At 46.4% G+C, this 71,081-nt stretch overlaps 4 protein-coding genes and 1 pseudogene across 4 annotated transcripts in view; 4 read left to right on the top strand and 1 right to left on the bottom strand.

Moving 5' to 3' along the window:
• Window positions 1-6,400, top strand: part of LOC136467435 (zinc finger CCCH domain-containing protein 17-like) — a 6,477-nt gene extending 77 nt beyond the window's left edge. The window contains exons 1-9 of the mRNA XM_066466142.1: window positions 1-628; window positions 709-804; window positions 898-987; window positions 1,206-1,307; window positions 1,400-1,546; window positions 2,424-2,543; window positions 2,666-2,725; window positions 5,372-5,469; window positions 5,549-6,400. The exon at window positions 1-628 is cut by the window's left edge and continues 77 nt beyond it. Of these exons, the coding sequence (XP_066322239.1) occupies window positions 194-628; window positions 709-804; window positions 898-987; window positions 1,206-1,307; window positions 1,400-1,546; window positions 2,424-2,543; window positions 2,666-2,725; window positions 5,372-5,469; window positions 5,549-5,684 (1,284 nt within the window). The 5' untranslated portion in view covers window positions 1-193 and the 3' untranslated portion in view covers window positions 5,685-6,400. The remainder of the gene's footprint in view (window positions 629-708; window positions 805-897; window positions 988-1,205; window positions 1,308-1,399; window positions 1,547-2,423; window positions 2,544-2,665; window positions 2,726-5,371; window positions 5,470-5,548) is intronic.
• Window positions 6,401-35,868: 29,468 nt separating this feature from the next.
• Window positions 35,869-38,362, top strand: LOC136463975 (protein HOTHEAD-like). Its single transcript, XM_066462937.1, has 4 exons — window positions 35,869-35,998; window positions 36,103-36,744; window positions 36,984-37,956; window positions 38,099-38,362. The coding sequence occupies exons 1-4, from the start codon at window positions 35,869-35,871 to the stop codon at window positions 38,145-38,147; spliced, it is 1,794 nt and encodes a 597-aa protein (XP_066319034.1). The 3' UTR covers window positions 38,148-38,362.
• Window positions 38,363-40,554: 2,192 nt separating this feature from the next.
• On the top strand, window positions 40,555-43,740 carry LOC136463974 (bifunctional dTDP-4-dehydrorhamnose 3,5-epimerase/dTDP-4-dehydrorhamnose reductase-like). Its single transcript, XM_066462936.1, has 2 exons — window positions 40,555-41,132; window positions 42,920-43,740. Exons 1-2 carry the CDS (start codon window positions 40,662-40,664, stop codon window positions 43,370-43,372), a joined length of 924 nt encoding a protein of 307 aa, XP_066319033.1. The 5' UTR covers window positions 40,555-40,661; the 3' UTR covers window positions 43,373-43,740.
• A 3,447-nt stretch (window positions 43,741-47,187) lies between these two features.
• On the top strand, window positions 47,188-48,363 carry LOC136463973 (growth-regulating factor 10-like; annotated as a pseudogene).
• Window positions 48,364-52,075: 3,712 nt separating this feature from the next.
• LOC136463972 (pentatricopeptide repeat-containing protein At1g74900, mitochondrial-like) lies at window positions 52,076-54,308 on the bottom strand. The gene is given in 3 exon segments (XM_066462935.1): window positions 52,076-53,507; window positions 53,509-53,693; window positions 53,696-54,308. Coding segments are annotated over 3 exon segments (1,506 nt in total). The 5' UTR covers window positions 54,270-54,308; the 3' UTR covers window positions 52,076-52,760.
• Window positions 54,309-71,081: the final 16,773 nt, after the last annotated feature.

The following is a 71,081-nucleotide window of genomic DNA, read 5'->3' as shown; positions in this document are numbered from 1 at the left end:
ACCGCCCCTTTCCTCTCCGATCCGGATCTCCCCACCCGCTCCGGCGAGCCATCGCCTCCACGCGACCGACTACTTCCCATATCTATCTATCTATATCCGGCTTCCCCGCCTCCGCGCGCACCAAGGTTGCGTTCACCATATTACCTGTTTGCTTATCTGCTCCCGAACCCGCAAACCCTAGTCGCCGCCGCCCATGGACATAGAGACCGACGGGCGATTCGGCAACAAGCGAGTGCACCATCGCCTCGGCCCGGGCTCTGGCGGCGCTCCGTCATCTACCAACGGGAAGGTCTGCAACTACTGGCGCGCCGGGCGGTGCAACCGCTTCCCGTGCCCCTTCCTCCACAGCGAACTCCCCGAGGCTGCGCCGCCCAAGCGCCCCACTGGACCCGGGGGGAACGTGTGGCGCAACCCCCACACCGGAGGAAGAGGCGGCGGCGGTCACAGTAGATGGGGGAAGGGCCCCGGAGGCGGCAGCGGGATTGCGAGCCACAAGCCGCCTGACAGGCCCTGCAAGTACTTTCTCGCCGGTACCGAATGCAGCTATGGCGAGAGGTGCCGCTATCCGCACAGCTTCTGCATAAGCGATAGTATCACGATGCTTACCCCGCTTAAGGGCCACGAGAAGGTAAAGTTTAATCTCCTGCCAATTTGCCCTCTGGTAAAAACAAGGAAGTTTTCTAACTGAGATGCATTGGATGCCTTCAGGGTGTTACAGGCATTGCACTCCCCGCCGGGTCAGACAAGCTGTATTCCGGAAGTAAGGATGGAACTGTTCGCATGTGGGATTGCCAAACTGGCCAGGTAGCTGAGATGCCATTAGATTGAAACTTCGAGAGTTTTGTATGTTCCTTGTGACAAAATTTCAGTACTTCTTTGCTGTTGGTGGTCTGTTAGTGTGCCGGTGTCATCCCTGTGGGTCGTGAGGTTGGGTGTATGATCATTGAAGGTCCGTGGTTATTTGTTGGAATGCCTGATGCAGTGAAGGTACGTAATACTTCAAATTTGTGCATTGCTCACTGTTTCTGAAGTTGAGGCAACTTAGCACTAGCTCATCAATGTGATAGGCTCAAGGCACGACTCTCCCGCCTATCATCTAATTGGACACTAGGCACCGCTGCTGCTCCCTTAGCTCTTTTTAAATTCTGATGAAGTTTATCACCATTGGTGTTCTGCATGCATGAATACGTAGTCTTTTCCTTCAGGTTTGGAATATGCAAACAGCAGCGGAAATGAGCCTTACCGGACCAACTGGGCAAGTCTATGCACTCGCCGTTGCCAGTGAGTTACTCTTTGCTGCAACACAAGTAAGCTTCCCGTATTTTGGGTTTACCTTTGTTTTGTCTTGAAACTTCAAATTCTTCATTTATTCAATTCTCTTTTCTTGTGCTTGGTGCAGGACGGGAGGATTTTAGCATGGAGATTTAGTGCCGCAACTAACTGTTTTGAACCAGCTGCTTCTCTTGATGGCCATAAGCTTGCTGTTGTTTCATTGATAGTAGGAGGCATGAGGCTTTATTCTGCTTCAATGGATAAAACTATCAGAGTATGCAAAGCTTGTTCACTCGCACTCTTGCTCAGTCCTAAGATAGATTCCATTTACGAAGAAGTATATGTTGCGTCATGAGATTTTAAGTTCTTGTTGATGTTTGACTCCCTTGCTTTATGCCAACCTTCACTTAAAACCATATTGCTTTTTTATTATTAAAGTTCCCTGTGGTTGAAGTTTACAGTGCACTGCATGCTCAGTTAATCCCTCGTGCTCAACATAGTTTTATTTTTCTTGCTATTTAACAGTCATGTAGGATCATCTCTTGAATGTATGATTAGTATTTCAATCAACATAAATTCAGAAAAATATTGAAACTTAATGCAGGTCTAAATCTGGTCCTGATTAGGCACCCTTGTAGTCTCGTTATGTAGGTGGTACAGGCATGCATCATATAGTATCTGCTCTGCGGTTGACAATCCCTTGATTCCCATATAATAGCCAGTTTGCATGGACGTTTTGTGTTGATATTTCCAATTGGCTGCAGAACATTTGGAGCTAGTGTTTGAAAAGAAAAGAAAAGAAATGCACTATAGTACTGGATTATTTGATTACCAAAGGACACCTCTCAGTGCTGGGTCTGTGTGCTAGTGGATAGAAGATATGTACATGGTGGTGCATCTGAAAGTTAAATTTATTCCCAGTGCAATGAATGCTTGTTACTCCAGCGTTTTGGTGTCTTTGCTCTTTTGGAGAAAATGGGATGTCACTTGTTGTAATGTGCCTGAATTCTCAATTGAATTCCTTGTTCGTGATAGCTCTCAGATGTTATTTTATTACATTTTACATTTTTCCATTAAGGCAACAGAAACATCCTTGTCTATCTTGTTAAGTCTCATTCTCGAAATATAACTGACGAAGGTGTGAATTTCAGGTATGGAATTTGGCAACATTGCAGTGCATACAGACTCTTTCTGATCATACCGATGTTGTTATGTCTGTGCTGTGCTGGGATCAATTTCTATTATCTTGCTCTTTGGATCAAACAATAAAAGTTAGTCCCCACCTTCGCCATCATTTTGTTGAGTAATTTCATAAATTTATCTATCTATCTATCCATATTAGGCAATTCCCTTGTCAAAGCTGTTCATGGCTCTAATATTTATTTTGGCGCAGGTTTGGGCAGCTACAGAGAGTGGAAATTTAGAAGTAACATATACGCACAAAGAAGATCAGGTACAATGACCGTACACTAGTACAGTCTTAATTGTCGCATGTCTATTGTGCTATTATAGTCTGTATTGTGACCCACTTTTCCAGTTAAAACTTGGGGCTAATTTGTCTACCTCCGTTCCCCAGGGGATATTTTTTTAGGGGAAGGGGGGGGGGGGGGGGGGGGCATGTTCCAGATTGTTTTTGGAAACATGTAAACCATCATAAAAGATCGAAATTTCTTTCATGTCACAAAAAATTCTTCTGCACAGAACAAGCAAGCGAGAAAGCTACTCTTCCTCCCTTGATTTCTCTCCTCTGAAGAACATTAGGCACTAGCTCTATCCGATTAAGTCCCAAGATCTCCCACATCTCGGACGCAGCCGTGGGCCAGCTCTTGTGCACAGAGCACTGTGCGGCTGTGCAGGGGAAGGAGGTGCCAGCGGGATGCTGTGGGGGGCGGGGTGCCACTTGCTTCGTGCACAAGAAGCACACTCGCAGGATCAGTGATGTGGAGATTATGGAGGCGCATTGTGTGCTGCTGTTTGTGCCGCAGCCGTTGGTATCCGCAGGAGGACGTGCAGGGCAGCAGGGTACTCTACTCTGGCGCCGCAGTCGCCCGACAGCCGGCACCACGCCGGTGTCACAAAACGGCATCCTGGCACATCGAAGTGCTCATTGGTACTGAGGTGCGCTATGGTGGAGGCAGGCTAGGGGAAGGGAAAGGGGTGCGTCCTCAGCGGCAAGCGTCGACGCCGGTGGGGATGCTGTGTTCGGGGCTTGCAGCGACAACGTGGCAGCAAAGGATGACAGCAGCAAGACCTGCCTCTCAACCGCCATGGCAGAGGCGAGTCTAATTGCGGCCTGGCGCTCAGCATATGCGAGGCCGTCCTCGTCGTGGCCCATGTTGATTTGGTAGTCAAGAGGCGAAAGGGAAGGAGAGCACACATTAGGTGTCGGACTGCGGACCTACGGCTGCACAACCCGAGCATGAGGCGGAGCACAGGACCGGTGTTGGATGGGAGGCCTGCGGCTGCACGCACGGCAGAATGCAAGACAGGCAACACTGCATCAAGGAACGCCAGCCTCCGACGCACAGTGGCCTATGTGCGTGGTGACGAACACACGAGTTGCAGAGGTGAAGGGCGTGAGACATGGCATACGGCAAGGTGCGTGCGATGCAAGCCCGAGGCAGAGCACGGGGCTGGCGGCACCATAGCAGGCTGCACTGACCGCTAGCGCTCAGCGCCTCAGCGGGCCTGCATCAAGCGTTCATTCCCTTTGCTCGGATTCTTTTACAGCTGTGTTCCAGTGACCTTGAGGCCTGTGTGGTGAATGAGAAAGAAGAGCTGGGTAGAGAAGGCAAAATAGACATTGTGGACTCCTGTTAGCCACTGTTTCTGCAAAATTAGATGGCAGTGATATACAGGGAATAAAAAATCGAAATGATGGCAGAATAGGCATGGCAACAAACTTTTTTCGTGGCAGATATAGGATTTCAATCTTTTTTTAATGGCACATAAGGAATTGTATTGTTTTTTTTAGTGTTAACCATCCAGGTGTAGTTATTGCCTTATGTAAGTTATGTTGAAACTTAAGCAATCCAAGAACTAGACTAGCAGTTCGATTGTGTCAATATATAATGATTTAGTTTTTTTATCAGTAATGTATGTGCACTATTATTAGCTAACATCTATGCTAGTACTTGTCGCTGAGTAACTGGAGACTTGAACAGAAAAGCCTAGCCTAGCTGATTTCCATCTCTTGATGGTAGGCAGCCCTGTGCAAGGAGCTTGGGCCTTTCGTACCCAGACATGCATGGAAAGACCTCTGGAATAAAATAATACGGCCTGCAAGAAGCAGATCCCCAGGGTCAGCGAGGCATGTTGGTCGGCTGGCTCTGGATCACACCTATTTCCTTGTGTCAGTTGTTTTTTCCTCAGCTCGTGCTGACCTTGCCCAAGTGGGAGAGCCAAATCGGCTCAACTGGCTCAACGAGGATTTTCTTGGTAGCACCAGCGAGCTTGCCTAGCAAAGCAAGCTCTTAGTACTCCTACCAAATATGTATCCTTCCCAGCAAGTTCAAGTAAGGCTAGGCAAGAGATTCAAAACGTGCCCAAGAGGACAACAACAGGCCTTTATTTCAGTCATATTTGTAGTCACCCGAAAAAGTACACCCTAACTGGTAGAGAAGTACACAAGGTTAGAATTTGAGAGAAGAAACGTCAGCCTACCTGGAAGCCTACAAACAGAAGGTTCTTGAGGTTACATTTCCCTTGCCCACCAGGCACTAAGCCCTTAAAATGCCTTAATCTTCCTAAGGGATAATTGAGAATGGTATTTCAAATTCTTAATGACCAACAGCCTCTAACTCCTTTAAGAATTCCCGGCTAACCACTTAGCTACTGCACTGCACTTTAGAACCAAGAACAGTTGCTATATCTGTACTGTTCTTTTTTCTTTCTGAACTTTTGAATTTAGAACTATTACTTCTGCCTGTACTCATTAGTCATTACTGTCCATGAGAATCTTTCATTTTGTCAGCAGTTTAGCATTTCTTTTCATTAAACATGGTTCATGATTGTTGCCAATTTATTCTGTAGCATGCAATTTTTTATTACCCTTTCTTATGTTTTGACGGTTATGCTAATGGTTATCTTCTGCCTTTAGGGTGCGCTTGCCCTCAGTGGTATGCCTGATGCACAGTCAAAACCTGTGCTATTGTGTTCATTAAATGACAACACTGTCCGCCTATATGATTTGCCATTGTAAGCAAGCTGCAATATTTTGATATTTTTCATGTATTTTATTTATAATGTCCAGGAGTGACTCTTGCTTGTTGTATAGGTTCAATGATAGAGGCAGACTATTCTCCAAACAAGAAATTAGGGCAATACAAATGGGTCCTGGTGGTTTATTTTTTACCGGGGATGGAAGTGGTGAGCTGAAGGTTTGGCAGTGGGTAGATGGAGCCCAAACCTAATGAACATAGTGTGCTAGATTAGTTTCTCTCATGTATTTTATGAGGGAGTTCTTACAAATACGCATAATGAGTTGAGGTTGTGGTTGGTGGCCCGTTCTTTTTGTAATATGCCCCACATTTGTTGCAAAGGATATGAGATTCAGTCGATCTGTGTGGCGATGAAGCGAGAAGCAGAGTCTGTGTTATGGACTGTAGTTTTGTCCTGGAATGAATTTCAAGACAGGAGAATAATTGGTTGTAATATGTAAGGCATTGGAACCAGCAAGTCTGACGACTGCTTGGAGGTGCTGACAGTTTCAAAAGGATATGGCCTAATATAAAGGGTTTGTCGAGCTGCATTTGCAAATGAGTGGATCTTTTCAAAGCAGTACCATTTTTCATTGTTTGAGGACTATGGGTATCTTTCTTTTTGGAACTGTTGAACGATCATGTTTTTTCAAGCAGATCAGCCTCAGTTCATGTAATCCCATTGTCATTTGGCTCGGTGTGTGCCAGCAAGAGCAGCACAGTATTTGGAAGCTCCACACGAAACTTGTGCCGGTATATATTTATCTATTTTTGTGCTCGGATAGCTTCCAGGCTCTGCTATACTTTCTACTTCACGGTGAATCACGAGAAAATAATGTAGTCAATTGGAACTGTGAAGTACGTGGGGCTGTACTGACTTGTTTCCATGCGTCGTTGGATCAGAAACAGGTGCAACGGTTAAATCTGTATCTGTATCTGTATGCTATTCTTTCCCCAGTTCATTTTTATTCTCAACACCAGGCATGTTGCTATATATACTTGTTTTGATGATGTCATTATTTGCGACACTGGAATATTCCATTCCATGATCCGTTGCGGCGCAAAAAGTTGGGTTTGAGGCTTGGAGACATGCTGGTCGTGTGACTCGTGTTACCTTTTTATCGCCGTTGCTGGTACCATTGTTGTTTGTGATATGATACATTGATCTTGTCAGCCGATGAACAAGAACTCCTTCCGATCGAAAGTACACGATGATCGGAAGAAGTTATTGTGACCACAGAACATGTGATCGAAAGCAGCACTGCACATCCTAGGGCCACTGCAGGAGACCATGAGTCATGACAGATTCATTCTACAGTGGCCCCGCGATATGCAGTGCTTCGAAAGGTTGGAAAAGGAGCATCACAGGATCGATGATACGCGACCCCGACGGTAACGACTGATAGGAAGCGTCGTCGTCATCGAAGAGCCCTCTGGCGCGGCCTTGGACGAGATGCACTGATGCAGATTGATGTGTAGTAGAGTGGATGGGATACTGAATAGCAACAGACACAAGAGACCTTGTCAACCTTTTCATGTTGAAGCCAGTGTTTTTCTCAACGCTAGCCTGTATAGACAGTTGGCCACCTATTATTTTAGCTAAACGACAATTCAAATGAGCTAAATAGCTAATTAAATACTAAGATATACGGATAATTAAACGAAAATAGCGTAGCGTTTACCGTTTACCTGGTATTTAGATGGGCTGAGCGTGACCGACCATTTAGGTGAACAGGAACACATGAACGGTGAGACGATCGATGCTGCCATTAGCATAAGCACACTAGAGGGATTCTGAGCTGATGTGTGGTTGGAACGATCGAGCTGACGAGTGTGTTTATTCTTCCGGCAGTTTCATCATCCACGATGACGACCTTCTCAAAGAAGAGTCGTCTTGTTCGTTTGGCTTATAAGTCATACTTTTTCAGCCAACAAACAGTATTTTTCTCTCGCAACAAATCAGCCATTGTTTATCAGCCAAACGAATATGACAAATATATTTCTTTTTGAAAAGCTAGCAGTGAGGTTCGCCAAAAAAAAAAACGGGAAGAGCTAGCAGTGAGCGGGGAATATCCTTGGTACATCCCTTGCAGTCCTGTAGTACGCTCGCACTTGTACTGTGGTAATATCCGTTTAGCGGTTTAGGCTTTGGCCAGTATTTGCCCCATGTGCACCGATATGACGAGAATACGTCTACGTGGCAACTCCCAAATATATTCCAACAGTAGCCAACATGACGGAGGAATTTGGTTTATCTTTCATCGGCAGCTGCTTGTATTCTTTCGCGAGTTCTATGGCAAAGAACTACAGTAGATTTTTCTAACGGCATCTACCAAATTTGGTCGTTTGTAGTGTGAAATAGATAGTCAATTCTATGTAAGTTGGATATCTCAAAGCAAAATTTACAATTCATCATCGGTAAGATGGAGAATTCACGAAATCAGAAGGAAGCCTATGTGTACCATATTAGACTTCGAAAAGAAAATGTAAACGGATAGGCTGAAATGAATTAATTGACGGAAATGGGGGATTATATAGAATCCGTTTTGATATAAATGTAGATGCCCACATGCACACACATATCTGTTGATATTCCTTCCTCCCAAAAAGAGTGTCATTGTCGTTTTCTGAGAAGTCAAGTAATTTCAACTTTAAAATATATATAAGAAAATGTTAATATTTATGATGCATAATAGTATCATTAAATGAATCACGGAATGTACTTTCATAAAAAAACTTAACAAATGTTGCTAATATTTTTTATAAAATCAAGTCAAATTTAAGAAAATTTATGGACCCAAAGCACCGAGGAAGTATCTACAAATGTTGCGCTTTTTTTTTTAGTGTGCTAGACGAGTAGACCCTCTACCTAACCAACATCGTGTCCTGCTAGTCTGCTACTGTATTAGTTTATCTCCTCAAGCATGACCTTGATCTTCACGTGGAAATTTGGAGATATCACCGGAATTCATGTCATAGTATTAAAGCAACACTACATGGTACCGAGCGATTTCAAGCAACATGTGCACGAAAGAATGTTTGTTGTTCTGAAACTTTACATTAATACTAAGTGGGTACCGCGAAGCATATGATTGTATTAAAAGGTAAATGAAGTTTACACTTTACACTTCATTTGGCCGATCGAGATCATACACAGGCATTACGCGAGGCGCTTGCGATCCCTTAGCAAATGCAGTGTACTGTAGCATGCTCGCCGCATCTTTGGATATTCTCTCTCTCAAAAATCGTCCCCAGCTTTTTGCTGCTAGGAGCGCTGCTCCTGCTGATCGGGACTGAGAAAAAAAAACATGAGGCGGTTGGCCTCTGGCCTTCCGGGGAAAGACGACGAGGTTTTCAGTCGGTTCGCACGATCCAGTTTCCGCTTTCAGTCGGTTCGCACGATCCAGTTTCCGCTTATCCAATAATATTTCTCTTTCACAATAAACCAGTACCAGTTAGATTTATCAATTCAGAAATCAAACACATTCTTTGGCCTTTTGGGTAGGTATGTTGAATACTCTCGGGTCTATTCCCTGAGTGACTGACAGAGTGACAGCCTGCATCCAAACTTTACATCGGTGTTCCATCACAAAGGACAGTACATTGCACAGAATTTTTGCGGGTAACTGGATATTGGATTCTGGATGTCAGCGACGAAAGCGATGGGAAACAAGCGTTGTCACGCGATTGGTGGAGCAGTACGTCCTCGTCCGATCACAAAAGATGCAATTTTCATTTTTTTAAGTCAGATAATTTAAAAATGTAACTGTAATTATATAAAAATACTAATATTTATGATATAAAATAATTATCAAATTAGTTATAAAATATGTTTTTATGGTAAACCTAGTTGGGAATCATAAATATTAGTACCATTTCTATAAACTTGATCACAGTTAAATTAGTTTGACTCATATAAATTTCATAATTCTAATATTTGGATGGATGGATACAAAACAAAATCTCAATACTCCATGTTTGTTAAGAAAAATAGTGCCAGTTCGCAATTTGTTATAGTCTAAAAGCAAATAGAGATTTTGCTGTTTAATCAAAGAAATAAAAAGTCCCGACCCTCAAACTTAAATCTAGCACGCAAGAAGATTTCAAGCTAGGCCTCTCTTCCTTTGGGCCTTTAGGAGAATTTTGCAAAACATATATGAGGACATTAGTTTTGAACTTTTCTCATTAGCCGGATCGAAATGCTACCTATTAAGGAAGATTTGCTTTGTTGAATAAACCTACTACGTGTGCACCAACTATAGTGGTTTTGTTGTTGGTAGCGGGGGTATTTTTTTTGGTCTTTTCAGTAGACATTGCCTTATTTTTGGTTGTTGGTGTTCTTGTGGTTGTGTTGTGACTGGTTGGTTGTTGATAGAGTTGTCCTAACTATTGTAATAGTTGTTTTCTTCTGTAACAGTCTTTGAGGGCCATTGTTTGCCTAGTCCAGGTCTTCTTTTTCTTTATTAAATAATCGGCAACTTTCTTACCTGATTCATTTAATAAAGAACTAGTGATTTAGATTGAGAGGGTCATCGCAATTTGCAAGCGGTCTCATTCTCGTCTCTCAGATTGTACCACATTGCCATTAAGTCTTGAACGAAGCAAACCACATCATTAGTATTATTTGCATCACGTGTCCTGCTCAACAGCTCAAGGCATATGATATGGTGACCAACGATGAACCATCTCCGATGCTACTTTGCTATTTCATTTAGTTTATCATTAGTATAGTGGGTTTAACGTCTTATGGATTACTACAACGAACCTATTGCAATTGCAAGTTGTTTGCCGGAGCTTCCAAAATAGTTTACAATCCGAATACATGAGGCTCTAAAGTAATACTATACTGATTTTATTCTAGAAAATCATAGAGAATCGCTTCTCACTGGAATAAACTAGATGCTAGGAGCTAAAAATCATAGAGAATCGCTTCTCCTGATTCATTTCTCGCACAAAATCACTTCTTATATCAAGTTTATTTATTCTAGAAAATTATAGAGAATCGCTTCTCACTAGATTATGAGCAAGACGATATCTACGAAATAGGCTTAGAGCTCGATCATGTGATACGTGGGTATCATAAAACATTTTGATTAAAAACACTTTTTGAAAAAGAATCATTTCTACATTACTCAATAAATAATTTTTTCTAGAACGGTCATGGCATTATGAGAAATAGTGATTTACTTTTTATGGACTACTCAATAAAGCACAAAAGATTTATTCTTCCACTCCGATTCTCTGAATCACCAAGAAACTAATATGCTTATTAAGATCTTGGCAATGACTATCTTTGTATGAATGTTGAAGAATTGTATCTGTCGGGTACCATAAAACGGGGTACCCCGAGCGTACACCAAAAGGGTCACTTAAATCCCATCAACAACAAAGCTGGAGGGTAAGCCATGGGCTCATCACCAGCCCCGTCCGAGCCCACCAGGCTCTCCGCCTCGCCTCAGGCCTCGCACGGGAGGTCTCGGCGTCCTGACGCAATCTCCGCCTCGCGCGAGGCCTCTCATGGGAGGCCTCGGCAAGGAGCTCAATCTCCGTCTCGCCCAAGGCCCCATGCGCACAACCTCGAATGAGACAGCCATTCTCCGTATCGCTCGAGGCCGGCTTGTCAATAGCCCGTCACCCCCGCCTCGACCGGTCTTCCCGACAACATGTCACGTCCCATTAATGCGTTAACCACTCCCACGGTCTTAGCCGGACGACGGCTCGACACCACAGAGTAGCCGACGGGACAAGGAGTCGCATCAACACCATACCGGCTGAGACAGGGCACGGCGAGGATTACCGGCCACTGTATTCTGGCGCTGTGCCCACGATCAGCGCCCGCACTATGCCCCGCAATCCCCGCCCCGGAGACAATGTGGCATGGGAAGTCTGGCCCGGGTCGTCATCGCCTCTGAACCAGTGTACCAGATCGACCGCTCCCTCCAGGCCTCGGCACTCTATGCTAGGGCCTCGGCTATCTCGGGATTCACGTCTGTCGAGACCCCCCACCGCGGTTCAGCCTCGGTACCAACCGAGCCTCGGCCTCGCGCACAGTCGATCCACAGCGACCCACACACTGACCACCGCACCCGCTCTGAGGTAGCCCTGGAGCTCTCATGACGCGCAGGATCTGATGTGACCAGCACGTCGCCCCAGCGCTCCAAGGACGGACCACGCCGCCACAGGAACAGGCTACAGGGCTCAAACACGCCGCCTCTATTTGCACGACGTCGTATAGTTAGCACATGTACTGTCCTTATCCTCCCTTCAACTATAAAAGGAAAGGACTTAGGCCATTTAGGGAGGAGACGGGTTCTCACGAAGAACAACACCCTGTAACACGCACACTTCCCTGCCATTTGAGAGCAACGTCTCAAGCAGCCCACATCACTCCTCGCCGAGACCTGGGGCTAGCTCCCTCTCTTGCCTAGCTTGTAACCCCCTACCTAGCGCGCTAACTATCGGTGTTTTGGACCGGGGGATCCTCAACCAACTAGTGAATTTGTTCTGCGTGTTCCCGATTCCGGATGGGCAAACGCGTCGTCAGCCCGGTGGGCTCGGTGGCGGTGGTGGAGCAAGTGGCGGCCTCGGGTCTGCTTCTCCTCCTCCTCCTAGGAGAGCCGAGCTGCTGGCCGATGCCCTGAGCACCGTCTCCCCTACGTCAGGGAGATGGTCCAGGGGACCCCGCCCCATCTCGCCCTCGTCATCCCCGTCCGAGGCCTCCGTCGACAGCGACGGCGACGGGGATTCCTCCAACGGGAGGCCGTCCTTCCTTTGCTATCGGCGGTGCTTATCCAGTTCCTCGCGCGCGAGGATCTTCTTCATGCGCTTTGCCGCCTTAGCGTCCTTCCTCTTTTTCTACGCCTCGGCGTGCGCCCGGTTGATCGCCCGCTGCCTCGTGTCCTCGGGAATGGGTGGCGAAGAGGCGCGCACGTCCCTCATCCCCTGTAGGAACGACGAACGCGCATAAGGGAATGAGAAGTAAGGAGAAACGAAGGAGGCTCGGAGGCTACAGCGGCGCATGACTTACCAGCGAGAGGAACCCCTACGACAGGCGCATCGCAATGGGGGTCAGGTTGCCGCCCCTCAGCTTTGCCTCCACCGTCTCCCCCACCCGACGAAGAATTTCCTCGTCGGAAAGGGCGGAGGAGGACATTCGGATGCCCTCATTGGGCTCACCCAGCCTCATCTCGAACAGACGCCGCCGCTGAGCCATCAGCGGCAGCACCCTCCGGCGGTGGAAGGCAGCCACGACCACAGCCGCGGTAAGGCCATAGCCCCGTAGCCTCTCCAGCCCCTCTAGAAGCGGCTGCAGCTTGGGCTGATCCTCCCTCGGGACGCCGTACTTCCACCTCTCCAGGCAGCTCCCCACAATCCGCCCAGTATAGGGGGGAAGTCCTCCGTCGTCGTTGCGAAGGTAGAACCAGCTCGTGTACCATCGGCGATTGGATGACACGAGCTGGGCCGGGATATAGAGGTGCTGGCGGTCCTAGCACACTTGGAGAGTGCAGCCGCCAGCCCTCGTCGCTTTTCTCATGCCTGACATGCCTGTCGGCTTAGTGGTGTGCCCTGCCCGAAAGAGATTGTAACACCCCAGGTGTTTGCCACCAGTTAAGCAATGGGTTTGAGCTAAAACATGGTATATTAAGTGATGATGAAGATGTCAAGGTCGAACCTATAGAAACGAGCCCCAACCTAAACTTGGAGATTGCACCTTTGCTCGCCTATAGACCCCTTTTCAAGACATATGCTTGGGTGGTGTTATTGGAATATCTTCATATGTCTCACATCAATAACCACCTATATTGATCCATGGAAAAGTTTCGTGAAGTTTGGAATCAAGAAGTCACATGAAATGACGAGTTATGTCGTTGCTTGAATTATTTTATAAAGTGAAGGGAATTCTCGATCATCAACCAAATTTCGCAAACATGCCCAAATGACTCTAGATGAACTCTACAACAAAAGTCATGAAAGGTTCATGTTGGGCAAATGCCAAGAAAACGCTCCAATAGAGCAAAAAGGATAATTTAAGCTTCATAGTGATCCTACTTTGGTCAAACTAGAACAGTAGGTTCTATACCAGTTTTGAGGTTGGACCTTAAATGAAAGTTGTAGTCCATATCATGTAGAACAAACTTTGTCTTTGGACTAAGAGCTAGATCAGCTTGGAAGTAAGTCAAATCGAGGCTCGAACTTTGAATTGACAGCTATTTTCAGTACTTAGAAAAATTTCTAAGTCTGGAATCCATTGTCATCACTGTTGGCATTCCGCGTTCTCCGAAATTCGTTAAGCAACTTGAGTTGGTCCAAAAATAAAAGTTGAAGGTTATATTATGGAGAAGAGCATGCAAAAAGTTGCACTGAGTTTGACCGAGTTTCGACCTCCGAAAGTGAATTTCCGTGACCGTTAGCAAGGCGCTGACACTGTCATTTTATGGCTTAATTATCTGCTGATGAAGAGCTCTAACGACCATACCGCCTTAATCAAGTTTGTAGAGCATCCAGAGTAGAACAACTTTGCTACTGGCGCCAAGGTCCGAATATGCACGGAATATGCCGAAAAACGAACTCCAAGTCGGGCACAGCGACGCACGCCACGTATTCGAGTTTATGTCTGCGTGGCCACCATGCACCGAGAGCGCCCCCACCATTGCTGAGCTTCCTTGCCGCGTGCCCTGCCTCCTCTGCCACGCGCCCTGCCTCCCCTGCGCGGTATAGAGCTGGACGCCGAGCTCCCCACTCCCCAGCGCTCTCCCTCACTTGCTCTTCCTCGCTCTGCTCCGCGCCGGGACGCGCGTCCGCCATGGCCGGCTGGCCGAGCTCGCCGCCGCCGCGTCCTCGCCGCTCCAAGCCCCCACGGCCGCAGCCACGTGCACCACCGCATTTGCCTCGTCGTGCTGCACCTCGCGTGCACGCTCGCCCAAGCCATCGGTCGCCGTATCGCCGTCGCCACCGGAGGACAGCAGCCGCCGCCGTTGTAGGCCACCGGCGTGCGTGGCCAGGCCGCGTCGGGCCTCCTCGGAGCGAGCTGCGGCCACCTACGGGTGCGCGTGGACCCACCGGTGCTCCCCCGCCCCTCAGCCGCCGACGCCATGGCCTCCTCCGGCCGGAGCAGCGATCCCCGGCGATCCTCTGCTCCAAAATCCTGTCAGGGACCTCCTACTAGAATTCGACGAAGTTCAGGGTCCTAACTGCGAAGTCAGTGACTCATGTGAATAGTACCATAAGGACTGGTTTGTAATTATTTTGCAGGAACTTTGGAAATTCATAGTAAATCATAGAAAATTCGTAAAATAGTAAATGAGGACTTTTTGGAATCCTTGTGAAATTGTCTATGCAGTGGATCTATAATATGGCATGTTTTAGTTTAAATATTTTATGGTAAAAATAGATTTGTGCAGTAAGGTTGTAATGCTAGTTGAATTTGTTATTTTTCATAACTGTAGATCTAGGGCTCCAAATGAAGTGAAATTTTTGTGGCATGCTACTCATGTGATAGTTGATGTGTGGTAAAAATTTCATGAGTATTGGATGAAGTATGAGTGAGTTATTGGTTTATCTTGCTCTCACATGAATTCTTGCTTTAGCAACTTGTCTTTTTCATAGAGGTTGCTATACATATTCCAAATGGAGTGAAATTTGTACAGTAGACTATTGAGAGGATATGTGAGCCACTGTAATTTTTGTAGAAGTTATTGTATACTTTTGGTATATGTTCATTAAGTCACCTTATTATCTAAAATAAATTAAGAAATGCATTAAAAGAATTTATTTGGTCATGGACACTAGGTTTTCTGGTGTTCTTTAGTCATGTGTGAAATGTTGGTAAAGTTGGTTTTACCCAATTATGTATTTGCAACATAAGTTAATAATTATTTTCTTACCGATGTGGTTTATGGACAGATCTGGGAACTTAGCAAAGTTCTTCATGATAATGTGCTTTGTTGTGAAACTTGTTTATATAAAAGTTGTAGATAATTCATGTATCTAGCTTCTATTAAAATTTGGTGTCATTTGGCCAAGTAGTTTAAGAGTTATAGCTGTTTAAAGTTGGGTTTCAGAAATGGCTGCTTTCTATCAATTGTAGACCAGTTTCTGTAAATGGATATATTTGACTTAGTTAACTTGAGAATCATGCTAAGATGATTAAAGATGAATTGTAGAAAATTTCATAAGCTTTCCATAATGTCTTCTTGCAAGTCATTTGGATTTGTGTAACTCCAGTTATAGCTAAATCTTGTAGCTGCTGTTTGCATGTCTAGAAAGTGGCAGATTCCAAATTATAGTGTTTGCTTGTATATTGTTAATTGTGACTTATGCCTTGAATGATGACTGAGTTAGAGCACCTGAGATCTTGGGAAACTTGTGTCATGCTTGGTGTTGTTGTCTCCGTTTGCCATCTTAGCATGATTGATTGTGTGATGTTTAAGTTAAGCATCGCAAAGTACTTAAGTGTGTTAATGTAAACTATGCTTGTCTTGCTTGCTATTTTGTGATGTGTCTCATGGTACTATTCTTCATAATTATGCACTTGCATATTGCATCTCATCTAGGTACGCTAGATGAACCACGTGAAGGACGTGATGTTGGAGCCAAACCCAAAGATGGTGTTTGATGAATCTATCCCGAAGATGGAAGGACTAAGCGAGTGCTAGGATCTGAGATGTCACCAGGATGGTGCAAGCTAACTGAACTGACTTGTGTCGGATCCCAGGCAAGCCCCGGAGCATTATAAGTCTCCTAATTTATAAAAGCAATTCTTTCTATATATGAGTTATATATTGTTGCATTAAGTTGTAGGAGTTGATTGAAACCGTTGATGCATTTATTACTATCCTTGCCTACCTTACTACCTTGTTACCCTGTTAGGTCAGGATCGAATAACTGCTTAGCCTTGCTTAGACCGGTAGCGATTGGTGATATCCGGTCACCTACATTATAGGTGGTTACTGGAAGAATTTAGCTATGGAAAGAATGATATCCTGGAATTAACCATATGTGATGGATAATTGGAGACCGGACGGAAAAAGTTGGAGGCAACCAGACAGGGTTCTGGGGTGCTGTTAGTTTCCGTCTGTGTCGATTAAGGACCGATCGTTGTTGGCCCTCGAGTCATGTTGAACGCATGCCTTACATTTAGCTGGCCGGATAAAGTACCTTCCGACCGCGAAGCTGGGAGATTTTTCGGGCCGAGTAGATTGCCCGCAGCGCACTGTGCCGGAGCAGGTGTGGTAGGACACGGGGGCGAGATGATAAGACCAAAGTGCAGTCGGTCGGCCTCCGGGTACATGTGGTTCCTGGCAAACTCGAGATTCCTGGAAAGTTGACTCGGTGATCAATATCTCACTTTAGCGGGTGAGTGAGGTTTGTGTAAGGAATAAATCACCAGCTGGTTAGGAATCGATTCGAATCGCCATCGCTCCTGGATAGTGAGCACTTGACTCGAGTTACTTCATCGTAGTAATTATTATGGAACAATGATGGTTATCTGGATGGTATGAGATATGCTAAATCTAAATTGGTAACTGGATGTTATTGGTTAATCAAGTGATTGCTATAGTACAGGTGCTTACCTAGATGGATAGGTCATAATAAAGATGATGCAAAGTACTTAAAATGGTTTCTTCATGATAGCTTATGCTTTTCGCAAATAAGTCAGCTAGCCCACTAAAGAAAGCCTTGCATGAATCCTTGGTGTCACTTTATTTTGGTTTACGACGGGTAAGTCTGGCTGAGTACATTCGAGTACTCAGGGTTTATCCCACCTTGTTGCAGGTGATGTTCTCGACCTGTTGATGATGGTGGCTAACCACCGGTGGGCTCGGTGATTCTATACTTACTTCTCATCTATATGCTTTTGTCGGATGATGTCACTATGCTAGCAATATATTTGGAACTTATATTAATGTAATCATTTGAAAGCTATGTTGTTTTCACTAAGCGGTTTTGAAACCCCAAACTTGTACTATTATTTGTTAACCCCTTTGTAATATTATTTCCGCTGCAACCTGATGTATGTGATGTGTATTTGCTTAATCACGCGATCTTGGTTGTGATGTTGATTTACCGAGGTCTTTCGGGACACTCGGCGGACTACCGGGTTTATATGAGTGAAAGTATGGGTGTGTCAACGTGTTAGCGGGGACAACCAGTACTTGATCTTGTATAAATTGGGCGGTTCTGTCACAGCTGGTATCAGAGCGAGATTAAGCATAATACTGTCAGGTACATAGTTTTAAAAGCTAAGTTTTGGTTTTAAAAGGTCTATTTTAACTAAAACTTCAGCTACAAGCAAATTTGTCAAAACTTATTCGCAAAACTATGCTAGCGACATCTTCCTTTATGCCCAGTTAAGGACTATTAGGTGGCTATCTAAGTACTAACTTTAAGGGATGTACTTTATTGCAATTTTTCTTTCGTCGTCCATACGGCGTGCTATTGTATGGATGCTATTCGCTTGAATGGTACTGTATGGATCAATTGCCTCTACGCCCAGGTAAGTGTGAGTTGTGAGAGTATGACCGTCCAACTGTCGGTCTAGGGGAGAGTTAGCTGTGGTTACTGGAATATTTACATGTTACACACATGTATATATGAAGGTACTTAATTGCGGGTATATTTATCGGGTAGCTATGGATATCGAAGTATATACATCTGGGGATGTATATATGGAGAGTATCTTAGTTTACTGTTTTATTATGCGCTTATTTATCTCTTGTGGGGATGGGCTGCAATGAATTTGCCTGCAGGTACGCTAACCACGAATGCGTAGATTGAATGTAGCTGACGACTAGCTATATATCGAGAGAGTACGTGTTATGCCACCGACATAGAACGTGATTGCCACCTTAGGCTGGCAATTTCGTGAGGACGAATAGGACGAGCATGCATCATGATTGTGCTTGTGCATAAATATGCTTCCCTTCCTTTGTTCTAAGTACTAAGTAACTTGTGGTCGATGTATTGCACTATCTTCCTTGTGTGAAGTTAAACAAGAATGCCTTGTTCCATGTTGCTTGAATAGGAAGTGCTTGAGAAAAGTGTGTGCTTAGCCTTGCTAGAAATAATTGTGGTTACATGCTTAACCTATAATGTCCTCTAGTTTAGCCAAGTGGTGGGTATGTATGCTTGTTATCTAATTAGTGCCATAGTTATCACCCCTTTTGTCCTCGGTAAGCATATGAGTGTTGAAGAGCGCTATCCTAGAACCACGTCCAAGTTTTGGTAATCACTTGGTGGACACAAGACGTATATGGAAATTTGGCAAGAAGTCCCCTGCTCAGTTGTCTTTGGCAATTAAGCTATGCTCTCTTGCATTGTGTTTTGATTTTCGGATCCCCTGCTTGTTGACTCCTAACCTTGTGACTACCTTTGTTTGCTATCCCTCCTTCGCATAGTGCTTGCTCCTATGCAACCCAATTTGTGCCATGTGAGATTTCTTGTAGGTTATATGTTCAGTAATGGTGCCACGATTAGCGATCTATGGTGCCGCGACGAAACCGAGAGCCTCCTGTGGGTGCACACACAAGGCTGTGCTGCTCGGCACGCGCTGGTATCGAGGTTTCTAGTCATGATCCATTGCAGAACTGCACCGATATGTTATTCTCACTTGAGCTCTTCCTTGGTTATCTCTCCTTATCATGTCAAGAGATATATATGTCGAACTAGATGCATAGGACTCCCTTGTGAAGTCATCCAATGGTTAACCTTTGAAGAGCAGGTCACTAACAGGAACATAAACAGACTGCAAGAGGTGGCAGACAAGTGACTCTACTTGACGATCCCTATAATGACGTCGGTCATCTAGTGAGCAACTTATGTCATTTTCATTGGATCAGAAAGGTGCACCACACTTAAGGTTGAACAAGTTATCAGTCGAAGGATAAATGGACCTAGGATATTATGTGCTGTAATAGGTCACCTGGTATATATGAGTTCCTGTCCAAGTTCTCAATCTTTAGGTGCATAAGGATCACGTAGACGAAACCGACCTTCCTTTGGTGTGACCCCTTGCTGCTGACTTCAATGGCGACCATCTGTAGGCTTTCGACCTACAATTTTTATTATCAAGAGTGAAGATTTGGAACCTTTTTAGTGTTGAGGGGACAACTGATTTGTTACCAGTAGGAAAGTTAGTCTTCAGTTAGGTAACGACTATTTGGTCACTATGAAGGCCAGATCTCACTAGAACAAATGTTGATCAAGGAAACAACAAACCTAGCCCCTACAATGCAAGTGCTACTTCTTCTCCAAATGTGCTATCCAGTCAATTCTATCTTTGACAATCACGTATATAGTACAAGATGTGGTATTGGCTAGGTAGGAGCTAGTGAAAGCACGTCCCTGCTTTTAGTTAGCATCTTTATGCCCTAAGGTGCCAATTACACATGTGTCCGGACTCTATTGGATGAAGTGCCGAAGGATATATAGGAATGGTTCCTTGTCAATGTAGAAATGCCCGACATGTGGAATAATGTTTTGTGCCCTGCGAAAACAGCCCACAAGTCCAATGCTTGTGCATAGTCAAGTTGGTGTCTAGAACGATGGTTGAAGTGTTACTAGAGAAGCATGTAAGGAAAACTCTAGCCTCCATCCTCAGCTAGAGAAAGGCTATTGCTGCTATGAGAAAGATTATAGAGTGCAAAACACACATCTCAATGTGCGAAGCGAAGAAAAGAGAGGACACAAAATCTGTCCAGATTTTGTGGCACTAAACCGGTTATCTTCAAGCCGGCGATTAGTGACTCAAACGAAGTTGGATTGACCCCAAACTTGGTGATCTCATTCCTTGCTTAAGGCCCTACAATGTCTTAAGTTGGTTTGAGTATTGGCTGAGTAAAACATCGGATTTGAGAGATACCTTGTTGGCTCGGTTGCTGCCATTTCAGAACACAATAGTTTTGGTAGAGGAATTATTTGGATGGTCAAATGGTGTCCGTTTGAGTTGATTTTTGGTGAGTAGTTAGAAGACCCATGGATCTACAAGCCCACCAAATTTTGTGTATATTGGAGCAGTAGTTTGTGAGATATGAATGGAAAACAAAAGGGTATAGAATCTGCAATTTCGCTATGACTGCGATCATCATTTGCATTAGACGGTTGTGTTTGTAATTCATGCCAAGGAATTACAACTTGTAGGTGTATTACTGATTAGACAACCCTCCATACCCTTTAGAAGACTAATTGCACCCCTATGTGCCTTGCTTTTGCCCTCTTAGATCAGCAATGCGTAAGCAGTCAAAGTGTTCTAGAAGTCAAATTGTGCCCTTGCAATTCGAAGTAATTGGAAAGGTGTCAAACCGTGGATTTTTAGATTATGGTTTTTGAGATATTGATAGGCCTTAGAATGGAAGCTTCGACGACAAATGTAGTAAGAAAGCTGGTTTTGCTACGATGCAAGTCAACCTAACTTGCTGTGCAACTGCACCACGAAGGCAAATTGTGCTCAACCTGCTTGGTAGCGAACTAGTCCCTAGTTTTGTGATTACTTGCAACTTGTGTTGTCCTCCAAGCCTCGCTAACATCCTTCTACGTCAATGGTTCTCCAATGCTGACATACCTTTGGTACCTTATATGTGTTTTTACCCAAGAGGTTGCATCAGATTCAACCCAGATCACTGTTGCAACCTGGATCCAAGGCTCCCTAAGGAATGATCATCGAGAATGACAGAGTCAGCTATTACGTTTACCACTCACTCGGCAGACTCAGACCATACAATATTGTTATCAGAGAAAGAGAACTGCACACATGGAACCATTGCAACAAGTATCCTTCAGAAGATTATCATCTAGTGCAAAGTCCATATGGTCTGTGCTATATCCACTCGGGAAGTAGATGCTGCAAGTATTTAGTCTATGTTTGTATCGCTCTTCGTACATGGAGGACGAAGTACGTAGGACATTGCTATCTTGGATTCCTCCCAAAGTAACAATACTTTATGAAGGCCAACGAAGGAAATTCTTCAGACAAAACTTACTACAAAGGACAAGTATCAGAAAGTGTCTTGACCAAATTAGCCTCTCTGATGCTCCGAAGTTAAGTAGCCTAATGCTATCACTGATGTTGGAAACTGGATGACATGTTTCTCTTCCCTTAAAAGTCTTTCGCATCGAATCTCGGGACGCGATTCCTTTAAGGGGGGAGGGCTGTAACACCCCAGGTGTTTGCCACCAGTTAAGCAATGGGTTTGAGCTAAAACATGGTATATTAAGTGATGATGAAGATGTCAAGGTCAAACCTATAGAAACGAGCCCCAACCTAAACTTGGAGATTGCACCTTTGCTCGCCTATAGACCCCTTTTCAAGATATATGCTTGGGTGGTGTTATTGGAATATCTTCGTAGTGTCTCACATCAATAACCATCTATATTGATCCATGGAAAAGTTTCGTGAAGTTTGGAATCAAGAAGTCACATGAAATGACGAGTTATGTCGTTGCTTGAATTATTTTATAAAGTGAAGGGAATTCTCGATCATCAACCAAATCTTGCAACCATGCCCAAATGACTCTAGATGAACTCTACAACAAAAGTCATGAAAGGTTCATGTTGGGCAAATGCCAAGAAAATGCTCCAATGGATCAAAAAGGATGATTTAAGCTTCATCGTGATCCTACTTTGGTCAAAGAAGAACAGCAGATTCTATACCAGTTTTGAGGTTGGACCTTAAATGAAAGTTGTAGTCCATATCATGTAGAACAAACTTTGTTTTTGGACTAAGAGCTAGATCAGCTTGGAAGTAAGTCAAATCGAGGTCGCAAGATTCGAAATTGCTGTGGTTTTCAACACTTAGAAATATTCTAAGTCTGGAATTTCGCTAAGCAACGACGTTGGCATTCCGCGTTCTCCGAAATTCGTTAAGCAACTTGAGTTGGTCCAAAAATAAAAGTTGAAGGTTATATTATGGAGAAGAGCATGCAAAAAGTTGCACTGAGTTTGACCGAGTTTCGACCTCCGAAAGTGAATTTCCGTGACCGTTAGCAAGGCGCTGACACTGTCATTTTATGGCTTAATTATCTGCTGATGAAGAGCTCTAACGACCATACCGCCTTAATCAAGTTTGTAGAGCATCCAGAGTAGAACAACTTTGCTACTGGCGCCAAGGTCCGAATATGCACGGAATATGCCGAAAAACGAACTCCAAGTCGGGCACAGCGACGCACGCCACGTATTCGAGTTTATGTCCGCGTGGCCACCATGCACCGAGAGCGCCCCCACCATTGCTGAGCTTCCTTGCCGCGTGCCCTGCCTCCTCTGCCACGCGCCCTGCCTCCCCTGCGCGGTATAGAGCTGGACGCCGAGCTCCCCACTCCCCAGCGCTCTCCCTCACTTGCTCTTCCTCGCTCTGCTCCGCGCCGGGACGCGCGTCCGCCATGGCCGGCTGGCCGAGCTCACCGCCGCCGCGTCCTCGCCGCTCCAAGCCCCCACGGCCGCAGCCACGTGCACCACCGCCTTTGCCTCGTCGTGCTGCACCTCGCGTGCACGCTCGCCCAAGCCATCGGTCGCCGTATCGCCGTCGCCACCGGAGGACAGCAGCCGCCGCCGCTGTAGGCCGCCGGCGTGCGTGGCCAGGCCGCGTCGGGCCTCCTCGGAGCAAGCTGCGGCCACCTACGGGTGCGCGTGGACCCACCGGTGCTCCCCCGCCCCTCAGCCGCCGACGCCATGGCCTCCTCCGGCCGGAGCAGCGATCCCCGGCGATCCTCTGCTCCAAATCCCGTCAGGGACCTCCTACTAGAATTCGACGAAGTTCAGGGTCCTAACTGCGAATGTCATTGACTCATGTGAATAGTGCCGTAGGACTGGTTTGTAATTATTTTGCAGGAACTTTGGAAATTCATAGTAAATCGTAGAAAATTCGTAAAATAGTAAATGAAGACTTTTTGGAATCCTTGTGAAATTGTCTATGCAGTGGATCTATAATATGGCATGTTTTAGTTTAAATATTTTGCGGTAAAAATAGATTTGTGCAGTAAGGTTGTAATGCTAGTTGAATTTGTTATTTTTCATAACTGTAGATCTAGGGCTCCAAATGAAGTGAAATTTTTGTGGCATGCTACTCATGTGATAGTTGATGTGTGGTAAAAATTTCATGAGTATTGGATGAAGTATGAGTGAGTTATTGGTTTATCTTGCTCTCACATGAATTCTTGCTTTAGCAACTTGTCTTTTTCATAGAGGTTGCTATACATATTCAAATGGAGTGAAATTTGTACAGTAGACTATTGAGAGGATATGTGAGCCACTGTAATTTTTGTAGAATTTATTGTATACTTTTGGTATATGTTCATTAAGTCACCTTGTTATCTAAAATAAATTAAGAAATGCATTAAAAGAATTTATTTGGTCATGGACACTAGGTTTTCTGGTGTTCTTTAGTCATGTGTGAAATGTTGGTAAAGTTGGTTTTGCCCAATTATGTATTTGCAACATAAGTTAATAATTATTTTCTTGCCGATGTGGTTTATGGACAGATCTGGGAACTTAGCAAAGTTCTTCATGATAATGTGCTTTGTTGTGAAACTTGTTTATACAAAAGTTGTAGATAATTCATGTATCTAGCTTCTATTAAAATTTGGTGTCATTTGGCCAAGTAGTTTAAGAGTTATAGCTGTTTAAAGTTGGGTTTCAGAAATGGCTGCTTTCTGTCAATTGTAGACCGGTTTCTGTAAATGGGTATATTTGACTTAGTTAACTTGAGAATCATGCTGAGATGATTAAAGATGAAATGTAGATAATTTCCTAAGCTTTCCAGAATGTCTTGTTTCATATCATTTGGATTTATAAACTCCAGTTATAGCTAAATCTTGTAGCTGCTGTTTGCATGTCTAGAAAGTGGCAGATTCCAAATTATAGTGTTTGCTTGTATATTGTTAATTGTGACTTATGCCTTGAATGATGACTGAGTTAGAGCACCTGAGATCTTGGGAAACTTGTGTCATGCTTGGTGTTGTTGTCTCCGTTTGCCATCTTAGCATGATTGATTGTGTGATGTTTAAGTTAAGCATCGCAAAGTACTTAAGTGTGTTAGTGTAAACTATGCTTGTCTTGCTTGCTATTTTGTGATGTGTCTCATGGTACTATTCTTCATAATTATGCACTTGCATATTGCATCTCATCTAGGTACGCTAGATGAACCACGTGAAGGACGTGATGTTGGAGCCAAACCCAAAGACGGTGTTTGATGAATCTGTCCCGAAGATGGAAGGACTAAGCGAGTGCTAGGATCTGAGATGTCACCAGGATGGTGCAAGCTAACTGAACTGACTTGTGTCGGATCCCAGGCAAGCCCCGGAGCATTATAAGTCTCCTACTTTATAAAAGCAATTCTTTCTATATATGAGTTATATATATTGTTGCATTAAGTTGTAGGAGTTGATTGAAACCGTTGATGCATTTATTACTATCCTTGCCTACCTTACTACCTTTTTACCCTGTTAGGTCAGGGATCGAATAACTGCTTAGCCTTGCTTAGACCGGTAGCGATCGGTGATATCCGGTCACCTACATTATAGGTGGTTACTGGAAGAATTTAGCTATGGAAAGAATGATATCCTGGAATTAACCATATGTGATGGATAATTGGAGACCGGACGGAAAAGTTGGAGGCAACCAGACAGGGTTCTGGGGTGCTGTTAGTTTCCGTCTGTGTCGATTAAGGACCGATTCGTTGTTGGCCCTCGAGTCATGTTGAACGCATGCCTTACATTTAGCTGGCCGGATAAAGTACCTTCCGACCACGAAGCTGGGAGATTTTTCGGGCCGAGTAGATTGCCCGCAACGCACTGTGCCAGAGCAGGTGTGGTAGGACACGGGGGCGGGATGATAAGGCCAAAGTGCAGTCGGTCGGCCCCCGGGTACATGTGGTTCCTGGCAAACTCGAGATTCCTGGAAAGTTGACTCGGTGATCAATATCTCACTTTAGCGGGTGAGTGAGGTTTGTGTAAGGAATAAATCACCAGCTGGTTAGGAATCGATTCGAATCGCCATCGCTCCTGGATAGTGAGCACTTGACTCGAGTTACTTCATCGTAGTAATTATTATGGAATAATGATGGTTATCTGGATGGTATGAGATATGCTAAATCTAAATTGGTAACTGGATGTTATTGGTTAATCAAGTGATTGCTATAGTACAGGTGCTTACCTAGATGGATAGGTCATAATAAAGATGATGCAAAGTACTTAAAAATGGTTTCTTCATGATAGCTTATGCTTTTCGCAAACAAGTCAGCTAGCCCACTAAAGAAAGCCTTGCATGATCCTTGGTGTCATTTGTTTTGGTTTCCGACGGGTAAGTCTGGCTGAGTACTATTCGAGTACTCAGGGTTTATCCCACCTTGTTGCAGGTGATGTTCTCGACCTGTTGATGATGGTGGCTAACCACCGGTGGGCTCGGTGATTCTATACTTACTTCTCATCTATATGCTTTTGTCGGATGATGTCACTATGCTAGCAATATATTTGGAACTTATATTAATGTAATCATTTGAAAGCTATGTTGTTTCCACTAAGCAGGTTTTGAAACCCCAAACTTGTACTATTATTTGTTAACCCCTTTGTAATATTATTTCCGCTGCAACCTGATGTATGTGATGTGTATTTGCTTAATCACGCGATCTTGGTTGTGATGTTGATTTACCGAGGTCTTTCGGGACACTCGGCGGACTACCGGGTTTATATGAGTGAAAGTATGGGTGTGTCAACGTGTTAGCGAGGACAACCATACTTGATCTTGTATAAATTGGGCGGTTCTGTCACAGAGATGGAGCCACAACTCCCAATGGGGAGCAATCCCCAAGTACCCCTCGTAGACGGCAACGAAGATGGCCGCCTGTGCGATGGAGTTGGGGTTGAAGTTGTGGAGCTCCACGCCATAGTAGTGTGGGAGCGCCCGCATGAACCGATCCGCCAGGGTGCCGAGGCCACGCTCGTGAAAGGAGACGAAGCTCACGACATAACCGTCGCGAGGCCTTGGCTCCGGCTTGCCCGACGGAGCAATCCACTCCGACCTGTTGGGGTCCATCACCGGACGAAGGAGTCTGCCGTCGACGAGCGACTGGAGCGTCTCCACGGTGACGTCGGAAGGATCCCAAGGGTCCGCCTCGATGACAACGATGTCGCCGGCCATGAGTGCGGTGGAGGGATCGAATGTGGCGGTGAGTTTTCCTCTCTCTCTCTCTCTCTCTCGCTCGCTCGCTCTTTCTCGCTTTCTCCCTGGCTCACTCTTCTCTCTTCTTCTTCCCGGCACCCGCTGCTCTAGCGATGGCTCGATGGAGGCAGAGCTAATGTAGGTAAGGTAAGGTGAGGAGGGGCGAGACTCTTTGAGTATTTATGCAGGGTGAAGGCAAAATGGACGGGCGATGAAATCGGGGAAGTTTCCCCTCGATCCGACGCGGTTAACTACGATCCGATTTTACCGCCACGCGCCCACTTCTTTCTCATTAATTGCGGGAACATTTACATCCCATCCACCACATCATGCTCGGCCACTGCGGCAGCAGGCGTCATTTCGCCTCCCTAGGAAACTGCATCAAAAGGCGCGCCACCCGTTGCCGAGCCGATGGGGAAGATATTCCCCCCGCCCTATTCCTTTCAGATGAAGGAACCGGGCTCTGAGCCTATTACGGTCCAGGGGTTCGAAGGCTAGGCCCCTAGGGGTTTCGATAGCTGCCCCAGGACAACAGAGTCAGGGACGACCACGGACGAGCCTATATGGGGCTGAGGCCCAAGCAAGCGAAACGCTTGGGACGCCCTAAGTCGTGTTCGAGACCGGCAGGGAGGTCTCCAAATGGAATCCCACCGTAGGGAGGCGTCGAGCCACCGAGGCCCAGCGAACGGCATCGGCACCCACTAGAGAAACCCTCCGGTACTTTTGGAGTGCGTCTTTGGACCGCTAGCCGTCCCCTAGCGAACGGGGCACAGGCCTCCACTCGGACTTACCCGATAACAGCTCACCGGAAGTGCCAACGCTTGTGCCCACCGAGGGTAGCCTAGCACATTCCACCCCTCTTTCCGAGCGAAAAGGAAGCATGAGGGTCGTACAAAAAAGCCAGAGGAACCCCCGACAGACCTCTTACCCCGTGCAGAGGCTAGGGGGCTCTTCCTGCAACCTTGCCGAGACCTAGCGACCCCGGTTCGCACTCGAGGGGGCTCGGCGAGACAACCCCTCCTTCCAAGCGAAAAGGAAGCGCGAGGGTCGTACAAAAAGCTAGGGGAACCCCTGACGGACCTCTTGCTCCGTGCAGAGGCTAGGGGGCTCTTCCTACAACCTTGCCGAGACCCCGTGACCCAGGCTCGCGCCCAAAGGGGCCTCGGCAAACAAACCCTCATGCGCGAGGGGCATATAAAAAGCCAGGGGAGCTCCCAACGGCCCTCTCACTCTGTACAGAGGCTAGGGGGCTCTTCCTACAACCTTGCCGAGACCCAGCGGCTCCGGCTCGCACCCGAATGGGCTCGGCAAACAACCCCTCCGTCCGAATGAAAAGGATATGTGAGGGTCGTACAAAAAAGCCAGGGGACCCCTGACCGCCCTCTCGCTCCGGGCGGAGGCTTGGGGGCTCCTCCTGCACCCAAGACAAAGACAAACAACCTAAGCCCGCGCTAGAAGTTTTGTTACAAATACGATAAAAGGCACCGAGCCCATTACGGTCTAGGGGTTCGAAGGCTGGGTCCCCTGAGGTTTCGATAGACGCCCCAGGGAAACAGAGTCAGGGACGACTTTGGGCGAGCCCACGAATGGCCGAGGCTCGAGCAAACAGTCGCTTAGGGCGTCCCAAGTCGTGTCCGAGACCGGCAGGGAGGTCTCCGAATGGGATCCCACCGTAGGGAGGCACCGAACCACCGAGGCCCAGCGAACGGCCTCGGCACCCACTAGAGAAACCCTCCAGTACTCTTGGAGTGTGTTGTAACACCCCTGGTGTTAGTCTTACCTAATTGCACTTGCATTTCCTGATCATGAGCATCATTCATCCATTCATAAGCATATATCACTTGAAACATGTGAAACATGATTATGAAACAAGAGTATCATTTCAAGTGTTTTCATCATTTCAGTACCTTTAGTGCTTGATTTTTGTATGACCAATCTATGGTATAGCTAAATATATTGTTAAACATCTTAGCTATGCTTAGAAAGTCATTAGGAACAATGTTCATGTTGATCATTTTGCCCAATTAAGATTTCAAATCATGGTTTGACTTGTTTTGACCCTAGGACTTTTTGGTTTGACTGTTCAAAAAGTACCACTTAGAATATTTGCATGTCTAAGCAACCTAAAGCAAAGTTGTAGAAAATTTTATAAGGAACAAAAGTTATTTTGTGACCAAGTCATGAAAATGAGCACAACATGTTCAATTTGGGCCCACAAGTCGGATTTGTGGTGCTGACTCAACACTTAGAATATTTCTAAGTCAAAAGTCAGATTCCAGTTTCATGTACTCAACTTTGGCTCGATATAACTTGTGATCTAGTGAGATTTAGGTCTTGGTCCTGTAACATGATTTCTAGCTGGTACTTAGAGCTATAACTTTCATTTCTACTATTTTCGCTAAGGACCAACGGATTAGGAGTTAGAGCCTCACCAAATGGCGCTGTCAGTCAGTTCATTGATCGCTGAATCATAGCTACAGTACCCGACCGTTTCAGAACCTCACCACCGCGTGGAGGGACACTCGTCGCCGGCCTTCTGCTCGAGCTGGCCACGCGCCACGGGCTTCCTGACGCTGCTGGCCGAGTCTTGAGCACCCCGCGCGCCTGCCAGACCAACTCGCCCGCCCATTTTCTTTTCCTTCGCCGCAGCGCTCTCTCGCAGCAACAGCGCGCCGGCTCCTCCATCGACGCCGAGCAAGCGCCGTCGCCCAGCACGCTCACTGCCGTGAAATCGCCACCTCCAGTTAGCGCTCAACTCCGTCTTCACCTCCCCTAGCTATTCCATCTCACCGTCGAGCCGGTGAACCCAAGGTAGTGGCCCAATTGAGTTTTCGCCGCCACCAACAACGCGCCGGAGTTGGAGCTCACCGTGGCTAGCACGGCACAGCTTCTCTCTTCCTTCCCTAGCTCCCGCCTTGTCTTCTCCGTCGCGCACTGTTACTCGGGTGATGCTGTCACCATCCCCGCCGGCCCCGTCTAGCCGGAACGCGGCCGCGCACCGCTGTGCGCCATGGCCGAGCCGCCAAGCTCCATGGCTGGGGTGCTTAGGGGTCAGTAGGGAGCAAGGTTAGAGTACCAATAGACGCGGTTCTTCACGTAGGGCACGCTGGTGCCATCGGTTTCGCCGGGGAGATCACCGTCGGCGAGCTCGACCATCGCCGCGCCGACGTGTGCCGTCTCCCCTGTTCTGTGTCTATGACACGGGGGTCCCACGCGTCAGTCGCTGAGCCGAAGAGGGAGCCAGGCTTGGGCTGCGCTGTGTCGTGGGCCGTCGGATCCCTTCGGGCCGGCCCAGTATTGCTTAAATGATTTGTTTTCATTTATTCTTTATTATTTGAAATCTAAAATGGTTTGAAAAATGTTTGGGTGATCAAACTTGCTCCAAATTTGTTGAAACAAATTTTGCTAGGTTCCTTATCATCAGATCTACTTGGGAAAATTATTGCATGTCATTTTTGGGATACTTTTCTGTAGGATTTTATTTAATCATGGATATTGCTGATAACTTGAAAAATATGTAGAAAAATCTATAGTCTGCAGAAAAATATGATTTCAAGTTCGTTAATCTTCTTAGGTCATGTACTTCCTAGGAAAAATATGTTTCATGCATGTGATGTGGGAAAATTTTGAGGTGTAGTTCAAGTGCCTTTAATGGCTGATTTTTGTTATTTTTGCTAGAGAGCAAACTTTGTATAAAACATGCATGTGGTAATTTTAGTACAGTCATCATAGGCTATGAAGAACCTAGGAAAAATATTAATTCTGTTGTTTGACACTTTTCATAGTACAAAGTAATTTCATGCTCATTTTTATGCTATAGCTTGTCATTTTTGTGTAGGATAGTTTACTTATCCAAATGTCATGAAATTTTTATGGTGGTCTGTTTAGGGTAGTATTATGCTACTGTAATTTTCTCAGATTTTTAGGAGCATCAGAAATATATGTTGCTATTCAAACCTATTATTAATTAGGGTTTAAGCAAGTGTTGCTTTAAGTGTGATTAAGAAATTAGCAAAGCTTTGGTGTATCTTTGAAGCATTTCATAAGATATGTTAACTTAACATATTGGTAGTAGAAGAGAATGCAGTAGATGACATGTGCTTGTAGTATGTTTTCTTGGATGATGTTGACTACCTTGCATTCAAACATATCCATTGTATTCATCTCATTCGATGCACCGTTTGCGTACTCACTTACGCGCATTGCATCATACAGGATCGCAAACCAAGAACCCAGTCGTCATACCCGAGGAGCCAGAGGAGCAGCTCGAGGTGCAGCAGCAGGAAGTGCCAAAAGCCGACGAGGAGAACGTTGAGGAACTTCCGGAGTGCCCCGATCACCGTCCGAGCTCCTTCGAGAGAGGCAAGCCCCAGAGCATTTTTCTCCCGGTTTGTGATTATTTAATTAAATACTTTACTTTAAATTGATGCATTACGTTCAGAAGTTGTTTGCAACCGTTGCTGCATTATACCTTGCTTACCTTTGTCATACTATATCCTTGTTACCCTGGTTTCCGCAGTCGAGTCAATGCTTAGCTGGCTTAGACCGGTAGAAGTCAGGTGATTTCCTATCACCTACGAGCTATAGGTGGTTACCTGGATCTGCTTGGATGACTATGAAGTCATGGTATAACTAAGTGTTAAATGAAGTTGAGACCGGACGGAGACTTGCAGAGTTTTGGACTGTAGTGTTTTCCGTCTGTGTCGATTAAGGACCGACCGTTGTTGGGCCTCGAGTCATGTTGAACGCATGCCTTACATTTAGCTGGCCGGATAAAGTACCTTCCGACCGCGAAGCTGGGAGATTTTTCGGGCCGAGTAGATTGCCCGCAACGCACTGTACCGGAGCAGGTGTGGTAGGACACGGGGGCGGGATGATAAGACCAAAGTGCAGTCGGTCGGCCCCCGGGTACATGTGGTTCCTGGCAAACTCGAGATTCCTGGAAAGTTGACTCGGTGATCAATATCTCACTTTAGCGGGTGAGTGAGGTTTGTGTAAGGAACAAATCATCAGCTGGTTAGGAATCGATTCGAATCGCCATCGCTCCTGGATAGTAAGCACTTGACTTGAGTTACTTCATCATAGTAAATGTTATGGAACACTTGGACAGTTATAATGAATATGACAGTATGGAAGTTGTTTAATGATCATTGGTTATCATTATCTGCTTAATCACATGTTTACTCTAGTATAGGTGTAAATCTAGTCGACAGGTTAATAATAATTAACTTGGCAATAATGCTTTTAGAAAGGTTCTTGAAATACCAAAAATGCTTCTTTTTGCAAATGAGTCAGCTACCCTACTATAAAGCCCTTCATAATCCTTGGTGTCATTTATTTTCGGTTATATCGGGTAAGTCTGGCTGAGTACCTTCTCGTACTCAGGGTTTTATTCCCACTTGTTGCAGATGGGCAGATGTATTATGGCTACTGTATCAACTGCCTTTATTCTGCGATGGGTGATGTTTAGGACCATGGGCATGGTCATTCCCTACGTCTCATCTGATGCTTTTGTTGGAGATGATCATTCGCTAGCACTATATTTAAACTCCGCGTGAGTGTGTGTGTGGTTTGAACAAATGACTTCCGCTACTTTTATTCGAACTGGTTTGTAATAACTATGTTTAAACTCTGATGTATCTGAGATTGCGAACTTTTATGTAATATGTGATGGTGACCGCTAAACTTATTACGATCATGGCTGGGACACGAGTTGGTTTGAAATCCTTCGTGATTTCATGGACTACCGGGTTATACGGGCTTAAGTTTGCTCAATTGTCTGCTTTGGTGGATGATTTTCTTACTTAATTTCGTATAATTGGTCGGTTCTATCACATGTGTCTCTGGACCGCTAGTCGTCCCCCAGCGAACAGGGCACGGGCCTCCACTCGGACTTACCCGATAACAGCTCTCCAGAAGTGCCAACGCTCATGCCCACCGAGGGTAGCCTGACACATTTCACCCCTACTTTCGAGCAAAAAGGAAGCGTGAGGGTCGTACAAAAAGCTAGGGAAACCACTGACGGACCTCTTGCTCCGTATAGAAGCTAGGGGGCTCTTCCTGCAACCTTGCCGAGACCCCACGACCCGAACTCGCACTTGTGGGCTCGGTAAATACGATAAAAACTCCTCACTCAAAAAACGAAAAAAAATCTTGGAGGAGTGACTCCACTCCTCCAGGGCCTCGGGGGCCACACCCGGCGGGTGCGCTCGCGCGCACCCACCGAAACCTTAAGAAGCAAACCACAATCCCTATGAGAGCGGCTGCAAACCAAGTCTCGATAAACCCTCAGGGAGAGTGCACCCACTTCCCCTGAGGCTCGGGGGCTACTGTCGGGTACCATAAAACGGGGTACCCCAAGCGTACACCAAAAGGGTCACTTAAATCCCATCAACAACAAAGCTGGAGGGTAAGCCATGGGCTCATCACTAGCCCTGTCCGAGCCCACTAGGCTCTCCGCCTCGCCTCAGGCCTCGCACGGGAGGTCTCGGCGTCCTGACGCAATCTCCGCCTCGCGCGAGGCCTCTCACGGAAGGCCTCGACAAGGAGCCCAATCTCCGTCTCGCCCGAGGCCCCGTGCGCACAACCTCAAATGAGACAGCCATTCTCCGTATCGCTCGAGGCCGGCTTGTCAATAGCCCGTCACCCCCGCCTCGACCGGTCTTCCCAACAATATATCACGTCCCATTAATGCGTCAACCACTCCCACAGTCTCAGCCGGACGACGGCTCGACACCACGGAGTAGCCGACGGGACAAGGAGTCGCATCAACACCATACCGGCTGAGACAGGGCGTGGCGAGGATTACCAGCCACTGTATTCTGGCGCTGTGCCCACGATCAGCGCCCGCACTGTGCCCCGCAATCCCCGCCCCGGAGACAACGCGGCATGGGAAGTCTGGCCCGGGTCGTCATCGCCTCCGAACCAGTGTACCAGATCGACCGCTCCCTCCAGGCCTCGGCACTCTACGCCAGGGTCTCGGCTATCTCGGGATTCACGTCTGCCGAGACCCCCCACCGCGGTTCAGCCTCGGTACCAACCGAGCCTTGGCCTCGCGCACAGTCGATCCACAGCGACCCGCACACTGACCACCGCACCCGCTCCGAGGCAACCCTGGAGCTCCCATGACGCGCAGGATTTGATGTGACCAGCACGTCGTCCCAGCGCTCCAAGGACGGACAATTCCGACGACCACGCCGCCACTGGAACAGGCTACAAGGCTCGGACACGCCGTCTTTGTTTGCACGACGCCGTATAGTTAGCACATGTGCTGTCCTTATTCTCCCTTCAACTATAAAAGGAAAGGACTTAGGCCATTTAGGGGGGAGACGGGTTCTCACGAAGAACGACACCCTGTAACACGCACACTTCCCTGTCGCTTGAGAGCAACGTCTCAAGCAGCCCACATCACTCCTCGACAAAACCTGGGGTTAGCTCCCTCTCTCACATTCTGACTGACACAGACAAGCCTATTGCATTCGCCGCACACGCGCCATTGCAGTGCGCGAACGAGCTCGCGAGGCCCTCATCGCCGTGGCGTTCGTCTCGCCGGATCGATCGCTCCGTCCCTGCGCACGCACCTGCACCTGCATCAATTTGGCTTTCCTTCCTGGCTCTGAATGATGCCTTCTCCGTAGGGCTCGCGTTCTCTCTGCTTTGATTTGATCGTGCCCAGCTGGAGCAGACAAATTGCCTCCGCTTGCCGGTTCTCTTCGTGCGCGATCGAGTTTTGTTGATGGTCATCTAGCTAAGAGAGGCGATCGATCATCCGGCGAGATCGGAGGAGGGGACGGAGCCGCGCGCCGTAGCTCGTAGAATTCAAAAAAGTGCGCCACGGTAAGCCATCTGTTCTGTCGTTATTTCCCCTGTTTAAACCCGAAATAAGATTTATCTTCTCCTCATGTCGAATATACGGAATTTCGGCATTTAACTCAGAACTTGATTTTTTTTTGGCCATTTTGTTTGTTGCGCTTGGAACATACGTACGTATGTATAATTTCTTCTTTTTTTCGTCTTTTTCATTGGTGGTGGTAGTATATGCTACCTTTTTGTAGGCCTCTACTCTCTCACTATCTCAACAAACAAGTGATTGTGAATGAACAGTGAGAAGCACCAAAACACATTCAGCATGTTCGCTTGTTTGTTTCAGCCAGGGCTTATTAGCCAGCCAACAGTGTTTTTCTCTCACATCAAACCAGCATCAGTAATATAACAACGAGAGTCTGACGCGGCAAGTTCAAAATTGCCGTCAGAGTTTAAAGTTCAGACATTCATTTGCCGTTCGTTTCAAAAAAAAAAAAAAAAAAATCGTTTCAAAAAGACATTCATTTGCCGGATTCCTTGAATAGGATAAACTAATTAGTTGCAAGCAGCGAACTAAATACTAGCACTGAACACCATACATGTTTGAATTTTGATGCGAGGCGCCGCGCTAACACAAGGTTGCTGCGTAATTCTGCAACCAAGTAAAAGGCCACTGGTCGTTGTTGCCGTTGGGTGGTTGAGGCCTCTCTTTCCTCACACTCATGGCATGCTCGGTCAAGCTGTGCAAAATCAAACATTTATTTTGCCTATGCACGGCTACTACTCCGGGCGGTCTTAGCCCTGCTATGTGGTCATCGGTTCTCATGACCGGATAACTTGGAACGCTAGCACTGGTTCCGAGGAGAGACATTTTGTACTCGGTGCATGACTTTTTGTATTCATCTTTATTTATGATCGCATCAGATTGTAAACCTGAGAATAGGAGAGCTCTCACGCCGTCACGCGATGACAATTCAGGTCGGGAACTCTCCCCCTCAGTTGCATTAAAAAATATATTTTGCAGGCCGGCTAAGTAGAGCATGCATTTGTTGCTGAAAATCTGAAATGCATGTGTTGAATTGGATAGACTGCGGAAGAATTGCCATGCTTGTAGATACGCGTCGTATACCTTCATCATGCAGTCTCCGACTCTCCGTATTGCCTCTCGGTTGCCTAGCAAGCAGCTGACAACTACGAAGAAGAGCCAATTATTATATCCGAATCTGCCGGACGGTTTCAGGTGACATAAAGGCTGCGGACCACGGAGACCAAAAGAGCCGGTGTGTCAGCTCAAACCGCACCAAACAAACTACCAACTCATCCAAGAACAGCTTCTTCAGCAACTAACCTCTGATTGCTTGCTAGTATATAAGCACACGAAACTCTGAGAGTTGGCATCATCATCAAACTCGAAACCCAACAGCTGAGCTTCCTTCCTAGCGATCCAATGGCTTCTGTCCTGAGCTCAGCACAAGCAATGGCCGTCCTGAGCTCAGCACAAGTAATGGCCGTCCTCACTGTCGCAAGCTTCTTCGCACTCCTGTGCATCTCTCAACAAGGTGACCCGTCTTCTCCCTGTTGTTGTACTCTTCTTGTTTCTGATGTCAGATTCATCATCGTTCACGTTGTGGCTGGCTGACTCTTCGCTCTTTAATTTGTGATGTGTGCGTGGCAGCGCGAGCTGCGAACTACACGTTCATGAAGGACGCGGTGCACGCGCCACGGATGGCCGACTACGACTACATCATAATCGGCGGCGGCACGGCGGGGTGCCCGCTGGCGGCCACCCTGTCGGACCGCTCGCGCGTGCTGCTGCTGGAGCGCGGGGGCTCCCCCTACGAGGACGCGCGCGTGCTCAGCATGGCGCACTTCTCTGACGTGCTGGCGGACACGTCGGCGTCGTCCCCGTCGCAGCGGTTCGTGTCGGAGGACGGCGTGATCAACTCCCGCCCGCGCGTGCTGGGCGGCGGCAGCTGCATCAACGCCGGGTTCTTCACGCGCGCGGGTGCCGGGTACGTCAGGGCCGCCGGCTGGGACCCCAGGGAGGTGCGCGCGGCGTACCGGTGGGTGGAGGACGTGGTCGCGTTCCGCCCCGCGCTGGGCCCGTGGCAGGCCGCCGTAAGGAGGGGCCTGCTGGAGACCGGCGTGATCCCGGACAACGGGTTCACGTACGACCACATCCCGGGGACCAAGGTCGGCGGGTCCATCTTCGACGAGGACGGCCGGCGGCACACGGCGGCGGACCTGCTCCGGTACGCCAACCAGGACGGCATCGACCTGTATCTCCGGGCGAGAGTGTCCAGGATCTTGTTCCGTTACAAAGGTGAGAGCGTCTCATGGCATGCCAAATCCGGTAAGCTTTGTTAAAAGTGTACTCCATCTTGCAAGGAAAAAAAGAAACGGTTGCAGGTAAGTGTAGCGGTAGTACCCGTGGCGTCTTTGTCGGTATCACACGCTTTGGGCCGAGTTCGACTGCCAACCGCGCTAGTAGGAATACGAATAGGAATAGGAAGAAGCAAGAAAAAAAGGTTGAAACCGCGGCAATTACATATTTTGTTGCAGGAACCAAGCCGGTGGCAGAAGGCGTGGTGTACCATGACTCGCGAGGCAACGCTCACACGGCGTACCTCAGCCCCGGCGCCGCCAGCGAGGTGATCCTGTCGGCGGGGGCGCTGGGCAGCCCGCAGCAGCTGATGCTGAGTGGCATCGGCCCGGCCGACCACCTCCGCTCGCTGGGCATCGACGTCGTCCTCGACCTGCCGGGCGTCGGGCAGGGCATGTCCGACAACCCCATGAACGCCATATACGTGCCGTCGCCGTCGCCGGTGGAGGTGTCGCTGATCCAGGTGGTGGGCATCACCCAGTTCGGCAGCTACATCGAGGGCGCCAGCGGGGCTAACTGGAACAGCCACCCCTCGGGCACGCAGACGCAGCGTCCTCGGAACCTGGGCATGTTCTCTCCGCAGACGGGGCAACTCGCGACGGTGCCGCCCAAGGAGCGGACGCCGGAGGCCATCGCGCGCGCCGTGGAGGCCATGAGCCAGGTCCCCGACGCGGCGCTCCGGGGCGGGTTCATCCTGGAGAAAGTGCTGGGCCCGCAGTCCACGGGCCACCTGGCGCTCCGCAACCTCAACCCCGACGACAACCCGTCGGTGCGGTTCAACTACTTCGCGCACCCGGACGACCTCCGCCGCTGCGTCGCGGGCATCTCCGCCATCGAGCGGGTGATCCGCTCCAGGGCCTTCTCGCGCTTCACCTACCCAAACTTCGCGTTCCCGGCCGCGCTCAACGTCACGGCCGACTTCCCCGTGAACACGCTGTACCGGCGCGGCGGCGGCGACCCCAGGGCGCTGGAGCAGTTCTGCAGGGACACCGTCATGACCATCTGGCACTACCACGGCGGGTGCCAGGTCGGCCGGGTCGTCGACCGCAACTACAAGGTGCTCGGCGTCGAGGCCCTCCGCGTCATCGACGGCTCCACCTTCAACGCCTCGCCGGGCACCAACCCGCAGGCCACCGTTATGATGCTCGGCAGGTATAGAATCATCAGGACATCGATCTCTCGCGCGTCACTTGGGCTGGGCAACATGGCGCGACGTTCGTTCTTGCCGGTGATTCAGTTCAGGGCCTCGATCTCACTGACGTTCGGTCTTGTTCTTTGATCTTTTATCTGGCAGGTACATGGGCGTGAAGCTCCTGAAAGAGAGGATGCTACTGGAACCATGAGGCAGGAAAAATGTCCAGTCTGATATCTCTGCGCACGCGCGCGCGTGTGCCGCCTTCGTTTAACCTTCAAGATTCTTTTAGTGACGATCGTACAAGTTATTGGGGATGCTAGATTCCCAAAACAAAAGTTATTGGAGATGCTAATTCCATACCAATTAATTTGCACAAAATGTGGATGGTATTTATACCGTTCATTTCATGTCTAAAGTCTAACTCTATTGCGTGGAGTCCTAGAACATTTCTGGCCCCTTGTCGTCTGGCATGCATTTTTCTTGCAAACATGTCTACATGGACGTGGCCGTTTGTCGGTGAAACTAAATGGCAGCCTTTGTTCTTAATCTTGAGCCAGAAACTCCACCAAGTACTGTACAGTACTCTACTTACTGTATTTATGAGACTCGATCTGATATTCTGATTCGTGCTTGTCGGCACGACCGCACGAAGCCACGAACCGTCCATTATGAAGCAGGACCGAGTAGCAGTCGCTTTCGCAGCCCACAGCAAATTGGTGCAAAAGGGCAAAACTTTTCGCGCTACCACTACGCCAGGGGAACCCACACAACCCAGTGCCCAGTGTCCTGAATATGTCGTACCAGAGTTGCCTATCAGCTAAGCCGAAGGACCTCTAGTATCATCAATGCTGCACTAGTACGTACCGTTTGTAGGGATGAAAACGGTAAGGATATTTTTCGACGTATTTGAAATCGAATTCGTTTAGAGGGGTTGAGATCTGTCCGTATCCGAGTCCGGATATCCAACATCCGATACCGTATCCGTATCTGAATACTCAAATCGCATATTTATGATGTCGATATCCAATCGTATCCTATCCGACATAATTGACACTATCCGTATTCGAATTCGAATCCGGACAGAAATATGAAAACAAATATAATATCAGTGATATCCGTCCGTATCCGATCCGTTTTCATCCCTAACCGTTTGTGTCCTAATGGGGTGTTTATGTGGCTTATAAGCCGATTGATGCTGTTTTGTTGTGAAAGAAAAACATTATATCATGACTGATAAGCATGACGTGAACAGCGTGTAAGATTTTGAAGTGCAAGGTAATCCTTCAATTCTCACCACGGTTCGGCTTGCCCGTCTTTTCTGAAGCAGGATAGGTGTCGTGTTGCTTTCTAGTACTAGTACATCATTTTGTTGGTTCTGGGACGATGCCAGCACCCACCAGCCAAGGTTTCTATTTTGATCTCAACTGATGCTCGCGTTGCAGGCTTGCAGGGCGTTCTGGCTTGGCCGGTAAAAGCTACAGCCCAATCAGTACTTGTTCGTGGATCTTTGATAATTTTTTGCCTTCTTGGCAAACGCAGTACTACTATGAAGCACGAGTTCTACTGACATCATTTCTTTAGAACCTAATGTAATTGCTGAAACACTACTAAAAATTGTGGATCTCCAATTCAAAAAAGAAAAGAAAACTGCGGATCTCAATGTATGAAACTAACCGTAGGTCTACGTTAGAAAGTTTCATTCATGCTTCGGATAACATCACCTGATCAGCAAGGGCTGCAGGACTCAAGTGCAGTCAAGACTCAAGAATTGCAAGAGTACATACGGGCCTAGAAAAATACGAAGAGACATCGCAAGAACATGGCTGAAACACAGTGCATGCCGTGTAAGTTAACGTGGCCGACTACCCACGAGCGGCCATTTCTTTTCTTTTTGTACAACTACTTCTTCTTTTTTCTTATAATAATAGCCAAAGATCCGATCACGCTTGTGATGGGGCGCACATGACCGCGATACGGTCGAACGTCTCACTGGCTTGCGGGGCCAGTGGATCAACCGGACCCAACCGCCAGAGAGAACAGGGCGTCGCTGTGGTCCAGTCTCAATGGCTCATGGGCCGTCTCCGGGCACGTGGTCACGTGGCCACTCTCGGTTCTCCCGTTCCACAGATAAACGCAGATCTCGGAAGTAAACTAGCGGACAGACCCACCGCGTCCTCGCCAATTCCGCCCGATAATCCAAGTACTACTACGCCTAGTATCGCAAGCTGTCTGTAATAAGTGTAATTATAATAATTGAGCAATCGGCGTCCCCATAAAAATGGAGATTTTAACCACTTGGCCAATGCAAAGTTCGTAAAAGTGGTTTTGCTCTCTGTCAAAGCTTCCAGCTCAGCTGTCGCGCAGCAACAGTTTTAATGGGCACCCTGTCGGTGGATGCAGCCGTTACACTCCAGGTCATGCGAGTGCGAAACACGGTCGGGCAGAGTGAGCCGCCGACGGATCGCGCACGGTGGCGGTGGACCAGGCTGTGTTGCGGCGTCACCGTCGGTGTTCGCGTGTCCCAGTCCCAGCCCCAGCCCAATCGCTCGCTCCAGAGTCCAGACCAGGGGGACTCTCTGACAGCATCAGCTCACCTCGGCAATAAAAAGAGCATCCGCGTCTCCTCTGATCCTCTCCCCCCCAGCTCAGCTCAGCTCCGCCTCGCCAGTCGCCACCACCACTCCGCCACTCCTCTCCGCGCCCCTTCATCCCGGATCTCGGCATGGGCGCCGCCACCACCAACGGCTCGGCGGAGCCGGCGCCCGCGCCCGCTCCGGCGCTCAAGTTCCTCATCTACGGCCGCACGGGCTGGATCGGGGGCCTGCTGGGCGGCCTCTGCGCGGCGCGCGGGATCCCCTTCGCGTACGGCGCCGGCAGGCTCGAGAGCCGCGCCTCGCTCGAGGCCGACATCGACGCCGCCGCGCCGACGCACGTGTTCAACGCCGCGGGCGTCACGGGCCGCCCCAACGTCGACTGGTGCGAGACGCACCGCGCCGAGACCATCCGCGCCAACGTCGTCGGCACGCTCACGCTCGCCGACGTCTGCCGGGGCCGCGGGCTCGTGCTCATCAACTACGCCACGGGCTGCATCTTCGAGTACGACGCGGGACACCCGCTCGGCTCCGGGGTCGGCTTCAAGGAGGAGGACACGCCCAACTTCGTCGGATCATTCTACTCCAAAACCAAGGCCATGGTACCAATTAAATTCTCTCTCCTCTTCCAGCATTATGCTATACGTAGCTTTTATGATCAATGTTCTCTGCAAATGGCAAGTCGCAAGAAATCGTTCCCGTTTTGCTCAAATTGAAGTGGCACTGTCTGTCTGATCGCGCGTCGAGGGTATGTTCCGGGGTGATTAGTTCGATGAGCATGGTACAAAACTGTGCCTCTCACTTGTCAATTTCTCACTAGTGGTTGGAGTTCGATTCAGGCGACAGGCACACTTTATCCTGAAGGGTGCACTTGGATCTGGCGTAGTACGTACAAGAGCACACTTAATAGTATTTCTGAATGAAGCCTGTAGAAATGTCCTGTGGCACTTTGAGTTCCCAGAGCAGTCTGATCCGGTCTTCCCCATCCATCCACACTAGCTGAATGTTCTGATCCTGCCATGATGCTCTGTATTTGTGCCTGTACACTATCATGTGTATAGTTTGGCGAAAGATAAATTTTGTTTCATTTGGAGCAAATAGTTTTATAGAGGTCCTTGATTTAAATGCAGATGCTCACCTCAACATATACTACCATGTTACACTAATTCAAATATATGTGAGGCTAATTCAGTTTTACTCGGAGGAAAACCATGTATTTTGAATAGAGACAGCAACTTGGAAACTAAAATAGAGACTTGTATAAGCTGAACAAGTAAGCAGCTTAGGTGCAACTCTAGTAATTGACGATTTTTTTTGTTCGAAACATCAGTAATTGACGATATCAGTTGCTACATTTCTGTTTGTATTTTACATGGTGTATGTGATTGCTGCAAAACGCACCGTCTTATTTTAGAATGCTCGCTTTTGTTTTCTCAAACTGTAGTTTCTTGCCAAACAATGACTTGTTGAATGGTATGGCTCCTGCATCTTGTGGCTAAACATCCACGCTTTGACAAGATATGGTCCCATGATCAGTTCCTGCTCGGTGCTCGGTCTTAAGGACATCTTGACGACTGTTGATTTGAATAAACTAGCTTCCTCAAGTATGTTTTGAGTGCAGACACCCAAAGCTAATGCAATAAGATATTAATAATATTTCTGGATAATGCTATATTATGTCACCCCAATCAGGTAGTAAAAAAGTTTGAACTGCTCTAGATTGGAAAATAGCAATTTGAAATTAACGCTGTGACGAAATTTCTTAAATTGTATTGAGAGTTGTGCTGATGTGAGAGTGTGGAACTGATGATTATTGTGCATAACCTTATCATTGGACATTTACTAACATCTTGCTTCAGGCTTTAGATGATTGAATAAGTACTGAAATGTGCTTAATATTACAAGGTGGTGGTGTATGTTGTTGGCCAGTACATCTCTTTGGTTTCTTCTGAACAGTCTAATACCATGAGCTTGAATCTTGGAAAATAGTTGCTTATTGCAATGCAAAAGGTGTTTATTTTAGCAGGGCCCTTGTGTACTTTGTTTCTTTATACTTCAATGTAGCACACAAAAGCACAAGCACAAGTAGTGGGACATGGAGTTGCAAGTGTTTTTCACTTGATAGAGCATTTCGATAGATTTAGTTTTCTTTGCCTCATGCACCTGAGTGGCATAGTGCTCCTAAGAGTTGTCACTGTATCTGCAGTTCCACACACTTCACCCATTTGATGTTTTCAGAGAGAAACTAAGCCGTTCTGGACAAATATTTTTGTAGTAATGCTGGCATGTTACTTTTTTTAACCTTAATGTATTTCATGTTAGTTGCTGTATCCGATTGGATGGTGTAACATTTATTCCTTTCATGTGAACCTAACATTTATTTTTATAGGTTGAGGAATTGCTCAAGAACTACGAGAATGTATGCACCCTTCGTGTAAGGATGCCTATTTCATCGGATCTCTCCAATCCTCGCAATTTCATTACCAAAATCACCCGATATGATAAGGTTGTCAACATCCCAAATTCAATGACAATATTGGATGAACTTCTTCCCATCTCAATCGAAATGGCAAAGAGAAACCTCACTGGAATATGGAATTTCACAAATCCTGGTGTGGTGAGCCACAATGAAATGCTAGAGATGTACAGAGACTACATTGATCCAAGCTTCTCTTGGAAAAACTTCGACTTGGAGGAGCAAGCAAAGGTCATAGTTGCACCAAGGAGCAACAATGAGCTTGATCAAACCAAATTGAAGAGGGAGTTCCCAGAGCTTTTGTCAATCAAGGAGTCACTGATCAAATATGTTTTCGAACCAAATTGTAAGACTTCCAAGGCTTGAGAAATGGAGCTGCAGACAACTGTATGTTGATGCTATTTGTTCCATCTGAATTGACATTTCTCTCCGGGGATCTCAATAAGCACACCCCTGTTTCGTGTGCAATGTATTTCATTGGAACAGATAGGTTTCTCATAGGGGATGTCATGCCATACTCCTTTAAACTTTCAGATTATTAAACGGAGCAAGACAAGGTGTAATTTGGCTCAACTTTCCTATGACTCCTAGTATCCTAGAGTATTATGAATACCATGCAGCTGGAATGAACTGAGCTTCCTGCCTGCTTCTGTTGTGCCATATAATTGTAGTTCACGATGTTTCATTTGTAAACTTTTATCTGGAGATGACTTTGGAATTGGATTCTTAGCAAATATATATAGGACCTCTGTTTCATAAAAGATGCAAATCTGGAATAGTGTTCAGTCAAATCCTCTTAAGTATGACTAAATTTTATATCCAAAGATATGTAATCAATAGATTTGTCATGGATATGCCTTGTTTATTTTTCCCTCCTAAACTTTAGCTCCCTGTGACATCGGATGTTTGACACATGTACGAAGTATTAAATATAGACTAATTACGAAACTAAATACACAGATTGAGACTAATTTATGAGACAAAATTTTTTTAAGTCTAATTAGTCCATGATTGACAATGTGGTGCTACAGTAAATATATGCTAATGACGAAATTTTTTTAAGTCTAATTAGTTAGGCTTAATAAATTCGTTTTGTGGATTACTGAGGACCTGTGTAATTTATTTTATTGTTACCATTCAAATACTCGATGTGACCCTCTTAAACTTTAGTCCCTGAATTTAAACACCCGTCTTGAAATCATATATATTGATATTAGTTTTTAGCTCGGATCAAACCTACAGTTGCACGGAGGGAGTATGGACTCGGACTATGGAGCAGCAGTATGGTCTGTCGACATGTGTGCGTGAGAACTTTTTTATCTGAAAGGGTGTATCGTCTGACTGAAGGATTGAATTTCTTTCGTGATGGTCGATTCTGTGGCATTGGCCCATTGGGTGGTCAGAGATTCAGAGGTTTGCTTTCACTTGCTGTTGTTGCAGTGAAGTTTTTTTTTCTTCTAGGGTATCGTGTCAGTTGGAACTGCGGAAGCTCACAGCTTTACACTGCCGCGCCGCATGCCTGCAACTGCAAAGCCTCCCGTGTGGACTCCGGCGAGGCGACGACAACTGCCTCGCACTCGGCATGCGTTTGTTTGAAAACCTCCAGTGAGCTGGTCTCCGTCACCGCCGAGCTCAACGTCGTCACCGGCAACTGGCAGCCCGTCCGAACGCGGCCGCCAAGCTGGGTACAGCTCCACGCCGTACGCGGCTGCCTCCGTGATCAGCCTCGTAGTCCCGCCCCAGGAGGGGCGGGCCGGATCGGGGTTACGGCCCAATCATGGCGTGATAACAGCCAAAATCCGTGGACCGCCGCGGCTGCCGGCGTGGGGAACGACACGCCATGTCCTTGCCCCAGCATCCGTAGCACGCGCGCGCCCGCCCCGGCTCCCCGGGACCCCAGCTCTCTCGGCAAAGGCACGAGCCTCCTGGCGCCTGGCTGCTGCACGCGCCCGCCGCAGCGCGGACAGCGCCACAACGGTAGGGGCCGGGTGGGGTGGAGCAGAGGAAGCAGATCGCTCATCCCGCTCTGGCGCTCTCCGTCGGCGTCTCCCTCCTGTAAGCCGTAGTCCCATGTCCCGTCCGGACGTTCGACCACAGTTTTTTTTTTTTTGGCTCACCGCGGCCCGCCGGCCCGGTCTCGGTCACGGTCAGGTCCGGTCTCCCCAGTCAGCAGTCAGCGACTAGCGCTCCCCGCTCTTTTCTTCTTTTTTTTCTCTCTTTTGATTTGAAAAGGCTAGGCTCCCGTTTGGATTGGACAAACATTACTCTAGATTCTTTTTTTTCTTTAGTCTTATATGAAAATAACCGTGCATCTCGTTTTTTGAGGAGTCCAAAATTTCTAAATTAAAAAAAAATTTATATAAAATATCATCAAGTTTTATTTCGTTTAATATATTTATTATGAACAATATTTTATTAATAATTTAACTGTATTTATTATGCTTCATAAAACTTGATATCTTTATATTTAATCAAATTTTAAAAAGCTGCTTGGTCACGGCATGGCGCCATGGCGGAAATTATTTAAGAACGCGGACCGAAACAAAAGGCTGACACCGTGTCAGAAGTCAGGCCGGCAGCCTGCCTGATCTTCACGTGATATGGCGAGTAGATCCACGCGGAGTTTTCCCCCTGCAGCTATTTTCTTTCACCCTTGTTTAGTTAAAAAGAAGATTTTCTTTTACATCAAACTTATGATATATATATAGAGTACTAAATATAGATACAGTTTGCTTTAACTTTGCGAGACGAATCTTTTGAGCCTAATTAATCAATGTTTGGATAATAATTTACAAATACAAACGAAATGTTATAATGAAGAATTGTGCATTATGCAAAATTTGTAGGTGCAAACTTCGTCGGTTTCTCTCACGAAAGAGCAGCATTTTGCTAATACTCAAATCAACTGTGACATGACATTGCGAAAGGCGAGTGCGATAAATGGTTTGGTTTAGTTCCAAAAATTTTCATCTTAAATTATTATATCAAATCTTACGACATATGTATGTAGTATTAAGGCCTCGTTTGGTAGGGCTTCTTTATCGGCTACAGGAGCCATTTGGAGCCGTTTTCTACCAAACGGGGTAAAGTAAAATAGCTTCACTTGTGAAGCCCCTAAAAACACGCTCTCACAGTGATTTGGGGTGAGATGGAGCCAAAAAAAATGGCTTCTCCTGGCTTCTCCTCCAGGCCTCTAAAAACATGCTCTCACAGGGAAGCCATTTTGTCGAACGGTTTACCAAAACCGCTTCAGCTCCACCGGTGGAACTGTTCGTGGAGCTAAAGCAAAAAAAAAAATTGCTTCACTAGTAAAGTGAAGCCCTGCCAAATGTGGCCTAAATATAGACGAAAAAAAAATAATTGCACAGTTTGATTAGAAATCGTGAGACGAATGTTTTAAGACTAATTAGTTCATGGTTAGCCATAAGTGCTGCAGTAACTAACATACGCTAATGACGAATTAATTAGACTTAATAAATTCATCTAGCAGTTTTCAGACAAGCTATATAATTAATTTTTTTATTAATATTCGAAAACTCCTTCGACGTCTCAAAACATGACATCCAAGGAATTTTCATTTCGCCAGCTAAACCCAGCCAAAGCCCGGCCAAACTCCGTCCTACGAAACCAACAAAAGGCCAAAAGATATCCATGCGTGTCACCTGCCGCTGCCATGGCAGGATGGGGCATTGCCACCGCAACGACACAGCTTTTACAACGACGACTACTGTTCCCGTTGCTTTTGGAGCGCACACGCCGGCCGGCCGCACGCATAATAACGCTCTGTTTAGTTTTTAAATTTTTTTTTGCTTTTTACAGTAAAAAAAAAATATGTTTGACAAATACATGGAGTACTAAATGTAGAAAAAAAAACTAATTACACAGTTTTTGATAAAATCACGAGACGAATCTTTTAAGCCTAATTAAATCATGAAAAACCTTAAATGTTATAGTAACCCACATATACTAATGATCAATTAATTAGTATCATTAAATTCGTTTCGCAGTTTGCTAATAATTTCTATAATTTGTTTTTTATTAACATCAAAAACCACTTCCAACATTCTCCTAGCACCCCGATATGACACCCAACTAAACACACCCAGATATATCCACCGCTTCACACTTCCCTCTGACACCGCTGCTGTCTCTTGTTTCCTCCTCTCGTCTCGTCTCGAGAAGCTGCACCGCGCGCTCCCTCTCGTAGTCTCCTAGTACTCTCCTTCCCCTCCATAAAGTTGGAATCCAACCCGCCACAGGAAGAAGCGCAACACCGGAGTCTCCAAAATGGCCGAGGACAAGGAGACCGACTCGCCGCAGCCGCCGGCCAAGATTCCCGTCTCTCTGCGCCGACACGAGCGCCGGTAAGTACGCGCGGGTAGTACGTTCGGTTTTAAAGTAGCTGGGTAGCTGATCGCTCGGTTTGGCGTTTCTGCTTTGTTTGCAACTTTGCAGGAGAGGTGACCATGGCGGCCCTCGTCGCCGCTGGTTCTGGGGCTGCGGCTGGGGCTCGGCGGGGGCGGGAGCGGCGAGCGAGACGCGGATGCGTCCCCCGCGACGGCGACTCCCACACCCAAGAGGCCGTCGGCGCTGACGTTTCATGCAGCAGCAGGAGCTGGAGCACAGGTGCTCATCTACCGCTACTTCGCCGCGGGCGCGCCGGTGCCGGTTGCACATGGTGCTCCCCATCTGGAAGAGCGTCGCCGCTTCCTCCTTCGGCCCCCAGCGCTTCCCCTCGCGTAAGCACCGACCGAAGCTTCAGCCGCCCTTTTTTTCGTTTGTAGTACTGTTCGGTAATACTCGTACGACCGGCGTCGTCGCTGTTCCGAGCGATAAGGTTTTGCCGTATGAATGAATGTGTTGCAGTGATGGGCCTGGGGAGCCTGTGCTTCGACTACCGCAGCAGCATGGAGCCGGAGCCCGGGCGGTGCCGGCGCACGGACGGCAAGAAGTGGCGGTGCTCCCGCGACGTGGTGCCGGGCCACAAGTACTGCGAGCGCCACGTCCACCGCGGCCGCGGCCGTTCAAGAAAGCCTGTGGAAGCCGCCGCCGCCACCACCCCTGCAGCCGCCCCGGCGCCGAGCGCGGCGGCCGCCAGCAGCCTCGGCGGCCCCGTCGTCCACCGGAGCGCCGCGCCCCCGCACGGGCTCGGACTCTCCTCCCCCAGCGTCCTCCTCGCCCACAGCGCCGCGCGTGCCACGTGAGTTAGCGCACCGCGGGCCGACTGGGCTGTCCTGGGCTCGCTCTTGGGCCTCGGAATCACGAGGGGAAACGGAATCCGCTGGGATTACTATGTCGTGCGTGCTGTAATTTTTTTCCCCGTTGTTGCTTTTTATAAAACCGGTTTGGGACGTTTAAAGAAAACCCGGTTTGGGACGTCCGATGGCATGCGTCGCTGGCTCGCTGCGTTACGTGTGCGATTGTTGGTGCTGACGTGGTGTGCCTGGTGCCTGTGGCCTGTGACACCTGTACCAGGGCAGGGATCATGTTCTTTGTGTGTTGGGGCAGGGGGCCCCGGCTGGTGGTTCATCCTGGGGACGCGAGGAGGGACAGGGGTGTGCTGTGTGCAGCACTGCGCGCTCTGACCTTGTCAGAGGCTCGGGCAGAGTGACGAGGCGTTGGACGCTGCACTCTGCGCATGGCGCAGCGGCCTGCGGCGGTGTTGGGACCCGTTGGCTGTTGCCTCGCCGGTTGAGAACTGCCTTGTTGAGCGGGCACGGAGATAGCCATGGAGCCATGGCCTGATGGTTGAGTGGGTCCTTAATTTTTTTTTTATCTTAACCTATATTTTAGCTTGTACTTCCTACGTGTATAACGAAACGAAAACTACTTTTTAGGCCCTTGATTAGTTTCCCAAACTTTTAAATTTGGCACTATGTAAAAAGAAGATTTATCATCACATCAAACTTGCGGTCTATGTATGAAGTACTGATTATAGATGAAATAAAAAAACTAATGCCCACAGTTTGGTTTTGAACTTTACGAGACGAATCTTTTGAGCCTAATTAATCAATGTTTTGGACAATAATTCATAAATAGAAACGAAATTGCCTACGGTATTCGCCGTCTTATAACCCATTTAAGCGCCAACCGCGTTGCCGCAAACAAGTCGATAAGCCGGCCAAACACTCATTGCAAGATATCTTTTCTCATAACACTTCTCTAATAACGATTCGATTCGATCGAACAAACTCAATTTATGTGTTGTATATGGTGCAAGGCCAAGTGTCATAGGTTTTGAAATGTTAAAATACGTCATCCTATTATTGTTGGCTACAGTTCTAAGTGCATGCATCGGATGCATATACAAGGGCATGTATCGCCTGAATCTATGGAAGAACCCCACAGTTAGGGCATATTTGGTAGGTGTCTTAGTTTGTCATGACCCAAACCTTCAGCGAACGGTGGCCGTCATAGAAATGTGGCGAGCAAAATCGAAACCATACTAATGAAAAAGTTAGACACAAGAAAGTATGACATGTGACACATGAGTCTATGACATATGGTACAGGAATGCTAAAAAAGTATGACGTGTCCAGTGGCGGATATAAGCCTAGGGCCACTATGGCCACGGCGAGGTCCAATTAATCTACCAAATAAGCTCATGGAGTGACCCTAGGCGTTGGGCCAGTCCAGCTCCGCCACTGGACGTGTCATAAGTCATGGCAGCGAATTAAACAAGTGTTGTAAAATTATGGCATGACTAATTATTTGCGTGACAAGTTGAGTGGCGAACTAAATATGCCTTACTCCACGGGCTTGTCTCCACTGAAAATTACCATAATTACTCCATAGCTAGAATCCAGACAACCCGGAGCCCATTGCTCCGGCCTTTTTAAATCCAAATGGTAAAGTTTCGAGGTGTGTCACATTGGGTGTCGTATAGAGATGTCGCATAAGATATTTTGAATACTAATAATAAAAAAACAAATTATAGAATTCATCAGTAATCCGTTAAATGAATTTATTAAGCCTAACTAATCCGGCATTAGCACATGTGTCTGTAGCACTACATTGTCAAATCATGGTCTATTAGGCTTAAAAGATTTGTCTCGCAAATTAGTCATAAACTGTGTAATTAGTTAATTTTTAGTTTATATTTAATACTCCGTGGGTCTAAATATTTAATGGGAGAGTAAATTTTGAGATGAGGAACTAGACAAGGCCACCAGCGCCCATTTGACCCTGACCGTCTGACACCCGACTATTATGTCAGGGCCCAGGGCTGTCAATCGCCACACCACGCCATGCTGCAAGGGGCAGGTGCAAACTGACATGGAAGCTCGATCAGACGGCTCAAGATGCGTGATTCCACAGTCTTGTGTTTGCCCATGATACTATGCAAACTGCGCTCGTGGATTAGATTAGCAGCCTGTTCCGTTTGGCGGTGGCTCGTCGTAAATGATTATAAATTTTCAATTGAAATAGTATTTTTTCTCACACAAACTAGCCAGCAATACTTTTTCATGAACCACGATATGAATTAGCCAACCAAACAGGCTGTAGACGCATACTCCGTACTATATTAAAAGGATCTTTCGGTTTCTAAGCAAAACTATTGTTTCCTGTGGACCAAGGTGCCTTGACCTGCCGTAGCCCTGTAAGCAATAATGCCGGCATCACGAGAGGATTACTGTCGATGTAATAGTAGCAGCATACTGTACTGCTCGGCAGTCGGCACAGGACACTACATCACCTCTGCTCTGTGCCTCTGTCTGGTTTCTACAGGCTAAGCAGGCTCAACTACTTGTCAAAATCTTTGCTCTAAAAAGTTCAGTCAACAAAGGAACATGGCCATTCCCCACTGAAAACATAGGAGTGAATAGTTATCTTTAATGGATAGCATAAATAGTTTCACCCATTATAAATGGTTTCTACAAGTTTTACTCATGTGTTTGGTTCCGGATGCATAGAAGCAAAAAGTCCAGTGGCGATGAAGCGCAAAACGCAAAATGCAGTATGCACCTGGCCCTTGTTTAGTTCTTCAAAAGTGTACTATGTAAAAAGAAGATTTTCTATCACATTAAATTTGGGTACATGTATAGAGTACTAAATGTAAACGAAATAAAAACTAATTGCACAGTTTGCTTTAACTTTGCGAGACGAATCTTTTGAGCCTAATTAATCAATGTTTGGACAATAATTCACAAATACAAACGAAATGCTACAGTAAAGAATCGTACACTATGCAAAGTTTGCAGGTGCAAACTTTACCGAACTAAACGCGCGGTCCATAATAATTGAATGCCGTGGCATATATCTTGTTCTGCCACTCGCGTAAATACTGTTGGGATTGGTTGTAGGGTACTGAACATCTCATGCTACATGCTAGTGAATCACCGTAGGCACAACCCCTGATTCCTACAAAAAAAAATGCACTTAGACAGCTAGACTGCACACTAGCATAAGCCACAGTTCATCATCGGAAAAAGTCTACTTAACCCCCCACCTTTCATACATGGTCTACTTCACCTCCTAACTATGAAACCGTCTGTTTTACTCTCTGAACTTTCCAAAACCGTCTATTTTACCCCCCGGGCGTTTTTTTGACCGCGGTTTTGCTACAGTAACAATGGATTTGCTACAATAATGGTGGTTTGAATTTCCTTTTTTTTATTTTTGGTGAATCTTTGAAAAATCACAGTAAATCATAGAAAAATCATAAAATAAAAAATATAATTTTGTTGGACTCTACATGAGTAGATCTACATAGTGAATATAATACGGTATGCTTTAGTACAAATTTTTTACTGTAGCCTTAGATTAATTGGAAAATCTAATTTGTCTGTAATTAATTGGAATAATTCATAGCTGCAGCTTCTATGGTCCAATTGTGGTGAAATTTTTATGGTACGCTAATTATTGTATGCTTGAACTATAGTAAAAATTTTGTACTCATTGGACTATGTATAACTTAGTTATAGATAAATTCTAATTAATTAAAGACAAAATTGGATTTCCATAAGAGAACTATGGGGAAAACATCAAAAGAAGTGGAGGTATCGTATCATTAATATAGTCCTGCCTTATTGATGTTCGTAGCCGGTCCACACTATTCATCCGAATGCTTGGCAATCCATCGCTACATGCCTATATATCCATCACCATAATCTGCTGAAAAAAAACAACTGTAAAAATTGAAACATACAAACTACAGTAATCCCATTGCCCACAAAAGGCACTGCTTCACACATATCCAGTAACTTTTACTAAAAGAAAATCAACACAACCTGAACTCGCTGCCTAAAACAAACATATTATGTACCTATTTTCTGCAAGTGTTAAAAGATAGATATCATTCCTTGCAGTAAAGATGATGGAAAGAATTTACCATGTGCTTGATATCTTAGCTAGTGCTTGGTTTGGGGGCTGGACATGGAAGTAGTGTAACTGGCATGAAAAGTATGAAACGCTCTACTATTTCCTGACAAGCTAGTAGCATCATACGATCCTAGAGTACTAGTAAGTCTAGATCACATGAGCAGAAGACATTACACTAAACAATCTGCAGACAGCATTTTGAACAATAGCAAAGCCATTGAAAGAACCTCCAAACCGCCTCAAACAGTCGGTTGAACTATTATGATACATAAGTTTCAGAATATATACTTACAATGATGCTTCAGCTCCAAATCAGACAGATCAGTAATCACTGGACAGTAGGAGAATAGGAGTGCCAACTGACTAGGTTCTCCTGGTGCTGCATCTTGATCTTCTGTAGACTGTATATATCATTCGAAAAACACAATGCCAATCACAATCTTATTTCTCGTCGCAAGCGTGTATATTTTTCCTGCATTCTCAAGAGCTCTCTTGACAGTTCTTGATTCCCAGTCAGCATTAATCCATTCAGTACACGATTGAACATAAACCTTCTTGGCAAGTAGCCTCGATCCACCATCTCCACCACCATTCTGGCGGCCACCGCCATGTCCTCTGCCCTCTTACGCACAAACATTGCACTTATTATAATATTATATGTATCTTGGTTGGGCAAGCATTCCTCTCCCTTGCTCATTGTGTCGAACAAATCCAAGGACTTCTCGATCTCCCCTTCCTCAAATGAATACCTGATAAGAACATTGTGTATCTGAACATCAGGCTCACAACCTTCCCTCTTCATCCTATCCAAAAGCTTCATAGCTCGATCAATCTTCCTAGCATGGCAGAGGCCTCGGATCAAGACGGTGTAGGTAACCACATTTGGGACATAACCCTTTCTGATCATATCATCAAACACCGCCACAGCATCCTCCACGTTGCCCTTCTTACATGTTACCTGAATTAACGCATTATAAGTTGCAGTCGATGGCTTGCATCCTTCTCTAGACATTTCGTCAAACACTTTGCGGGCTTTGTCCAGCTGCCCGGCAACACCCAGCTCATGCAGTACGGTAGTGTACGATACGACGTCAGGTTTGCAGTTCTCGTCGTTGCTGCCTCTTTTCTTCATCTGGAGGAAGAAGTCCCATGCGTGCTGCAACTGTCCAGAACGGAAGAAAACCTTTGAGGATGATGTTATAGGTTGCTTTCGTTGGGGCAATCCCTGACTCGACCATCTGCCGCAGGATGTCGAGCGCGCGGGAGGTGTCCTTGACGCGGCACCATCCGTCGGCCAGGATGTTGTAAGTGACCGCGTCAGGGGGGAACCGCCGCTCGAGGGCACGGACGAGGGAGGCGGCCTGCCCGCGTGCCGCGACTTGACGAGCGCATCGAGGAGGGAGTTGAACAACGGGAGGTCCTGCGCGACGCCGTGGGAGCGGTGGAGCGAGAGGAAGAGCCGGACGGCGAGGTCGGGGCGGCGGTGCGACACCGCAAACCGCTCGAACAGGATGGGGAACGTGCGCGGCGTGAAGGCGAGCCCGTGGCGCGGGAAGAGCGCGAGGATGGAGCTCGTGAGCTGGCGCGGGTGGCGCAGGCGCGCGGCGAGGTCGAGCGCGAGGTCGACCGTGCACGGGGAGAGGTCGCGCGAGCGCTCCGGGAGGCGGAGGAGAGCGTGGAAGAAGAGGAGCGCGCGTGGGGCGTGGTGCCACAGGAGCTTGATGACGGCGTTGGCCACGGGTGCCGGGATCGGGAGCGCGGACGCGGGGCCGGCGGCCAGGAGGGACGCCGAGAGGGAGCGCGCCGACGCGGCGGTGAGCGTGGAGGACGGATGGTTCAGGACTAGCGCGGCGATCTGGCGCGGGGATGGGATCGGTTTGTTTGGGGATGCCGGGGACATGGGTGCAGCGGAGGTTGGTGGTGGCGGCGGCGGCGGCGGCATCGGGGAATTTCGGTGACGGGAATAGAGAAATGTCGAAGAAACGGACTAACGGTCTCTTGGACTATAATTAGCCAAATCGGCCATCCCCAGGAGCCTAGGAAAAGAAGGCCTTCTCCTTCACCAGCGAGTCCAGATGGGCGCAGCCCATGGCCTGCAATCTGATTTTGCCCCAATTGTCAACTATGCGGCCTCGCGCTACGACAAATTGTCATTTTGACATTGTGCTTAGAGCATCTACAGGAACTTTTCTAAATCTCACTTTCTATAAAAATTGTTTTCCATATCTTTTTACCCTCCAACAGTTTTTTTATATCTCGTTGACACTCTAGAGAGCTATTCTCGTCTTCTATTTTTGGCTAACGAAAAATCCAGAGTAGAAGGTAGCTATATTTAGAAAACCATTTAGAAAAGCTGTTGGATGGTATTTTTTCACCAAAATCTGTAACATTAGTAAAGATATAGAGAGTCTCTTAGAGTTGCTCTTACACTATTTTTTTTCTTGACATGTTGTGCTTACACCGTTACAGAACGATGATGCATCAATTTCTTTGTAAGGAGAGTGTGTTGATACACATCATCGATCCTATAGGTTGTGTAAATCCGCATACAATTTTTATTATATGATAATATGATATTGATGAGAGAAATGGAGGTAAGTAAAGGACGTGTGGTTATTTCATCATAAAACAAAAAAACTCATAGACCCTATTTGGCCTCTAGAAATTGAGAGGAATTAAAAAGTAATCTAATAATAAAATAGAAAATACTTTCTAGATATTGGTTTCAATTTATTTACTAAATAGAATCATAAAGTAAAATCTAGAGCTATGAGACAACATACACGAGTTGTTGTTATCATAGACCTCGCAAGATTTCCTTCGTTCTATGTACAAATTAAAGATCATGGAATTACCATGAGATAGACTACAAGATAAAAATACATTGTACTGGATATTTGTTAATTTTCTCTAGTACGTGGCAATGCATAAGACAACATTAATATATTTACTCGAAAAGCATAAATGCAAACACAGATGGTCATAACACACGCATGCAAACTCACCCATGAATGCATCAATGTGCATGTTACTCTAACGAGCATCTCGTTGTCGACGTGTACATTGTCTACTATTAGAAGAACTGCATCGCTAAATCTTGATACAAATTCAGTAAAATCTGAGCATCAGGTATTTAGTCAAAGACCTTTTTAACCTCGATTGATGTAATAGTTTTAATTTTTGTACTCTATTTTGGAAAAGACAATTACCAGACGATCTTTAAATAACAAACACATGAGCATAAGAGGGTTTGACCTATACCAACCAAGACATCCATAACAGTAAACACTCAAAACGGAGTAGCAGACTAGCCATATTTTTTTTTATTTAGCCTATGTTTTGTAGGGCTCCTCAAGGCGGAGCTGGAGCCATTTTGAACCGTTTTGTATTCTTCAAAATAGCTTCAGCTTCTCTTTTTTTTAAATAAAAAACGGTTCTAAATACTAAATAACTTGGTAGGGCTCCTCCGTGGGTGTTGGAGCAAGGGAGAAAACCCTAACTAAGAGGGCCTCCATGTGCGTTGAGGATCGATGAGAGTAAGGCTGCTACGAATTCCTATGCTGGCCGGCCAAAGGGCATGTGTGCTTTATCCCATCAAGTGACGCCTCACAATCAGGCAGAACCAAAGACAACAGCCATCCTGGCAGAAAGGACAACGTGAATGTACTCCCCATGTTGTCACGGAAAGAACAATCGACGCTCGACCAATCGTTTCACGACAGGTCCGTAAACTTGAGCTCGTACAGGCATGCTAGAAAAGTGATCTAGGTTTTATTTAAATATAAGGCGTAAAATTTTAGGTGTGTCGTATAAAGGTGTCGCATGATATGTTTAAATACTAATAAAGAAATAAATTACAGAATCAATCAGTAATCCGCGAGACGAATTTATTAAGCCTAATTATCCGTCATTAACACATGTGTTACGGTAGCACCACATTATCGAATCATGGACTAATTAGGCTTAAAAGATTCGTCTCGCAAATTAGTCACAAACTGTGTAATTAGTTATTTTTTAGTCTATATTTAATACTCCTTATATGCGTCCAAATATTCAATAGGATAGAGAGTAAAATTTAGGGAAAGGAACTAAACAAGGCCCTAGTGTAGTTTAGACAAAGAAAAAAGCGACATAGTACTTATAGGCAGAATATTTATCCGTATTAAATTTGTTTAAATATATTGTTTCACTTTGTACTATGCGGATAAGAGAACTAATTGTGGTAATATACTCCCTCCATTCTAAATTAAAAGAAATTTTAATTCTTTGAGATACATATATAGATATAATGTATATCTATGTGTAGAACAAAAGTTATGTATGGAGAAAAACTAAAATCATCTTACAATTTGGGATAGAGAGAGTAGAAAATAAAGCTACAATAAGTGTGGAGTGATGGAGATGACGAGGCATGAATAGGGTGGGCCAAGTGTGGCAGTGGGTAGGGATGGGTGAGTCGGGCGAGCAAGCAAGGCAGCATAGATGGGCAGGTGGGGAATTTTTTTATTTTTAACATATTTTTTAAACTATTTTTAAAATGACATTGTTTTTTTTTCAAATCTAACACTTTTGGCCGTGCCTATTCGCACGACGCGGCGAATTAAAGCTGTCGCGCCATGCATGGGGGCGCGGTGAGGCTGCTAACGTGGCAGCGACCAGGGTTGCTGATCGGTGACGTGGCTAGCTCTACCGCGCCACCGATCAAGGCGCGGCCGTGACGCGCCACGCATCACAGCGCGGTAGTGACACGCCACCCGTCAGGACGTGGCAGAGCCAAATATAGGCCCACGGCCCAGTCCCTTTTCTCCCTCTCCGTTTCACTCCGTGCCGCACAGCAGCCGCCTCAGTGCCGCCCTGCCCCCGCCGCCGCGCCTCCCAGCCCGCACCGCCGCGTCATTGCCTCCTGGCTCCCCCACGGCCGGCCATCGAATTTCCATCCCTTGTTGTTCCCCTCCCTACCTTCCCCGAAGCTCCTCCTCGGCCTTGTCAAGGTAATTAAGCTCCTCCTCGGCCTCCACAATGGATCTAATGATTTGAATGAGTAGTTAGGGTATGGAGGAAAATATGAGTTCGTTAGAACGTTGGATTGAAGGATTAGGATTATGATTGCCAATGTTAAGGTTAATTGGTTAGTTAGAATTATGATTAACATGTATTTTGCTTGTTTGAGTTTGCATCTCAACTTTTATATGTGAATAAATATATAGACGCAATGTTGATGTACCAAATTTTATTTTTTACTGACTAAAGTATAGTTTTTATATAGTTTTTATGTTTGTATCTAAGATAGAGTTTGCACCAAAGTGTAGGTTATATTTTATTTGTTGTAATGCAAATGGTTTTCATTGACATTGATTTGTGATGTTTTGATTTTTGTTTGTTAATTTACAACCGTTTTGTTAAATGCAAGAAATGTATCGGGAGGAGTTTTGGCAAAAACGGGGTCATCCTCGAGAATTATACCCCGACACGCCTAGCAAAGATGCCCCCGTCCCTCCTGACCTCCATGTCCCTAACTGTGATTATGGTTCCCCGGCCGCCGTGTTTCAATCGAGATATCCAGACACAACGGCGCATTGCTTCTACACATGCAGTCGTTTTAATGTAAGTAATTATTTTCACTATCTTTTTTTCTTCATTTGTGTAAGTAGACTACTAATATTTTGTTGGAATCTTGTTGTGTAGGACCATGAGAGGTGTATTTTCTTTCAGTGAATCGACGATGCAGACAAGTTTGACCCTAGGTACCTCCTTTTCGATGATTGGTGTAGAGGGAGACATCCACGTGAGCGCTTTCACCGGTGGGTTCCACGCCCCCCTAACCCCCTGCCAATGACAGCTAAGGAGAAGCACATAGCCGCAGTTAGACGACTCGAGGAACCTCCTCTGTGCGAATGCAGAGATCGAGCTGTGATAAACCCTGAGAATACGTTGAAGTTTGTGTGTCCGAAAAAACACGAAGTAGGTGAAAAGTGTATTTGTTTAAATGTTTAGCTCTAAATGTGTACGTGTACTAATGTATTCTCTTGTAGCGTTATGGATTTGCGAAGTGTCGTTTCAATGAGTGGCTCTACGGTCCTAAGAATCAATGGCCGGAGCCACCAAAGACAAAGGAAAAGAAGAAAGAAAGGTTAATCTACAAATCACCTCCAGTCAAGTGTGAATGTGATGTTAAATCCAACTACGGTCTAGTCCCTTCGGAGCTTGGAATAGGTCATTATTGTGGCCATATGGTTGACTATGATGAGATTGATTATTTTTGTGGTAAACATGAAATCGTATTTTGTTTCTTTTGCTAAGACATATATGATATAATTTTTCGTTTGAACAGAGCACTAGGAAATACAGGTGGGAATATTATGATGGTCAAGCTAAGTTCTTGGATGAATTGAATGGGAGGCAAGTAATTGCACGGAAGAGGGGATATGGATCTGACTACGTCAACCTATTCGTTAAACATCACAAAAACAAGATACGTGAGTTTGCTAGACAGCGCGGTATTCGTAACCCGATCGATGTTGGGCTTGACAAATAGGGATTGAAGAGACGGAAGGTGTTAGAGGAGGAGAGGGCAAGAAAGAAGGCAAGAGAAAAGAAAAGAGTACAGATGCAGATCTTGAACAACTACGTGTTAAAAATTTAAACAGTGTTAGTTTTAAAATAATTTAAAAAATAGTGTTAAAAATAAAAAAATCCAGGTGGGCGGGGCGCTTCTGTGGCTGGAGGAAGATGGAAGGGGGGGGGAGAGAAAAGGATGACACATAGGGCTTACGCATTAGTGAGTGTTGAGGTAGGTCTATAACGGTGGTATTTTGGTCCATACCAGAATATGATGTTTTGCACGTGGGGTTCAATGACGTAATAGGTGTACAAAATTGCATATTTTAGAAGCATGATAATTGCAATGGCATGATTTTTAATAGCTCAATAGTAATAGTAGTTCTTAGTATCGTGACATTTGTAATGATAATAATCTAATTAACCTAAGAAAAGAAAAGGAGCGAAAATGTATCTGAAAGAGCGAGAGAGCTAATCCAAACTGCTATACGCTCCTTTTAACCAAAGAGAGTACACAATAGGCACTTATATACTAGGACTTGTTTGGATCTATTAGCACTTAAAAATTAGGAGCTAAAATTAGTACTAGTAGATCCAAACATACCTACAAATAAACCTGTTAATTATTCTGCTAACTATTAGTTTTTTTTGCGAGACCTAGTTACGACGCAGACGCTCACATACACGAGCCGCGCACTCACCCCTATGAACGCACCACACACACCCTACTCCTATGAACACCTCCAAAGAACTGAGTTGGACCGGTAAATTTCGAGATTGGCGAAAGTCACCACAGGTGTCTTGTTGTCGACGGGTACGGAAACTCAACCAGCTGAGCTACGTTTTGTTTGCTGCTAAATATTAGTTCTATTATCAGGTTTGAAGTTGCTAATAGGCGCTAATAGTTAATATGCACCTTTAACTCGCTATAGCCAACCACCTATTAGCAGGTGAATCCAAATAGCCCTGCTAAAAAATAGTTAGCAAAAAAATAGTAGCTATTCGCTATTAACCAGCTAATTTTTAATGCTAATTAATGCATACAAAAAGACCCTTATACGGCTTTTTAGCAGTGAAAAAGTCAGCAGGTCTATGGTCCTCCTATCCTCCCCGACTCCTGTACTCCCTGTTCTATCGCTGCCCAACTTTTAACAGGTAGCGTATCATGGCATCACGATTATCAAACATGTACTACTGGTCATACAATCCAACTGTCCGAGGGACCAAAAAGAAAATTCTGTGGCGACCTCTACCATCAGAGTACTCCTACGTCCAATTCCAGCAACACCTCTTGTTTTTTTCTTCGGTGACCGCAACCCATAACGATGATCGATGACTGATAGTACTAGTTCGTAGGAGTACTACTACCAGTATCAATGTTAGCCCGTACACTAGTACGGAGTACGGAATGCAGCACTAAACTACAGCTATCCATGGTTGTTGGTGCCAATCCTACGGATCAGAGCCATCGGCTCCACAATAGCAGTAGGTACTACTTTTTTTTTTTTGACCGAAAGAGTTCTCTACCTATATTTTTTTTATTTTTCCAGTTCGCTTCGCTGAAAACCAAGCTAAAAATACTATTAGCTGATTTGTTATGAAAAAAAAACACTATATCATGACTGATAAATCAGGTTTATATGTTCAAGCGAGCAGAATATGTATTTGTATTCAGTTTATCATGAGATCCAATGGCGCATGACCATGACCCATGAGGTGAACAATGGCGCGTGTTTGATTGTCTGGACCAGGGTGGCTGGTGCATACGAGCTGAGCCTGCCAGCACTAGACAGCCCCAGATGGTGCAACTCGACATGTTTGTTTGCGTGGAAGATGCAGGGCCTGGCTAGAGCAAGATCTTGTTTGTTTGCATGTAAAAATAGATATGCCTATATTGCATTTGGGCATGTGCTAACATTACCACCGAACCTTCTCCTGCTCCCCTTATTGGCATTCCAACAAACACTTGACGTGCGCAAGTTCACCACCACAGCTACAACGGCCACGTTGTTGCGGAGCGCACGCAGGAGCAAGTGAAAGTGTAATCAAGCCCTAATTGTGGGTTTTGATGATAATGACCACGTAATTAGAGAACTAATGAGATTTATCGAGATGACAAGCAAGGGATTTATATTCGAGGATGTTATACGAAACGGATGAGCCCCCAATTACAAATATTGATGGCTTCAAACTCAGAGGAGGTTTAAATTCTTTTATATTTTGAATTTGAGTACAGGAAAAGCCGTACTATAAAGGACACAATGCTTAAGCTAACATGTACTACCAAGTGCTCAACATCTTCACATACATTCTCAGTTTTACAACCCAGACAACCAGCACTCCACCCTTACTCTTGCTGTCTTGCCTGGTGCGGCAGTACCGCACCTGGAGAGAGGCACTGCCGCTGAGCGACACTGTCGCACTTGAGCCACGACACTGCTGCAACTTACGTGACCGTTGGAAGGTAGGGGGTATTTATACTTTTCCCCTTCCTCTCCAACGTCTCTCTCTTCTTCTCCAATGGTTCAGTTCGACAAAAAAAATAGAAAAGTGCTCTTCTCTCTCCTCCATTGGTGACTTTGAGCTCCCAAGCTTCTCCTTTGATTTCTCCATCAATCATTGAGAGAAAAATGTCTCAAACTCAATTAGAGAACATATCCTTTGATTCCCCAACTCAAATGAGCACTTGGTTCACGTTTTGACGAGCGGTTGTGTTTATTACTCTTAGAGCTTTGCTCCTAGCCGGCTAGAGCATCGTCCGTGGAGCTTGCCAACTTGTGTGGCAGCCTCAGAAGCTTTGTAACCATCTCTTGAAGCTAGTAAACTCACCCCTCATCTTAAGAGTTAAGTCTCTTGACTTAAAAACGAGGAAGGGTTGTAAAGCCCTAAGCCTTAGTGGCTAACCTCAACAACGTGGACTTAGGCAAGCCTTGGTGGTGAGCTGAACCACGGGATAAATCATTGTGTCATCTTGTGCTTAAGTTATTTCACTTGCATAGTTGCATTTCATATTCTGTTGAGGTAATTTCTAGGGTTTGTGGTCGATCTACTTGTGTGTGGGGTTCCTACCACTTCTAGCTGTTGATCTGTGTTACATACCCATGCAGGAAGCTCAGAAATTTATTCGATTCAAGTTTTCATTCACAGTTTTTGAATTATGCCACGAAGTTATCTATAGGTACGGCAGTGCTGTGGGCACAGCGCGGCAGTGCCGTAGGTTGAATTTGATGAAAGTTTGAATGTTTGTTTTAACATGCCTATTCACCTCTTCAAGACTAACCAGAGATCCTGCAGCAAGCCGCCGCTGTCGCCGCCAGCATGAGCAAGCCGACGACATGCCCTCCTCGCGAGCGCTGGTCTCCTCCACCGCGACGACGTCGACACGCACGCGCAGCCAAGGTCTGTCCACCATGGACCAGCTAGGCTAAGCGTAGATGGAGGTGGAAGGACGGAGGAAGGCCGGTGCGTGTGAGGCGTAGGCGCGGAGGCTGCGGCAGGCAGCGGCGACGAGGAGCAAGGAGCCGGACGCATCCATGGCGGCGTCCATCGCCGGCGCACTGCACACGCATTAGTCGGAGCCTATCCGGGCTGCATCCGCCGAAGCCTATCCTCACAACCGCCGTGCTAGACCACGCCGCGCCTCCCATGCATGTGCCCTTCATGCTCATGCTGCACCGCAAAGAGGGGCTCCGCCGCCGGATGATGGTGACCTCGATGGGGAGCTGTCGATGTTTTACCACCGATAGCCTGCCACGGGGTACCCGGGGCAGTATGTTCGGGCTTCGGCGTATGACGAACTCGATGGTTAACGCAAGACACAGTCGATTTATCCTGGTTCAGGCCCTCGATCGTGGATCGAGTAATAACCTTACGTCCAGTCGGCGTTTAGCCTTTGCGTTAGATTGATTGTCAAGAGTTGTGTTGTACCATTGTCCCCTCTGTCTCAGGAGCCCTGCCCTCCTTTATATAGTCAGGAGGCCAGAGTCCTAGTCGGTTTATAATGAGATTTCCTAGTAGGATTACTTAATAGTTATACTACTAAGATTACATGGGAAGAATCTTAGTTGGACTAGATCTTCTCTCTCCCTTGCGGGGTATCCTATGGGTCCCGCATCGACAAGCCCCCGAGCACTTCATGGTTGAGCTCTGAAAGTCTCGCTTTGCTCCTTCAAGTCTTGTTGGGTAGGAACAAAATGTCATCCGAGTGCTTTCTGGAGTGAAACCTTGTAGCGCTTCTTGGGATCTTTGAGTCGCGAGTGCTTTTTTAAGAAAAAATACATCCATCTGGTTGTAGCCCCCGAGCCTCTTGCTATTTGGAACAAGGAGCTGGAGGATCTTGTCTTGAAGTTGCTCTGATTGTTCGCTGAAGTTTTATTAAAAAGAACTCGAATATGGATCGTTCCGGGTTCTTTTGTCGTAATGTCTTGAAGTGGTCTGCGTTGAGGAAGTCTTTTGGTGACGTGCGCTTTTTCGAAGAAAAAGTGCACTCACTGAGTGTAGCCCCCGAGCCTCTTGCTATTTGGAACAAAAAGTTGGAGGGTCTTGATCCTTTATGTTGTTTGAAGAATTTGTGTTCTGAAGTAGTCTCCGAGACTTGGATTATTTCGTTATCCGAGTAGTTTCGCGGCATGCAGCCTCCGAGCTTATGTCCGGGTTCTTTTGTTTCAGGAAGAACTCGGATGCGAGGTCTTGGCGTATTCTTTGATAGTCTGCTGTTGCCAGATGTAGTTGTATGGTGGTGGATTGAGCGTAAATGCCTTTTGTTCACGGGTTGTACTGTGCTGGTATATTCTTCCGAATATGCCCGTCTTCGAGTACTGTTTCTTCTCGCCTGAGTCATCCATTATTGAGTCCTGTCTTTTCACTGTGTCCTTTGTTGGGCTTATTTCGTTGGTACTCTTGGTCCATGTGCGCCGATCCTTTGGCCTATAAATACTGTCCCGGAGTGCTTGCTTGCATCCATTGGACATTCTGTTGAAACCTTCTTGGTTGTGAACATGGTAGTTTGTGAAGTAGAGCAGCCCCGGGCGTATTTTGTAGTTCCTGTGTGTCTTGTCGTAGCTGGAGGAAGTCTTGTGATAGGGATTAGAGGTAGGCTAATCCCGCGACAGCATTGTGCCAGGATGTACGTGGTGGTAGTTGGAGGAAGTCTTGTGATGTGGGCTTCGTTCCTTCATCCGGCAGTTCTGGGTTGATCCTCGTCGCCTGTCTTGAGACCGTCCGGTGCAGATCAACACCATATCCAGCATCACATCGGTCTTGGGTAGACAGATGCCCGCCGGCCTTCTCTGCTCCATGTTGCCCTGCCGTGCTGCCGATTTCCGCCTTGGATGCACTGCGTTCGTCCTTTGAAGAAAACAGTGTAGCTGATGGCGGTCTGTCCTTCCGAGTAGCAATTTGGGACACGTAGTCGTTCCAGAGCCTAGTCGTGCCCGTGTTCCTCTTTGCTACTTTGCTTTTCGTGGTGCCGAGTTCGTTGGGTCTTGTAGGGTTTGTAATCTTCTATTTTTGAAGTCGATTGTAATGTAACGAATCTTGTCTTCTGAGTTGTCTTTGACTCTTCTGTTGTGATTCCTGTCATTCATGAGACTACCGAGTTCTTTCTTATATAACCGGGTTCTTTTGTTACTCGTGAGGTAGCCCTTTCTTTCTTCTTGGTTCAACGAGTTGTTCCTGTGGTCATCTGATAACCCTGCTGCGTTGCTGCGGATAAGTCTGAAATCTGCCCGTTGGTTCGTACCGTTGTGTCGATTCGTGCCCTCCGTCGTTTTAGCTGCGTCGGTAAATGGACCGTTGCTTTCCCACGATGTGCTTTAACGGGCCTTATGGGCCGTTTGTATCACTGAGAAATCTATTTAAAGGCCTTTTATCTTCCTTTCCCTTGTCACCTAGCTCTTTCCTTTAAACCCTAGTTCTCAGAAAACCTGCCGCCGTCATTGTCGTTATCGCCCGAGCACCATCATTCTAGCTTCATCCTCCTTAGCGCCTTTGTTGCTTCCGCCAATTCATGGGAAAGAAGAAGACCGCAAGCAAATCTCAGGCGACCTTCGTGGACGAGGAGTCGTCGCTGTCTTTGATTGAAAACCAGGAGTTCGTGGCCATGAGGGCAGCTCAGAAGGTTTGGCCGGCTCCAACAACCAGCGAAGACCAGCTGCGCGAGCTCGTTAGTGATGGCTTGATCCAGAACAAAGTCATCGCTGAATGGAGAGTTCCGGGCGAGCATCGGGTTCCGGCCCTGGGTCCTGGTGAGATTGTCCTTTTTGTTTCTTTTGTCCGCGCTGGTCTCTGTCTTCCTGCTTCCGTCTTCCTTCATCAGTTTCTTGGGTATTTCGGGGTTAGTTTGAACCATCTAACCCCCAATGCCGTTCTCCATCTTTCTGTTTTTGTTCATCTTTGTGAAGCCTTCCTTGGGATCCCTCCTTCTCTATCTCTTTTTCGTTTTTTCTTTCGCCTGAAACCTCAACCCCGCCGCGAGGAAACCAGTGTCCTTGGCGGCTTGCGGGATTCAGTTTCGCCAAGGTCTCAAAATCAAGTTTTTTTGATTATGACCTGGTCGATTCTGTCAAGGATTGGCGCGCCGAGTGGTTTTATGCTGCCAATTTGATCCCTTCTCTTGTTGTTCATTCCGGGTCTGGTCCTGTGGCGAACGACCGGTGGGACAAGAAGCTTGAGTCTCCTGCTGAGATTCAAGCGATCCAACCACTCCTTGATAGGATTAGCACGCTGAAACAGCAAGGATTGACCGGCTTTGGTATTGTCTCAAGTTTTCTTTCGTCGTCGGGTTCAGCCCTTGAAAGAGCGGGGACATCTCGGCTTTGAGTATTCTGGGGCCGAGGATTCTTCACGCATGGTCCCAGCTCTTGAGCTGACCGATGAGGAGGTACTCGAGCGTCTCCAAAAATGCTGTGAAAGGAGTGAGCGTCATTCCTCCTGCCGTCCCTGAGTACTCGGCCAACAACCCGCCCCCAGCTGTTGTTGTGAGTTCGTGCTATCCTCCTTTTTCTTTTATTTGAGTTCTTTATGTACTTCTTTCTGCGTCCGTTCTTGCTTAGTTTTTCCTGTGTCTTGGTGTTTGTCTTTTTTCGTAGGTGCTTGGGCGGAACTTTGTTGATCCGATCCCCTTGATGTTCTCCCTGCTGTGGCGGAGGCTGGGGATCATCTAGCCGGTACTTCTGTAATTAGTAAGTCTCAAACTTTTACAGCCCTTCCTGGGGTTTCTTTCAGATTTGATGATGTATATGAAGAGTATGTTCCTCGTCTAGTCCCTCGCGGTCCTCGCAGCGTCCCGAGAGGGGGGCGAATGGACGGGTCTTCATCTGGCTTGCCTGTCTCCAAGAAGCCTCGCAAACCAAGTACTCCTTCAGGTACTCCAGTTGTTGCTAGCATGCTCTTAGGTGAGCACATTTAGTACTCTTTGTTCTTTTATTTTCATGTTTCTCTCTTGAACCGAGTACTTTTCATCTCTTTTCAGCAGGTGCTCTGGTTTCGCTGGCTGAGGAAGAAGAGGATGATGAAGTTCCCCTTCATGCGGCGGTGAGTTGTTTTTCATATTCTTGTCGCATTGAATTTTTCCTCTTTGTTTTTAATTTAGTCTTGAACTTTTTGAAGTAATCGGAGGTCGGGTGTGAGTTCTTCCGAGGCTCTCGCGCCGACTTCTTCCGAAGCTCCGGGGTCGAGTTCTTTGGTTTCCTCTCCCCGAGCTGTACTGCTCCTCGGTGCGGAGTTCTTCCCACCAGCTCCGGCTTCTTCCGTGGCTCCGTTGTCTGTCCCGCTCCCGTCGCTGGGTGGCGGGGACGTCTTCGCCGTCGTGGTTCCCCCTGCGAGGCCTTCTCTTGGCTTCGCAAGAAAAAAGTAGTCGGGTGAGTAGATTCTGCTTCATCTTTTTGGCTTTTATCTTCCTTCCTCTGGTTCTTATTGGTGCTTCCTTTTATCACTTTTCAGTGTTTCGTCTTCTCTAATTTCTCATCGACTTCTTCTCTGTCCCCGTGCCAACGAGTTCTGAGCCTCGAGACTCACAACATTCTGTTGATGAAGTCGCGGCGGGGGCTTCAGAGCTCCTGGCGGAGTTGCGGGCTTGGTCGCTCCGGAGGTAACTGTGGCCGTCGCGCCGGGTTCTTATGAGCCACCGCAGCCATGGATGAGGTTGAGGTTCGGGTCGACCTCATCGGCGTCGTCGGTGGAGAGGCGGATCCTGCAGCCCGAGGCGGTGTCGAGCGGAGTAGCGAGATCCCAACGTGGGCTGTCATCTCAAGGGAGGTGGGCGCAGGGTGACGCGAAGGGAGGTGATGGAAACATCGGCTCCTTGGTCACAGCGAGCCTGGCTCTGGAGAAACAGAAGGAAAATTCGTTCCTCTAGATGGAGCATCTTTGCTGCTTCGAGACGCGTGCGAGGCTGGCCCAATCTCTCCTCCAGGCAAACAAATAGAGCACCTTGCACCCGAGCAGCCTAGCTCAGCAATTGGTGTAGGGAAACAAACACGCCCAATGAGGCTAGGACTAGCGGCCCAGGCGCAGGGGTGGAGGGGGAAGCTAGGGCTCCACACACGAGTTGTATGGCAAAATCAGAGCCGTTCGTAGAACGGTAGATGACACTAAGCTCAAAAAATCTAATGATTTATAGAGAGATAAAACCATTTGTGTTTCTTACCCAAATTTCGTAGTGCCTTTACATGGCTGTTTAGAAAGATGATTTTTATTTGGACCCGAACTATATTACTATAAACCTCAAACTTTTCTAGACAAATCTTCTTGTTCCAAGCATGCATTTAATAAAAATTTCTCTCCTATCTGCTTCACTCGTTTCCTAGACACCCTAAGTTGTTAGGATCGTAGGATTGGTACCTCTGTGTTTAACCCGTAGATCCGCCGTGGACAATAGTTTCGTGACCTCGCGGACACCGATGTCGAGGCAGCTCCGGCTCGGTGGCGAGGTACAGTGGTGGTCCAGAGGGGCCGGTGTACCTGCAGGGACGACGACGATGGTGGAGCACATCCCGTCGCTTCCAGCACGACTTTAGATCGGTTTTAGGGTTTGTCTGTAGGTGGATGGCGGCTCCGTTGAACCTCTTAGTCCGAGCCCTCGCCCCCCACCTTCCTTTTATGTGTGCTATGTGACAGGGGCCCACCGACCGAATTAGGGTTGGGCTCCCCCGATCAAGGAGCAGAGATAGGGCCTAATAGGCCGTTGGGCCTATTGGTGGAGATCAACTAACATTCTCCCCCTTAATCTCATTCCATCTTTCACTTTCATGTCATTTGCTTTTGTTCATTCCATTACAGATTAGCTCATAGAGCATGTCTCATCATCACGGTCCATTGCCGATAGACTTAACAGCTACAACTCACTACTCTGTTCTGAAATAGATACTTATCTTTGGGCCTTCTTTTGTCCAGAAATATTTTAGGCTTTCCCTTAAACCCAAGCTAGCTACATGTTCTCTAAACACCATGTCCTCTGAACATGTTGGGTGGTAAGCCTTTTGTAAGCGGATCCGCGAGCATCCTTTCTTTACTTATATGCTCAAGATTTATGACTTGATCCTGGACTTTATCTTTCACAACATAATACTCCATGTCAATGTGTTTGGCAGCACCACTTGACTTATGTTGTGAGCATCCTATACTGCCAGATTATAATCGTAGTATTACTTTAGTGGTCTATAGATGTCGTCAACCACCTTCAAACCGGGTATGAACTTCGTTAGTTAGTTCACCTGCCCGTTGCCTCATAGCACGCTACAAACCATCATACATTGTGGACGATGTAGTGACAGTTTGTTTTGAGCTTTTCCATGAAATAGCTCCCCTTTGCGAGATGATAAAAAATCCACGTCTGGATATACATTCACTCTCGCATAATCAGAATCTAAATATCCCACCATGTGGAGTGAATCAGATCTTCTAAATGTCATCATGAGGCCTTTCGTTCCTTGCAAATAACGCAAGACTTTCTTTATCAATTTCAGTGTTCCATTCCAGAATTCTTCTGGAATCTGCCAAGTAAAACCCGGTAACAAATGCAAAGTCAGGGCGCGTACATACTTGAGCATGTTGCAAGCTTTCGACAGCTGAAGCATATGGAACCACTTTCACTTTGTCGATTGAGCTCATATTGGTTCCTGGGGCATTGAAAATCCCCACATCTGTCGCCCTTGACTATAGGAGCAGGTGAGGGACTACATTTGTGCATACTAAATTTCTTTAAGATTTTTTCCATGTATGCCTTTTGTGACAGTCCTTATACCCTTTTCTTTTATCTTGGTGAATCTCGATCCCTAGAACAAACGAGGCTTCGCCAAGATCTTTCATATCAAATTTCTTTGTCTCCAGTAGTAGACTGACATCACTACCAGCAAGTAAGATATCATCCACATACAGGACAAGGAAGATAAACTTCTCATTCTTAAACTTTGCATAGACATAATTGTCCTCTACATTCTCTTTTAAAACCCAAAATTCTTTATTGACTGATCAAACTTCAAGTACCACCGTCTTGAAGCTTGCTTTAATCTATAAATGGATTTCTTTAGGCGGCATCCCATTCGTTCTTTTCCTTCCATGACAAAACCTTTCGGTTGTGCCATTTAAACATTTTCCTCCAAGTCTCCGTTGAGAAATGTCGTCTTTACATCCATCTGATGTAATTTTCAATCGTAATGTGCCACTAATGCCATTATGATTCTGAAGGAAACTTTACATGAGGCTGGAGAAAAGGTCTCATTGTAATCAATTCCTTCTCTTTGCATATAGCCTTTTGCCACAAGTCATGCTTTATATTTCTCTATATTCCTTTGAGAGCCAAGTTTTGTTCTGTAGACCCATTTATAGCCTACTGTTTTGACTCCTTTAGGAATTATTTCCAAAATCCAAATTTTATTGACATTCATTAATTTCATTTCATCTTCCATGGCCTCAAGCCACTTTGATGAATGATCACTTCTCATGGCTTCTTCAAATGAGGTGGGATCATCCTCCATTTGAAATTACTTAGTGTTATACACTTCATAATCAGCAGAAATAGCTGATTTTCTAACTCTTTGAGACCTTCTAGGGGCCTCCACATTTGGCACAACTTTTGTTTGAGGCTGTTGTTGCTCCCCCTCATGTGTGGCAATAGGTTCTATAGAATCCCGAGGAACAGGTTCCTCATCGTCATTCATTGTTGCCACAGGTGGGATAACAACAAGTGCTGGCACCACAGTATCTAGCACTGTCGGTGCAGCTATAGCAGGTAGTGAGAAAAATATCTCATGAATCATTAGAGTGGACGCATACACCCGCTCCACTTCAAGGACAATTTCTCGAGCTACCATGCTCCCCCTCATCTTTTCATCCTCTAGGAAAACAGCGTGTCTCATTTCCACAAACTTTGTATGTCTCTCTGGACAGTGGAAAACAAAAACTTTTTGACTTTTCTATGTTGCTAATGAAATGGCACCTTACTGTTTTGGGATCTAACTTCTCAATGTTTGGGTTAAATACTTTAGCCTCAGCAGGGCTCCCCCACACACACGCAAGTGGTTTAGTGAGGGTATATTTTCTGTCCACAGCTCATACGGTGTTTTAGGCACCGATTTACTTAATACTCTTTTGAGAATATGAATGAGGTTTTTAATGCCTCCATCCACAGGCTCAACTGTAAGGTGGAGTAACTTATCATACTGCCCACCATATCCATCAGGGTACGATTGATTCTTTTAGCTACTTTATTCTACTGAGGTTCACCCGATATAGAATACTGGGCTACTATGCTATTCTTTTAGGGTATGCCGACCGTAGTACTCCTCCACGGTCAGATCTGACTATTTTAATCTTTAATATCTTAAATTTATCTAATACATCTTTTCTTTCTTTGATTGGATAAATATAGCCATAATGGGAGTAATCATCTGTGAATGTTATGAATAAATCATTACCATCCACACTCTTTACAGGAAACTGATCATAGATGTCTATGTGAATAATCTGTAGAATTCCTGCGCTTTGTTTGTCATCTTTTCTTAATTCTTTTTACATACTTTCCTTTGTTCAAAAACTGAGAGCTCTAATGGAGGAAGAATATCATTATTAACTTGTCTTTTCATTCTCCCCCTCGAAATATGTCCTGAACGATAGTGCCATAATTTCGACAACGCATCATGAGCTCTCTTATGCCACCATATCCAGAGTAACACTCTGTCACCAGCTGCTTTATCAG

Source organism: Miscanthus floridulus, chromosome 7 (genome assembly GCF_019320115.1).
Source record: "Miscanthus floridulus cultivar M001 chromosome 7, ASM1932011v1, whole genome shotgun sequence".
NCBI lineage: Eukaryota > Viridiplantae > Streptophyta > Magnoliopsida > Poales > Poaceae > Miscanthus > Miscanthus floridulus.
Note: the sequence above shows the minus strand (reverse complement) of the source record. Positions and strands in the feature narration are given on the sequence as shown.

Coding starts and splice junctions, on each gene's coding strand:
- LOC136463975 (XM_066462937.1), top strand. CDS start 35,869: ATGGCTTCTGTCCTGAGCTCAGCACAAGCAATGGCCGTCCTGAGCTCA. Junction 36,745..36,983: donor GATCTTGTTCCGTTACAAAG/GTGAGAGCGTCT, acceptor ATTTTGTTGCAG/GAACCAAGCCGGTGGCAGAA. Junction 37,957..38,098: donor ACCGTTATGATGCTCGGCAG/GTATAGAATCAT, acceptor TTTATCTGGCAG/GTACATGGGCGTGAAGCTCC.
- LOC136463974 (XM_066462936.1), top strand. CDS start 40,662: ATGGGCGCCGCCACCACCAACGGCTCGGCGGAGCCGGCGCCCGCGCCC. Junction 41,133..42,919: donor ACTCCAAAACCAAGGCCATG/GTACCAATTAAA, acceptor TTATTTTTATAG/GTTGAGGAATTGCTCAAGAA.